This window comes from Thermobia domestica, chromosome 14 (genome assembly GCF_964235325.1).
Source record: "Thermobia domestica chromosome 14, izTheDome1.hap1.1, whole genome shotgun sequence".
Taxonomy (NCBI): Eukaryota; Metazoa; Arthropoda; class Insecta; order Zygentoma; family Lepismatidae; genus Thermobia; species Thermobia domestica.
Window position 1 is genome coordinate 193882334 of NC_137467.1, and position 72089 is coordinate 193954422.

Genomic DNA, 72089 nt, shown 5'->3' on the forward strand with positions numbered 1-72089 from the left:
AATATTCAGTAAAATACACTATTTTCCCTGGAACATAACGTACGTCTTCCACCTAGAAAAGAATGTGTAACACACAAAATGCAAATGCTCCCCTAGCATCGTAAAGATATGTCTCTATAAAACAAAATTCAAGAGACCTAAAAACATGGGATACAAACACAAAAATATAGTCAATTACATTGCAACTTTCTGGTCGGCCTGAAACATCAAAATTAAATTCCCTAAAAAACAGTTATGCCATTCAAGGACAGTTTAACTTTCTTGGGTATCTTCGCTACAAAATATTCAAAATGGTCTTATTAACACATTAAAATTCAAAGTTATCGAGTATATGAAATAATTGACAGAAAGTAATTTTCATAAAACATTAATGTTTCATGCTGTTGGAAAGAAATAAAATAAGTTATCTTTATCGATATCTCTGAGACGGCTGAAACCTCATAAATAATTGATGAGCCATTTCTAGTTTTTTGAAAAAAAAATCTTCCGTCACTGGTAGTATGGCTGAAACCTAAAGATTTGGATTCGAAATCTTTGGCCACGTTGATTTCTGGAAGGACATCGCCCGTACTGTTTGTTATGGATGAAACCTGAAAACTCGTATCAAGAGACCTTTGGCTATGTTGATTTCTAAAAATCCTCTATACGATAACAATATTTCTAATAAATTTCAAATATTTTTGGGTCATGTTGTAACTAAAAAGATAGCTTTCTCAAAATTAATATAAAAACATAACACTTAAGTGTACAAGTACACAGTATTGTTATGATTCATAAATATTAAAATATTCACTGAAACGTTACTAGACATCTAAATATACTAAAAATATTTAACACAAAAGTACACGCGCATAATTATGGATTACTGTAAAGTAGAAAAATGTATAATAAAATTTAAATATTCTACGCATAAGGTTACATTCTAAATTTCAATTACAGATATACAAATGTATATATAACACTAGTTAACAAATTTAAACTTTTTGTTTGTTACATGAGAAAAGTCACCTGATCTTAACTTTTTGCGCTGAATTCGAATATGTACTCGGTTTCTCTCCATCACGTACAGTTTTGCCGTAACAGAGGCATTTTCGGGAAATTCCCTCAAAAATTTTCCTTTTTCAGATATTTTATTCCCCTTACATATAGTAATATACAAATTACACCTAAGTATACCTTGATTTATATTTAATAAACCCTAAAAGTTTCGTAAAAATCGCTTTGTTCTTTCTAGAGAAATAAATATGTTTGTATGTATACTGTGTGCACTGTTTATTGCACCTGATAGTAATGCTTTCAGATCTCCTGATTTGGGGTAAAAACTATTTGCTTTATTACTACAAAATAAGACTCTGATGATGATCATGACCTTGATGAACCATCGACATCAACATGTACATCCAAGGATCCAACGTTCATCCCTGACTGTGTTCGCGAGCCACATTTCATCCGGCAATGTGAACTTAATGACCTAGTCCGTGATTTGCACCTGACAAAACAAGAGGCGGAACTTCTGGGATGAAGGCTCCAGCAGTGGAACTTATTGGATGCAGAAACGAACATATCAGTGTACAGTAAAAGGCATGTTCAATTTTCAAGCTATTTCTCAATGCAAGATAATGTGTGCGTATGTACGGATATAAATGGGTTGATGGCGGAGCTAGGAATTCCTTACGTTCCAGAAGAATGGAGGTTATTTATCGACGCGTCAAAGGTCAGCCTTAAAGCTGTCCTTTTACATAATGGAAATAAAAAACCTTCTATACCACTTGCGCACTCAGTGAAGATTAAGGAATCCTATGACACCATGTCAACTTTGCTAAATCTTATAAATTACAAGGACCATTGTTGGCAAATATGTTGGGATCTCAAGGTAGTTCGTATTTTATTAGGACTGCAGCGCGGTTACACGAAGTACCAATGTTTGTTACGTTTATGGGATAGCCGAGCTGATGACAAACATTATGAAGTGAAGGAATGGGAACCTAGAGTGAATTACGTACCTGGAGAATGCAACGTCAAATACGCTCCTTTGGTAGATCCTAATAAGATATTACTACCGCCACTTCATATCAAGTTAGGACTTATGAAAAACTTTGTCAAAGCCATGGACACATCTGGTGAAGGTTTCAAGTATTTGCGAGATAAGTTCCCTAACCTGAGTGATGCTAATATTTCAGCGGGAGTGTTTATTGGTCCCCAAATTAGGAAATTAATGCTTGATGATAGCTTTGACAGCAAGTTAAACAGTGCTGAGCTAGCTGCCTGGACAACATTTAAGTGTGTTGTGCGCAACTTTCTGGGCAATAACAAAGCTGAGAGTTACGCAGAAATCGTACAGGACATGATACAGAAATACAAAGAGTTGGGTTGTAGGATGTCTTTAAAAATCCACTTTTTGCACTCCCACCTCAGCTTCTTTCCTGCTAACCTAGGTGCTCTCAGCGACGAACAGGGGGAAAGATTCCACCAAGATATAATGGCAATGGAGAAAAGGTACCAGGGACGATGGGATCCTTCAATGATGGGGGACTATTGTTGGGGTCTTGTTAGAGAATGCAACATTTCTTACAAAAGAAGGAAGTAGTGTACGTTTTTGTAACCCAATGGAAGTTTCATATATTGTAATAGTTTTGATTGTCTTTTCATGACCTTTTGGTACATTTGTATTATTGTTTATTGTAAATTGTCACACTTGTAAATTATATTGTATTATATTTTATATATGTGTTTGTGGCAATAAAGCAAAACGTTTTACCTCAACTTAAGAGATCTGAAAGCATTACTATAAGGTGCAATAAACAGTACACAAAGTATACATACAAACATATTTATTTCTCTAGAAAGAATAAAGCGATTATTACGAAACTTGGAGGGTTTGTTAAATATGAATCAAAGTATACTCAGGTATAATTTCTATGTTAGTATATGCAAGGGGACAAGATCTTGGGGTGTAAAATAAACGAAAAGTAAAATTTTTGAGGGATATTCCCGAAAATCCCTCTGTTACGGGAAAATCGTACGCGATGGAGAAAACCCGAGTGCATATTCGAATTCAGCGCAAAAAGTTCCTTTAAGAACAGGTATTTCCTTTTATGTAACAAAACCTTTGTTAACTAATGTAATTAACAACTAAAAATTTTCTTATCTTGAGTACCTCGATACATCCTTTTAAAAGATTCTAAAAATAAACTCAAACGTTCATTGTGAATCATATGTAGTAACATTATTAAGAATTTGGAAAGTGCGAATGGATTCTTATAAGAATTTAAAAATTATAACACTTAATAAAATATAATATGAGGCTAAAATATCTTTCCACTGGCTGAGATACGGAACTGCGCTACTAGCTCAAAATTACTTTTCGATAAATGTAATTTCCCTTCGTATGTAGAATGCGTTTTTACTAAAAATCCTAAATTCAAACGTCTGAATGAAAAAATTAATGACATTAAACTGAAAGTAAGTTATTAATGAGGTTTGGATCATTGGTATATAGTTGAGTATATGAAGGACGACACTGAGCAAAGACAGAAAAATAGAAAAAGAATCAATCAGCTGTGTGTCACCCGTTATTTGTCGGCATAAACAGGTGGTCGAGAATCGAGCGGCTATCTTATCAAAATAAAAAAGAAAGAAAAACGTAATAACTGCTCTTCGCTGAACAGTTACAAGCTAAAAGCAAGAAAAAAGTTTAAAAGAAATGCGTAGTTCTTTTCCCTTTTCCGTGAGACATCAAAACAAAAAGCAAAAAAAGTAGATGAAAAGAAATACGTCGCTTCCCTGGAGAAAAATTTGTATCAATGCACAAAATCTCGTCTAGTTTTTTTTTTCTGTAATTACTATTTCTATTTTGATAATTACAGTTGGTTTGTCTATTCGTACAATGGTTACCTGTATATAGAAATCTATGGTCACACAATTTGCGGTTAATGTCTAGTTTGTAATATCTCAAATTACGTGACCGTGATTTACGACTCCCTCTGTTTCTGTTACTTCATTTTTGTATATAGGCTTGATTCTGATTCCCTTTTAATTTTCGTATTGTTTACGAACTGATCTTCCTATCTTTGCCTATTGCTATAACTATAACCTCGTTTGCGCTTTTTCTCTCTATGGTTCGTGGTAGTAGCTGTTTTAATGCGCTTGTGACCTCTGTCGTCTGCAGTCATAAGTTCTGATTTTCACTACTACTACTACTATTAGCGGTGTCACTAGATTCTGAATAATCAGAATCGTTAACATGTCTATTAGGAGGTTGATTCAAAATATCTATCTGTATTTGCTACTCTGGTTCCTGCGCTTCATGGTCATTAGAAGTGTCAGTCTTTAGTTCATTTTCCAATTCCATACACTAGGAATATCAGTTACAAATTGAGGCTCAAATTGCGGTGTACTGTTTTCAGCGCTCTCTGTTATCTGGTTGTTTTCACGAAACACGTCCCGTAAACCGTCTACCTTCTGACCTAATCCACTCTTTATCTCTTTTTCTAATCTGTCAATATTCTCTTTAATCTCTTTTCTCAGTTCGAGAAAATTCTCTGTAAGGTGAGCGAAATTTTCTCGGTGCTTGTTTTCTCTAGCCTCTAATTTTTGAAAAAGTAAATCTAATTTCTCATTAAGTAAAGCTAAATCTGCTTGCGTGTATGGCATCTTGAACACAATAAAAAATGAAATGAAATCTTTGAGTTTTACGTCCCACGGTTATGTCGGTTAGGCTAAAGGAGACGGTGATTATGAGAAATGAATGAAATGGTGGAATGAAGAAAGTGGGAGGAAACGGAAGAACCCCGAGAAAACCCACGCACACGGTGTTTGTCCACCACAAAGTTCACTTGGCGGGGGCTGGGATCGAACCCGGGACCCCAAACACCAGAGGTGAACGCTCTACCACAGCCACCGCGGCCCCCTTGAACACAATAAAATAGGCTATCACGTGAACATGATTAAAATCACCTGAAAGAGATTTTCTTTTAATTCCTGGTTCTAAGCTGAAGGAGAAATGGTGTATTAAAATATTGATCTTATAAGTATTTTCGAGCACCAACATTCTCGATTCGGGTCGCTAGTTCGGGCGTCATTTATTTGTAACCTAGCAGGTATTGGCTCGCTGTTCGGGCTGCCATTTCTTTGTAACCAACCTGGTATCGGGTCGGTAGTTTGGGCGTCATTTATTTGTAATCAATTCGTTGCCTCTGTTCGTGGTTCTGCCCTACGTAATCGTCCCAATGAGTATTTGCTGGAGACATGGACTTACCTGGGTAGGACGATGAGGGATCTCTCCAAGATGAGATTACCAAATTCTTTCCAAATTGCTCGTCGGTCTGAATGACGAGTTGAGCATTAGGCGCTAAGAGGTTCGGATGTCTGGTCTCGAAAAGCTCACGGACGATCAGACGGTCATCCAGATCATAAAGCACACAAATATCATTCACACATACAACGAAACACACTGGGTTAAATGACACTATACTTATTTACTAGAATACTATTTAAAAGAAGAACCAATAGAAATGATCACAATACTTAACACTATATATATATTTCCATTATCGCAATTGCACTTTACTTTTCACTATATTCTAGCCCTTCATCACTTTGATTTATATATAGAAAATTATAATTGAGATTACACTATAAATTCTTTTCTCACACCATTGACGCTCTTGGGAGATTAGCACTGGGAAAAAGTTGCCGGGATAATCCCACGTAGTAATCTATTTGCTGATCCAAACCGTCCTGAAGAGTTGAGATGGGTCTTCAGCAAAATAACACAGTTTCCAAAGTGGATTGCTAATGTTGGAGGGCGCGTTTATAACTTATACGCACAAGGTATGTGAACCTGGGACTTCACTAGGTGGGGCTAGCCGTAAGAAAACGTCCTTCTAATAGCTTATGTCCCTTAACACAAAGTCATACCGGAAGCCTGATGCGACGTGCGTAGTTACGGCTTCTGAATCTTGATTCAAACTGCTAGAGCGCAAAGGTTCGAGATACGAGCTGGAATGGTTCACTGGGGAATGTTGGCAGTTCATTGTAAAAACTACTCTGTTACATCATCTGTATGTACATGCAAACCGAATACGGAAAAGAATTTATGTTAATTCTAGTCCACGGCCACGACGCGCCAGACATTGTGATAACTCGGCGTGTGAAAGAACAGATAACGAACTGATAAAGCGGTGTAGCTGGCAACAATCAGACGCTTGGACACCTGTTCTGATCTGGTCTGCTCAAATCTATTGCAATATTTCCATAAGCGATTAAAGAAAGAACTTCATTCAGTTTCAAATAACAGTAGAAAATAGACTGTGTATATTATTAAGTCAGGGAGAAACACTCAAGAGGTTCATCGCTCACTGAAACGTTCTCACCAAAATCGATGTTTAAAATATTTATAAGAAAAAACAATGAAAAGCTTCTTTTTCCAGTTGCGTGGGAAGGAAACAATTCTCACCGAAGAGAGGAATTATTTGCGTCGCAGAATAAAGTATAAATCGAAAACATAATCACTGTCTTTACGAAATATACAGAGCGTCCATAAAATACTTATATAACCTTTACACTTTAATTAAGGCACGAGTAGGACTTTAGTCTTGAATAACCTCACGAAGGTCGTGGACTTAAATTCCTTCTGTACTGTTATTACTGATTGATCTTCGTTAGCCGTGGACCATAATTGTTTGACGTTAAACTCAAAACATATGTTAGCGATTAACAACCAAAGAGTTCTAACGTAACACATTTAAAAATATTTTTTTTTCATTCGCACGATCTAAGTGATAGAGGTGTATGTGAATATACATTCTGAGTATTGGCGAACACAAGAAAAACAATATTTTGTAATATCATACTTTAAAGCTGTACAACAACCACGCTTTCTATTAAGAACAACCTAATACTAAACAATTTCTTTATTAATGTTATTATTATCACACTATCGAGATGGCAATACATATTACAGTAAGTACTAGATGCTTCAAAATTTTACTGACTTCTTAAACTTTAATATCTTTAGTTATATTATGTTGCAACGCTCAAAGTTATTTCAATCTATAGATTGCATCAAACAACCTGAAATAGTAAATCCAAAGGGATCAATTCTCATGCGTATATTTGGAAAGAATAAAGATTGGTTACATTTGTGCCACTTTTCGTGTTCTAAAATATGTATTTGAGTTGCCGGCCATTACCTGATATTTATAGTGTTTTGCTTTACTCGAAAAATGTATTTGTTTGTGTATTTAATATATAAAAATCGTAATTAATTATCTAACTATAGTGTCATGCTTATTACCTGTAAATGACCAACGTAGAGTGAGTCCCCAGATAGATTTTTTAGTACCATAGAGAATTAGAGCAAAAAAAAAAAATCGGAAAGGTATAAACACACATCAACATTTTTTTCTCCGAAATTTGATTTTTCTTTCGTAGTTTCCAACTTAAATCAGACATTTTCTATCCTAAATTTGCTAAGATCTTGTCACTTCACAAGTTCCTGTACAAAACAGCGAGAACTTAAAAGCCCGAGTCGAAACGGGCCCGCAGACGCGGACCAAGCAAAACTTTTACCCGTGCAAAGTGACTTTCTGGCGCCCTTCCCTAGTTCTAGCCTATATTTTACATTTTGTTACAGTGATTTTAATATTTTAAAACCATTTTTCGAAAAGAGAAATTAATACTCAAATACGTGATATGCGTATATTTAGTGCTTAAAATATTCATATAGTATTAATTACATTGTGCTTTTATTATTATTTATGTACAGATATGTATAAAGAAAACTAATATCGAACAGCATTTATTGCATACTACTAATAGCGACATAATTACTGTTGCTTTGTAAATTGTTTTGATGTACCAGTAATATTAGGAGTCATTCTACCATATATATCCGGCTATGTAGCATTCTATTCTAACAACATGAAACAGCAATAAGTGCATTTTACCTATGTTAAACGTGTTATCGCGTCGGGAGGAAGGATTCAAAGATAGTCGCTGAGTATTTTTCATAGTGCTACTTTTAACCACCTCCTATGTTGCTGCAAAGTGGTATATTCGATTTCACAGACACTGTCGAAATGAGTGATTTTGTAAAAATTGTACATAGCAAAATAATAGTATCTTCTAGACACTGCTTTTAATGAGGGCTGACAGTTGGCATGGCGGTGTCGTTTCTAAGAACGTTTCGTTTCTATACTGTTTTCCCCTACTACCCTTTTAAAAGAATAACACATCAAGACCATAGAAGAGAAAGAGCGAATCCTGAAATGGGGGTGTTCGGAAATCAAGGTTTATGTTTTGCAAGTACATTAAGATAGTAAGGACGAATCTTTGTTTAAGTGGAAACAGTAAAAGTACTTAGGGCGAACCGGGAAAAATCGCGGTTGTACAGACATGTGTTGTACAGACATGTCTAATGTGAAGGAAAAAATGATTTTCGAGTTTGCCCATTCTCTTCCAAGGTCCTGATATAACAAATTCCAATAACATTCATTGCTTGGGGAAAGTTCACAAACATCATGGCTCACTATAGGTAATAGTAACTCCCCCTACACTCTTTCTTATACATATCACGTCTCCATTTGACGGTACAAATCCTTTACTATGAAACTCTGTTCTTTCATGAGGGAATGGAAAAAGATGATGTAATTGTCGCCATTTACAAGAATATAAATTTAAAAAGTCAGTGGAAAACACGTTTTAGAATTCACTTTATGAGACTCGTTTTTGCGCCCCCTTGACTGTGGTAGGATTGCCCGGCCCTTGGTTCACCTCCGCAGCCTGCTTCGAAAAGATCAGGTTGAAAGGCCCCTGCGTCAAAAGAGCTTCGTGATAAAAGTGGCTAATTCAAAATAGTTCCAAATCAAAACGGTCAGATCGAAAGGGCCCCGTGACTAAAGGCCAGTCAAGAAAGCCAAAGATATACCCTTATGAGCATTGGAAGTATAAAAATTCTTATTAGATGAAAACTATTTTTGAACAGTATCTGATTTATTTGTTTCGAAAGAACATACATATTGCTCTGTATGCAAGGTTAGTCAAAAGGATTACGAGAGAAGAAAAGATTGCAAGTATGTATTGTTGCGAAAACTACATTGAGTGCTGGTGTGGATATCATGACAGCTACCTTGAATTCACTAATATTGGATATGATACAGTATCTTTTTACATGGAAAGGAATAAGTTTGGCACATCAATTTAGTCTTGGATCTCAATACAAAGCAGAATGTGAACTCATTCCTTACCTATCACCATTCACATACGAAGTAGGTGTGCTATGTTTGACATTTGTATGTAGTACACAAAAATATTGAGACAGGCCAGTAATAAAGAACCAAGTAAATACTATTCAGTATCATTTGCGGCGTGAATAGCATTAATTAAACATAATTGAAAACATAGTTACCGTGATCAGCAAACTGCTCACTTATCATAAATGACCATGTAATCTGCCGGAATATAAAATCTAATGTCCTTTTTCAACAGACGATCACAGTGGTAATTTTCTCGAACGAACTAAAAAAAACTTAACACTCATAAACAATATATTTGTGAACGCGATTGCGATAATCTTTTCGTTGGTCTAGAGGCCAAAAACGGAAATTGGAGTACTTATGATATTAAACCAAGACAACAGCTTGATACATTCATGTGGGATAAGATTAATGGACAGTCATAAGAAAAAGCTCATTAATACACGCTGAACTGTTTCATTTTTTGATAGTGACTTAGTTGCACAGTGGGAGAGTTTGCATAATATAACGAGGAAGAAAGAAAAGATATTTGGTATGGAATGAACGATGTTCCTGTAACTATTACTGAGTACATGAAATTCTAATATTTTTACAGAACGTTAGAGTAATCATACTTTTTATGAGATCACAGTTATACCTAAAGCATATAATCGGAATCTACAACCTACGTGGAGTCCCTGGTTCAATCCTTCGTTATGGTCGTTTGTGTTGGATAACATTGTATACTTTGCTTTGACAGTGTTGTACCTCATTATCATTCTACCATTTCACTTCATTATAGTTCGTTCGTTCGTTCGTTTTCATGGTAGTAATTTCTCATTTACTTAACAATCCATTGTCGTGAGATGTAAAAGTGAATTGTATAATCTTTCATTTATAATTGAATAAGTAATTGTATACATATTTGTTGAAAACATATTGCATGTTTAAAAGTTGTACTAGATTTCCGATAACAAAAATATGTAAATGTCTTCCATTATTACACATGATTGTTATCGTAAATTTGTGTGATTAAATTTGAAGTATTAAAAAAATGACTTCTAACAGTGTTTTTGTCATTATGAGAACATTTCCTGAAAACAGTTATCTACAAAATGCAAGCCATTAATGTACTTAAAAAAGAATGCAAGTAAAATATACAACGTTAACTAGAATATGATGATAAAATTGAAGATGATATCCTGGTTGGTGGAGAAATGGTGGAAAGGGTAAGGTCAATGGACTTCTGTATAACAGTAACTCGAAAACAAATGAAATCATTAAGTATTACACCCCATGGTTATGCCGGCTAGGCTAAAGGAGACAGTGATGATGAGAAATAAATAAAATGGTGAAATGTCGAGAGTGGGAAGAAAAAAGAGCATCCCTAGGAAAACCACGTGCATGGCGTTTTTCAATCATAAAGCTCACTTGGCGCCAGCTGGAGTCGAATAAAGAAAGTCATGCACAAGAGGTAAACGCTCTAGCACTGAACGACTGTGGCCCTAACGGTAGCTCGATTCATATTATTCTGCAAAAACGCAATGGAAAATAAATCTCTCATAAACTAACTATAAAGGTTTTATATTATTTATCATCAAATGAACAGGAGTCGATGTAAAAAAATATAGTTACTCTTGGAACAAAACGCAGACTGCAAGTTTATAAATTAGAACTCAAATAATTTAACTCAATGAGGAAACGACAGTTGATTGTATTTTTTGCTAATATATTATGTTTATAACAATGCATAGGATATTAGCTGGGAAAATTGCACGCAGAGGATATTCGTAAATAACAAAACTGATTGTGTTTACTCAAGTGAAAGCAACATTACTGACTACTAGTCTTTGATTTATCAATCTGTACATATTTGTTTAACACTAGTTTAAACATTTGGCCTAAGTATATCTATTCGTATCCAAAGTTGCAATGCCACAGTTTGTATCTTGACCCGGAATTGTGTGCACCCAAGATTAACATGATTTCCAAGCAGTGGACAGTAAGTAGTTAAACGAAACTCTTTGGGACCAATTGAAAACTATTGTATGTCTTATTATAAGGGAAAATCATCAGTTAAAAAAAATAAGGTAGTAAAGCAAACCAAATAATCCATCGCTCAAATTATGAAGGCAGTTTCATGGGAGGAAATATTATTATGAAACATTTCAACAGAAATTAGACAAATAGAAATTTCCTGTTGCATGATATAAAGGCGTATACGTTTTATTTTATTATTGCATATCTCCAACCTACTAGTATTATATGACTTTAATATTCACGTCGCGTGCCACTCAAGTATGTATAGATAAAATCAGTAGAAAATATAGTTTTTTTTCGTTTTTGTTATAAACAGTATATGTTTTTAGGTTATATACATGCCAATTGTTAATGGAAATACCCTTCAGTAGAGGTTAAGACTCAAGTGGAGGAGTCCACATTTCCCATATGAGTTTAAAGGATTAAACGAGGATAATTTTACAAGAGGTATTTGCTGAAGTAATTATACATTTCGAATTCATTTGTATTTGAATTATGCTTAACACGCGAAGAAGTAGTTATTTTCCTTAGGCTCAAGAATATCTATTTAGAACAGTAAATCTACTATTGCCAAAACCGCTCGAGTGTGCACCTGACATCTTTCTGTTCCCCTCTTGCCCAGCACACAAATCATACACAAGCTTCGAAGACAGGCAAATAGAAAGATAAGTGTTTTAAAACCCAATTAGTATTTTAAATCATGTTTAAAAACAGTTCCTGTCGGAGAAAATAACATAAAATCTGTTCAAGCTGATTCGTGAAGGAGAGAAACAATATCTTTTGTTATTTAAAAGAAATATTTCGTAGGATAAGTGCTATAATTACCCCTTTATTCTGTACTAGGGATATCTATCTATCTATCTATCTATCTATCTATCTATCTACTTATATATAAGAGTGCTTCTCTAAAAAAATGTACCTTTGATGTAACTCAAGCTTATTTGGTTAATTAGGATATTGTACCATTCCTTTTTATCCTGAAATAATTTCTGACAACTTGTGCTTTCTACGGCGATATATACATTTGGGAATTTCTATCTTTTCATTTCTTGTTTTGCTGTGATGGCTGATATAAGGAGAAAGAAAATGTCCATTCCTATATTTTTATCTTGTGTAGTTTTTCAGGTATTTAATGTTGAATATCTGTAATTGAGTTGTGTGTCAGCTACGTGACAAAATAGATCATTTTCCATATTAATACTCTGCTTACATACACATGACACGTGATACCTGCTTGAGAAGAAGCAGTCATTTTGTTTTCAGTGCAGCTTAGAAATGCATGGTTTATGCTGCTGGTTCCTGCATTTTCTGCACGTTTGTATTGAATTCAGGTATGTCTTATTTAGAGTCCGTCCACTCCATGGTATTTAGAAAAATGTAGTGTTTGATAGTATCAAACTGTATAGCGTTCTTCTCTATTATAATAGAAAGAAACTTTAAAAAAAATATGAATTGATAATGTTCGTAATCGAAAACCTAATTTTAAAAAAAAATGTTCAAAATATACTCTTGTCACCTCCATGATTGTCAGCTCCTTGGCACCGTTATATATAAATGTTGTTTTTTGTAGAATGAGAAAAGTTGACAAGGTCCTTCAAGAGAGGAGAAAGAAGGAAAGGAATGTAGAACCAGTAAGAAGGGACTGTATCAAGAATGATCCTATGCTATACGAAGAAGCGAGATAAAGAGAAGAGAGAAGTATGGCCCGAGTCGGCAATCAGCTGAAATTAAAAGTCATAACTGATTTAGTCATAAAAAGAAAAAGGTCTCGTAGAAAGAAATGCAAGCAGTACATTCGAAAGCATTGTGATCAGATTAAAGGTATATCCAAGTTTCTTATTGGCATTTCATTGTCGATCTCGGATAATTAAGTGAATCGAATGGGACATGAGGTTCCTTTTAATGTGGACTTGGGTAAAGTTTCAGTACAGAAGGGAACGGGTGACCAGCCGAGATGACTTCACGAAACATTGTCGATTCATTTTATTCTTCCGAACGTCTCTGAGAAAGTTTGGAACAGTTTCTCTGAAGCAAAAACTCAAAATTCCAGGGAAGCAGCTGGAGAAAGAAAGAAAATGGAGTAGATGGTTTATAGAGGAAATGTAGTTTTGGAAAAAGAGAGAGAGATACTTACAAAAAGAAGTATATGAAATGGGAAACACGATATTTTCGAAAGATAAAGAAGAGAAATCAAGTCAGCGAAACACCTCGTACATTTGTTAGATACATGTTGCACGGCTCTAATGTTGGCCAAGTAGTTCGGAAACACTTATTTACTGGTGAAGTATTGAAAGCACAATGTTGTTCAAACTTTCAAAAATGTCAGTCGGAGAAACATTTACGGGAAATCTTTTATCCAGTCCACGTTTGGTAAAATAATAATATTATAGTACAGATCCACCAGAATCTTCAAAGGCATGCTTGAAGAATATACGTGTACAGGTATTTATGTATATTTTTATTAATTATCCAACATGCTTTTATGATATTTAGAACATAGACATGCTTGAAATCATTCAGCTCTGTGCTGAAAGTGGTCAAGATCAGGGGAACCATGTCAGCTCCATTGCTAACTGCGTCAACCCCATGGAACGGTAAAAGAAAAAAAAAATTAAAACTCGAAAATTGATAATGATTGATTATGCCCCGTAACTGATTTTCGGACAGTGTATTATAACGTTAGAATATCGGAAGAAGAAGCAAGAATCTCGACTCTTACAAAAAATAAAAAATCAAATAAAAGTCAATCTTAAAAGAATCACCCATATATATATATATATATATATATATATATATATATATATATATATATATATATATATATATATATCCTTGTAGAAGCCTTATATTTGAAGGTTACATTTAATGTGGCATCCACCCTTTTATGACGACTGTATGCGATCGTCATATCATTTCCCATGCTTTTCCTACTCTTCATGCTTCAGACTGCAGCCACCGATTGTCTACAGTAAACCTATACGGTCGTCAATTTAAATACTAATCCTCATGCTCCTCATATTCCAAATTATCAAGAAAAACTAATTTGAAAAAATTGAACTGGTAGCCATAAAACATACCAAATATGAAAAATGTATAAATTTTTCGTTCGCGTACATTCCGTGTGTAGCGTTTTGATCGGTAACTGTATACGTATATCGCAGACAGCGAATCCATAGTCGCGGCATTGCTGCAACCGACGCGACTGTTGGTACTCTTGCCTAGCTGCTTCAAATGGCTATTAGTTGTTTCATAGAAGGGAACAGCGAGAGCCAATTGAAGCCTGCCCCGGCGCACGTGATCTAAGATTATCTCTCTCTCTTCATTTGTATTAGTTCTATGTGATTTCGTTACACAGCAAGTAAATGGTTGGTAAGTGTTAAACGTGATATGATACGATGAAGAATCAAGGCTAATGGAAGACACACGCCTGCTCGCTTAAGCTGCCACGTCAACATAAGTCATATGATCAACTAACGTTAGTGCTAACATTCTACAAACTGTGAAGTCGAGTGTTTAATTTTTATATCAGGAGTTCTCAGTATCTACTCAGCAGCTGTTTCACTACCAATAAGATCATGTAATATAGATTGCGATGCATTATAGTTTATTCCGAAAATTGGAACTTAAGTGATGGCGCGTCACTTTATCATTCATTAAAAATAAATTTCCAGAAGCTACTCAACCGATTTCAAAAATCTTTTTTACTATTGGAAAATATAACTGACACCAGTAAAATATGCTATATTTTATAATGGAAAATGAGAACTTGGGCGCCTTGCCCGTCATTTTTTGCTTCATTATATATAAGAAAAATACAAAAACTACTGAACTGATTTCAAGAATTCTTTTCTTGTTGCAAAGCTTGTCTAATGCCAGTGACGGTACATTATATTTTGTCCTACAAAATGGGCCCTTGATGTAGGGCGTTTCAGAAACTACTGAACGAATTTCAAAAATTTATCGATGTGAGAAAGTTTATCTAATTGCAAATATAATATCCTATATCCTTTATCCTGGAAAATGGGCTCCCGTATGCTGGGGCGTTATTTGTTCGTTAAATATATCCAATACGAATATTCAGAAAATACTAAACCAGTTTAAAAATTCTTTCCCTGTTCTAAAGCTTGGATACGCGAACTCATTCCCCTTATCTGGAACCATAAAGAATTGCCACAAGAGTGGAAAGAATCAATCATTGTTCCAATTCACAAGAAAGGCTACAAAATTGACTGTAATAATTATCGAGGCATTTCTTTTGTGTCAACATCCTATAAATTACTTTCAAATATTCTATTAGCAAGATTGACCACATACGCAGATGAAATTATTGGAGATTATCAGTGCGGATTTAAACGAAATCGATCAACTATAGACCAAATATTTACAATTCACCAAATACTCGAATCGAAGTGGGAATACAATACCCCGGAACATAAACAATTTATTGATTTTGGAAAGTCGTACGACTCGATTAGAGAGAAACATAATACAACGTTCTTACAGAACTTGCAATACCGAGAAAGATAATTAGGTTAATTAAGATATGTTTAGATGAATCCCAAAGTAAAGTCAGAGTACGAAAATTTTTGTCCACGAGCTTTCACGTCGAAAATTGCCTGAAACAAGGAAATGCGTTGTCGCCATTATTATTTAAATTTATTCTGGAATACGCTATAAGGAAAATCAAAGATGGTAACCAGGGCCTAGAGTTGAACGGTATTGATCAGGTTATGGGATTTGCTGATGAGGTAAATTTAATACTTAATGACAGGAGAACAATAGAAAGAAATGCACAGATCTTATTAAACGCTTGCAGGGACATGGGTTTAGAAGTAAATGCAGAGAAAACTAAATACATGGAAGTGAGGCGAGATCGTAATACAGCAAATTATGGGTGCGTTAAAATATTAAATAATACTTTTGATAAAGTGGATAGTTTCAAATATCTAGTATCAGTATTAACAGAGGAATATCATATTCACGAAGAAAAATAATGTGGACTAAAATCAGGGAATTCGTGTTACTATTCGGTTCAAAATCTCTTGTCGTCGCGAATGCTGTCGAGGAATCTGAGCTCAAAATATACAAAACGATAATCATGGCTGTTGTTCTGTGTGGCTGTGAAACATGGTCACTTACTCTGAGGAAAGAACATAGACTGAACGCGTTTGATGGGTTTTACGTCCCACGTTTATGCCCACTAGAATAATGGAGGAATGGACCCGTAAAGCTATCAAAGAAAATGGGTTTTACGTCCCACGTCCATTCTAATAGCTAATGGAGTCGAAAGCTATCAAACAAAATAGGTTATACGTCAAAAGCTTATGCATACTAGACTAATGGAGGAATGGACCCGTAAAGCTATCAAAGAAAATGGGTTTTACGTCCCACTTTTATGTCTACTAGACTAATGAAGGAAGGGGTCGAAAAAAGTTATAAAACAAAAATGGGTTTTACGTCCAACGCTTATGCATACTAGACTAATGGAGGAATTTAACCGAAAGAGCTATTAAACAAAATGGGTTTTACGTCCCACGTCTATGTCTACTAGACAAATGGAGTCGAAAAGCTATTAAACAAAATAGGTTTTACGTCCCAAGCTTATGGCTACTAGGCTAATGGACGAATTGAGCCGTAAAGCTATCAAACAAAATGGGTTTTACTTCCCACGTTTATGTCTACTAGACTAATGAAGGAAGGGTGTTGAAAAAGTTATAAAACAAAATGGGTTTTACGTCCACGTTTATGTCTATTAGGCAAATGGAGGTAGGGAGCCTAAAAACTTATCAAACAAAACGTGTTTTACGTCCCACGTCTAGGTCTACTAGACTAATGAAGGAAGTGGTCGAAAAATTTACCAATCAAAAATGGGTTTCACGTCCCACGCTTATGTTTACTAGACAAATGGAGGAATGGAGCCGAAAGAGATATTAAACAAAATGGGTTTTACGTCCCACGTCTATGTCTACTAGACTAATGGAGTCGAAAAGCTATCAAGAAAAATAGGTTATACGTCCCAAACTTACGCGTACTAGACTAATGGAGGAATGGAGCCGTGAAACTATGAAAGAAAATGGGTTTTACGTCCCACGTTTATGTCTACTAGACTAATGAAGGAAGGGGTCGAAAAAAGTTATCAAACAAAAATGGATTTTACGTCCCACATTTATGCCTACTAGACTAATGGAGTCGAAAAGCTATCAAGAAAAATAGGTTATACGTCCCAAGCTTACGCGTACTAGACTAATGGAGGAATGGAGCCGTGAAACTATGAAAGAAAATGGGTTTTACGTCCCATGTTTATGTCTACTAGACTAATGAAGGAAGGGGGTCGAAAAAGTTATCATACAAAATGGGTGTTACGTCCCCGTTTATGTCTATTAGACAAATGGAGGTAGGGAGCCGAAAAACTTATCAAACAAAATGGGTTTTACGTCCCACGGCTATGTCTAATAGACTAATCAAGAAAGTGGTCGAAAAATTTATCAACCAAAAATGGCTTTGACATCCCACGCATATGTCTACTAGACAAATGGAGGAATGGAGCCGATAAAGCTATCAAACAAAATGGGTTTTACGTCCCACGATTATGCCTACTAGACTAATGGAGTCGAGAAAGTTATCAAACAAAATGGGTTTTACGTCCCACGGTTATGCCTACTAAAGTAGTGGAGGGAAAGTGAAGTATTGCTTGGCTTATAAATAACGGAAAAGGTTAGACGAACAGATTTCTGCAGAACAGTAGACTGAATTTATATTCTTTTTGAAAAACGCAATGGAGAATAAATTTTACGATATATATATATATATATATATATATATATATATATATATATATATATATATATATATATATATATATATATATATACTTTATATTACTTATCATCAAGTGAATAAAAGATGAAATTAGGAAATGTATTAAAACAAGGATTTGAAAACAAGCTCCCAACCTTCTAAACAAGAACTCCATGAGGAAACAAAATTTAATTAATTTATTTATTTTTAATTTTTGTTAATATGTTTTCCTTATCAACAAAGCGTAGGATATTAAATTGGTAAATTACTAGCAAAGGGTATTGGTAATAAACTAGACTGATTTTGTTTACTCAAATGTAAAGAACGCTAGTGACTGTTGATTTACGAATGAGAAGTTAAAAAAACCTTGTATGGCCTAAATAAAGATTTTGTTTTGTTTAAGTTCAATAATCTCTATACATTTTGTAACACTAGCTCAAATGTTTCACCTAATTTATCTGCTCCCTCCGTCGCAAAATTTCAATACCACTCTGTGTATTTTACTAGGTATTGTGCCCACACCAGATTAACATGCTTTGAAAACAGAAGACACTAAAATGATCAAAGGAGACTATTTGGTGGCAAACGAAAAGTAATTGCATTTGTTATTATAAAAGAAGGAATCATAAACTTGGAAAAATCAACCAGTGAAGCAAACAAAAGAATTCATAGAATTCTTCCGTAGACACAATTCCATAGAAGGAAGTGGTGTTTACGAAACATTTTATTATTATCACGCAAATAGATATATTTCTTTTGACTATAGAAAACGCTATGTGTTTTGTCCTAATTAGAGTATATCCTATTAATATTAAATGACTCTTAGTATTAATACCGTGCGTCATTTGAATATATATATATATATATAGATAGATAGAATCAGTAGAAAAATATGACTTTTATCTTTGCGTTATAAACAATATAGATTTTCTGGTCTTGTAATACTAATTGCTTGTAGAAATGCCCTTCAGTAGAGGTTAATACTTAAGTCCAGTAGCTAACGTTTTCAATAAGCAGTAATCAAGGTACGTTTATAACAGGTATTTCCTGATTAGTTATATATATTTCTCATTCACACACAGTATATATAAAATTATGTCTGTACAGATTATAGCTATATATCTGAGAGAGTGAAATAGTAGATGGCTAAATAGATAGATAGATGATATAATTGTCTTAGGAAACTAATTATACAAATTAGAAAATACAAGTTTTTTTAATGGATATTAGTATTAGCAAATAGAGACCTACACCGCATCCTAATACAAAGGCGTGTGACAAAATTATGTAGGACTGGGAATATCTTAGAAATGAATTATCCAAAAGAGACGATTGTCAAAACGAGTAGGAAAGACCTTCATCCAGCAATGGATCGACAATTGTTATTTTGGTATGTATGTGTTTCAAATATAAATATCCCTCACCACTTCACTCGTAAATCCAGGTTCTCATTCTTCATATCTGACCATTTCGGATTAAGGAATAAACATCTATACCTAGTTCTGAGAGATCATGGGCCTTATGGAGAGTCGTTCTGACACGTGATTAGTCCCATACTAAAGAGTTCGACTTACACTGTTTTTTTTTTTCAGTAGTCAGGCCTTTAGTATTACGATAATAATACGTCAAAATGCCTCCGCATATGGCCTCATATGTTTATCTCTATAGTTATAAGAATTTCTAAAAGCAAATTCACTTAAAATAAAATTTACCGTTCCCCACCATGGCATTAATTTTCTCGTTTGTACAGAGTAAGAGAAAGTTCTTCAAATACATCAACTGTTTTGGGGTGTGAAAAATTTGTATCCAACAAGCTGCATGTGTGAGAGAAGGAGTTTATAACTTGGTATAACAAACGGTTTTGCAAACTCGAAATATTTTAACAACCCGTTTTAGCGAACAGATGCGAATCGGCTGAATAGCACCATATATATATATATATATATATATATATATATATATATATATATATATATATATATATGTAATGGTTTTCCTTATTTTAGGTAATTTCGTGTTGCGATACGCACATCCCGAAGTGTATTCTATGTGACCGTAAACACGCATTAGTGAAGTGGCAGCTCCCTACGACGACGTTAACGCGTTCCAACTTGACGACAAAGTCATGAAATGGCGCTTCTACATTATAATATAATTTAGAAATTAAAACCGTGATAACGGAGAAACTAAAAGAGACAGAGAAACTTTGCACAAGATAGCTAGAGAAAGGGCGATCTCTGCTTTCGTATTGAAATACATCACCAGACGAACAGTGTTGCCTACCCAAAACAAATTTTTGTTTTTGTAAATGGAATGACCTAAACTCAATATCTTCATTGGAAGCGGCAATGAAAATATATACAAAAGAGATTGTAAAGCAGAGAAATAACATATAACACGTGTTAGCGCACACAAGGAGTGAGGTACGAACGTTCTCTACACCTTAAATTAGATATTGAATAATTGTTTCCGTTGACTCTAAGTCTTGAAGTATCTGCTGAACAGTGTTGCCATCACCAGAAGGAATTAATTGATTCTGAAAGAGATACAATAACTCGGAAAAGGTTACTAGTGCTGTATGATTTAAAACATATAGTGCAAGGCAGAAGAGCATGAGGAATAGCTGTTATTATGTGAGATTAATAACTCACGTACTGACAGATACATTCGGCACTTTTTTTCAAGCGTACAACTAAGGATTGTCAAAATGGAAACGCTGCGCAGCAGCGGTTTTTTTGCTCTCGATTTCACCATGGTTATCAGCGTCCTCAAAAGCCCACGAGTATATAAACCCATGCAAATTGAACTCCGTTTTCATATTTTAACCAAGTTGTTGGAATTACAAACCCGCTGTTCATCGCTGCCAACTTCCACCAACCTTACTTGTCAGTTTTTACAAGATATCGTATATCTAGCTCAGTTATCTATATCACATAGCCACGGTTCTACTCCTTCTGCTCTGCCAGCTTGCATTACTAGTTTTGAAGCATATAGCCTAGTAACATTTTCAGAGTTACTGTATCTCTTCCAAAGTATTTTTTTCTCTTGTGGTGATGGCAACACTGTTCATCGGATGCTAGCAGACTTAGAGTCAACGCAAACAATTGTTATCAGTATCTGATTTAAGTTTACAAAACGTTCGTACATTACTCACTGTGTGCGCCAACAAATATTACACGATATTTCTCGAAAAGTATGCAACATTCGTACGCCTTTACAATCTCTTTTGTCTTTATTTACATTTCTGGTTCCAATGGTGATATTCAATTCAGATAACTTTGTCTTAGGTTGGCAACACTGTCTATTCGGTGATATTTGTCAATACAAGAGCAGATGTCGACCTTTGTCTAGTTGCTTCGTGCAAACTTTTGTTTCTCTGTCTCTTTTAGTTTCTTCGTTATCACGGTTGAAAATTCTAAATTATACGGTTGAAAATTCTAAGTATATTATAGTAAATAAAAGTAAGCAACCGTATTTAACAATAAAATATAAATAAAACCTAATTAAGAAGTGCCTACTAACAAGATTATTGGTTGTGGTCCGCACAGACCCTCGAGGTTGATATTAACGTAATGTTTGAAAGGTTGACAGTATAAGGCTTATTTTTTAGTGTTTTAAAAATATCTATGAAAGTTGGCCCTCATGTCGTTCAACTTGGACCTTCGCGTCGATATGTATCGAATTTCGTGATTTTGTTTTCGCGACTGAATCCATGGACAACAGTGCTTCAGCCTACGTGAACTTGCTTAAGCCTTTGTGGACCACTGGAAAAATTATAAGCGAATTTGAAAAATGATAAAATCCATGATTCCTGTCCACTTCACGAACTAACTCAGTGAACATTCCCGTCCGACGCCATGTATAACGCTATCGTTATTCCATACTCAAACAACCCTCGTACACGTAGGATTTCCTGGAATCTGCGCTTGAAAACACATAATTCTTAGAAGAGCAGAGCTACGACTCTTTTCTCTCGCAAGGGTATCTGTGTGTGTGACACCCAGAAGCCTCTTTGCATAGCCAGATTTGGCATGGAATTCAGAGCTGAGTAATATTTCTTCATCCTCTGCACAAGCAAAAGCGTGAAGTGACGAACTATATTTTATAATTTGCTTTCTTCTTAACTAATTATTATTATTCATTTTAATGTTTGTGAAAATGTAATCATTATGCTATTAACAACGAAAGAATCTATATATTAGTTGCAATGGAAAGAGCAGCCGCATTAAAACTGAATGCTTTTTGTAAAAGTATATTTGTCATCAAGAAATATTTTCTTACGCACCCATTGTCTGGGAAAGAGTCAGTCTTGCGCGGCGAGAGCAGTGGGAATTTTATCAATTATATATATTTCTATCAAAGTGAACAAGTGGTTGTACGTGATTATTTATAATTTTAATGTCAATTAATATGCCTATAATAATTATTATTTAAATTGCTACAATTTACAAAATAATTGAGTAAGAAGTGTTAAAGTGTGTTATCTAACATTTTTGATCCACAGGTAATCTTTCAATTTACTTTGCGTGTATATGTTATTGCTATGTTCACTTTAGCGGTGCAGTTCAAGAAAATATTATTTGTTTATAATGTAGGTTGCTAGGTGCCCAATATCTCCCGAACTTCTGACCGTAAAACTGAATAACCGTAAAATGAATAACCAGTATTGACAACAAGCAGCTTATTCTGCTTAGGTGAAAACAAGGATATACCACGAACACTGTATTAAGCTAATGTCAATAACCCATGATTCGAATCCCAACTCTCACTATTTCTGTTCTCTTTTGCTTATGAGATGTACTTGTGGGTTGGATCATCCAGTCCGAATGTCTGACTTCTTTTATAAATTAGTAAAGTTTTCGAAAGAAGTACATGGGCCAAAGTTAATACCATCATATATGTTTTCTTAAACAGTAACCCCCAAGAAACCGAACTCATCAATGTTTTACTGAATCATTTGCTTTATATAATTAATGATGGTAGCCTAAAGCTCTTAAGGCAATTTGTAAGGTTAAATTTAAATATTCTGCTATTTAATTGTTTCTGATTGATATTTTTGATGCATTTAAGTTTGTTCATAAATTGTTGTTTCATTACAACTATTTGGTTTATCTCATGTAATGTGAATTATATCTATATGTTTCGTGAGTAGATGGTAAAGATAATATGCAGAATAACTTCTTATCACTGGAAAACTTGGTTTGATCCTACTACAAAAGGTAATATTGGATTTTAATGAGGTACCGTTCCAATATTCTACAATTATTATTATTAATATAAGGAATTTTCTATACTCTTTCTCCTAGTGACGATACCAGTTTAATTAGGTAATAAACCAGAAGTTTAAGTAATTAGGTAATAGGTACGTTACAGTGTAGATACCATCCTTCATACGTGACGATCTTAAAAGAATATATAGATTGAAATCTCACACACATTATTCCTTCTTTGTTCATCCTATTCTCTCTGCTCAGCCTTAATAACGAAATTACATTTTTAAATCCCACATTAGCCAAGTAGAAATGTCTGATTTTGATTTTAATCTGCGAAGATATTAGATGTTATTAGAATTCATGAAGACCAGCCAAACTGACCATATGACGTGGTACTAATTCTGGAACAATTAAGTTTTAATTCCCAAGAAACAAGGCTACAAGTCACAAAAAATACCGAATATTGATAATAAATTTAAAACAGAGATTATCAACACTAATTACTCACATGTTACTCACAGGTTACTTAATATCAATATATTTTAGGCATAATTTGTCACTCAAACGGAAAAGCAAAAACAAAAATATACAGTTTACTTGTCGGAATTATTAAATTATTACTATTAGAATCTAATAGTACCCGCAAATTATCTGTTAACAGGCAAGACAATTAGTTGCATTAAACAATCCGGGTAAATTAAAGGATTAGCTTCTATAAAATATTACAATTACTTTTGTACTCACATATTCGATGCTGCCACCATTCGCGTTTGGATTCGGTCTTACTTCCCTCTCCAAAGTAACGAAAACTAAATCCCATGCTAATAGATTTCTTCTAATAGTGATTGGAAAGCAAACGCTAAAACGACTTAATTTAACTAAGCAAACGTACAGCGAAGAAAAAGAATAACAAACTCCAATTCAGAAAATGAGACTGACTTTCGACGTAAATCCCTTTCTATTTCAAGTGTGTCCAAAAGAGATTCGACGAGACAACTGTCTGAATACCTCACGCCAGATGTCACGTAAGCTAACAACTCGCGCGCAAACAAACTACACGAACATGTCAAAACCTTCAAAGTACTGCGGTTATGCTATGAGTTATCTATGATCTACATAGAACGGGACGTACGCAAGAGGTGTCATAGCAATAACCAAAACTTTCTTAATAATCTAGACATCGATAAGTTGTACACCAATAAATTCGTCATTAATCATTTCGGTTGAAATAAAAGAATAGGATCTGTGGGGAATGTTTTCAATGTGTGTAGTTTTGATCAGTAGCGTCTATTTGAAACTTCCCAAGCAGTGACTCATGACTAGGCATTGACAAATATTAACAGGTACATACCTTTTCTTATTGATGTAGTCTAGATAAGCAATATGATCCACACTAGTGACTAGGTGTTCCTCCTGATGGATTTTCGAAGCAACTACCCCGACTTTGGAAGAGCCCAGTAGTTTTGTTACTCCACTCGAGACGAGGTTATGGAACTTCCTGTACTCGTGGTGAAATACGTAAAGACGTAAACCTCTGAAATTCACTTCTGTCATCATATTTGTCAATGAATGGATCTTACGTGTTGAATTGTGAAAGCTAGCTGACTTCAGTGCTTGGCAATGATTTCAAAGACGGAATTACATAGCAGTTTTACAGATAAAGAATTCATTAATTAAACAGAATTTGATTTTGAAATATCCATAATTTCCTTTCGCTGTTCGTTGAATGTCCTTTGAAGAACATTGAACTAAAATTACAATCACGGACAAAGTTTAACGATGATATCGATGAGCGTCCGTGACACCCCCACCAGAAAATCTGGCGTCACTCGTGAGACAGAAAAAAAATTGAAATACAAAGAGACATAATTAAAAGGAATAACATATAGAATGAAATAAATTATAAAAGGAGTAAATATGAAAAATTGAAATAAAATCCCATTATATAGGAAAATAAATATAAAATTATTTGCAATGTTCGCTCATCAATTCCGGTAATCGACGAGATGAAAACAGAAGGTAGTGTCTGGTCGCAACCAAACAAAGTCCACAGAACGCAAACAGACTGATGCTGAGTTCGTAGTTGACTTGAAGAGAGCGGTTACGCAACATACATTCATGTATCATAGCGTTTCCATCTGCCATTCTGAAGAATGTTGGGATAAGATTAATGACCACTACACAATAACACAAAGTAAAGCACAAAATCCATAATTCACCATCACCATACGTCAAAAGATAATGAAATATTATATATAAATAAATAACATATATGCCGCACTAAAGCACTAAAATAAAAATAAAAAACATCACCAAAATAAAATCACTGACACCACTTGTAAATTTTAAAATAATGGAAGCACTGAAAGTATCATCTGTAGCAAGGTAACTCGGCTACACAATCAAATTTCTGCGGTGCTCAGCAGGGCGCAGAGGAGAAGACGAACGTTCCAATGGAAGGTGTTCGGAAACATTCTCATCCTGAGAACTATGTTGCTTATAGTTGAAACTGTCCGTCAAAGGTCCTTGTAACTTAGAAAAGTCGTGCTGTGACAAATCCCCAAAAGATGGATACTGAAGAGCACAACGTGGTTGTTGTGGGAAAACATCGGTGGATGGGACATGCCTGTTACCATTTGAACAACGACCAATAGTCCGGAGGTCAGTACTTGGGTTACATGGGAGTGCGCGTGTAACAGTGGCGTATACAGGGGTTGTTAGTGGGTCAAGGGTTCGAATATCAGAGAGGGCGGAAATGCTCGAATTAATTGCGTCGGTTGACAGATCCAAAGGTTTATCATCTGTGTCTTCTTTCCGTAATTCATTTAATGAAATACTCTCCTTTGTAACAGTATCGGCGAAGCGGTATTTGTGGCAAATACAATAAAAATAAATGAGGAGTGAGAATATAAGGATGCTGAGGAGAGTAAGTGAAATAATAACCAAAGACGGACCCAACTCCATTCTGAAAAGAAATGGAGAAAGACGTATAAGCACGTAGAAGAACATAAAGGAACACTAGTTTATTACCAAAATTAGGCCTACCTATAGTCGCTTTTGAAGTGACTTTATGCAAAGAAAATAGCCTTATGAACCAAATTTGATAAGGATAACCATTTCAATTCTTTGAATCGATTCATTTATCCATATCTGCTTGAAATTTCCAACTGTATGTGGTAATCCATATGCTGATTCTTTGAATCACGGTGTTCGTACCACATGAAATGTGAACTGGTCTCGAATGTAGATCGAAAGAAGGAATCGAGAAGCGAGTTAAAGGTAACGAATTTATATAAATACTCGCCACTCCCCCTATTTATATCATTATTACTTGTATGAAAGTGAATAGTGCACTATAAAAGAAATAAATCGTATCGCGACGAATTCTTACACAAACCGATAAACGTACATTGATGTTGGTTGAATATAGAAGTTCGAACAGAAAGATGATGATACAGACGAGTTAAAAATTATTAAATTCATCGTTAGATGAAAAGGACGTGGTATCATTGTGGAGGATTTTTTTTTAAATCAAGAGTGACAATATACTGAAGCGATCAATATATGCTACCGAAATCGCGGTCATTTTGGCATGATATTTTTCAGGGTACCTAAAAGAAAGGAATTTCCTCCTTCCTTAGAAGTCTTTGGTTGTTAACCTGCGATCTTGCTCGCAGTTCAAAATATAATACCAGAATGAATAAAAAAAATATATCGAATTCGCTCGGATAAAACAGTTTTTTTTTTGTCATTCTCCACTGAAAAGCATTTCCGTCCTAGTGTTCGTGTCGAACCTTGTATTTATTTAATAATTTACTACCTTGACATACGTAAGAATAGAACCCACTATAATAAGTATTAGTAAGATTAGAATGGCAACAATAGTAAACGTAATATTCGAATTTGAGGTTTGTAATGCCGTGAGTGTGGAATTAATCTGAAGATTTAACAAATCATCAGCTAAGGTATCCAATAAATAAGTAGAATTCGTCAAATTCAAGTGGAAAAGTGTCCAGTTTCCCACTAAATCTATTTTGTCATGTTGCACTTTTACCAATTTACGAGTTGGCAATACTGTAGTATCAAAAATCAGACTATCAAAAGCAACATACTCGACAAAGTATGACCTATTATTTCGGAATTCTAAATGTTTAGATGTTAATAGGTTAGTTGGAGATGTTATAGTTCTAACGCCTGGAACATGCGAATAATACAGAATACCTGCATTTGTGTATTCAAAGATTAAGCTCGCCTTATATTTTTCCGAAAGTAGCGTACAACCTTGTAAGGTGTTGTTAAAGGCAGTGTTATTTAAACATTCCGACTGAGATGTTATGGTAATCGTGGTAGTGTGACAAAAATACAAAAATGATTTCCATTCACAGGAAGTTCTATCTAAATTATGAAATTTGCCATCTGCCATGTAAACTGTTGTCGGTAAATCATAGCGATATTTCCTGTCTCCAATTAAGAATCCTAGAGATTTGACCTCATACATTTTAGATACACTATGAGAATAAATTATCGGTGTTCGCAATAATAAGTCGACATTATTGGATTCTAAATCAAACCTTATTAGATAAATATTTGATAATTTATAGAAAAGTCCCAAATCATTAACGTAAAGTGTCGTTTTCAAAACATCGTGTTCTTCGATAAATTTCCTTGCCTGATCATTATTCAGTATATGAAAAGTGAATTCGTTTGCCATGATGTTTGAAAGCATTTCTAAGATATGTTGTTGCGCTGAATGCAACAAGAAATTAGACAAAAGTTGTTGTTCAACTGAACTTATTCTACAAAATATGTAATCTAATTGACTTCGAAAGTTAGCCAATACATGTTTTACTGTAACAACGACATTGTTTATTATTTTTATTTCCTGGTTGAAACGGGATTTGAGTGTTTCCAGTTCTGCAGTCAAAAGTTGATCATGTTCCTCTAATGCTCTGATTGAATGTGAAAGTTTTTTGTTGTTGAATTAAGTTATAAGTTGACAAACCTATAGAACCTAATCCTAAAATCCAAGAGAAAATAGAACGTTTATTTCGATTTGCTGAGATGCAAAATGCCTTGTCATTTTGAAATTGAAAAGCACAAGGAATGGTATTCACTATCCGTTCCCTAAACAATAATTCGTTTCGTCGGATTCCTTCCTGAATATTTCGAAGTCCTGGACGTTCCGAAATTATAGGAATCGCCTCATGAAAATTAATGTGGACTTTCAATGTCGTGTAAATGTCTGCAGTCGTATGTACGGCGAACGAATTCTCAGAAATAGCTATTCGTAATTTCTCCATTGTTAGTTGTTGAGAAATAGAATAAATGTAAATTACCAAAGTTGTCAGAAAAATCAAAGCTGTATAGAAATGCATCCTACAATTAAAGAGAAAAAAAACTCACTTAGAATGTTCCTAAACTTTTTTTTAAATCTAATCTAAACTTTGTACTGTTTTAAAGGGTTTCAACCTCCGAATGTCAAACGTATCTACCTTTTCTTCATTTTTGTGCGTGACATACTTAATGCGATACGAATTCTCATTTACTTTTTCCAAAATTTCTCCTTTCGTTTTGAATTTTTGACTAAAACAAGCTGGAATTCCTGGTTTTTGAGCTATATCTTGTATCAAAACTTGCTGACCGGGTTCAAACGTTTGTGACCTAAATTTCTTTTCCATGTATTTTTTCTGAGATTTGTATTTTCGCTGAAGATTTTTATACGCTATATCACGTGCTTCTCTTAACTGCTGTAAACGTGATTCGTTTTCTTCGTAGTCACAAGGTAAGTCTAGCGATGCGTCTAGATTTGTCCTGGGGTTGAATCCGTGGAGCAAATAAAAAGAACTGTATCCTGTCCCCTAATGTATATGTGCGTTAATCGTAAATACTATCGATTGAAGAATCGAATCCCAATTCGTCATTTTATTGTCTACATAGTGTTTCAGACAATTCTGAACTATATCATTAACTTTCTCAGCGAGTCCCGGAGTGTAGTGCGTTCCAGTATTTGCAAAATTTAAATGAATGCCGAACCTCTCTGCCATCTCTTCCATTAATTTCCCCTTATGCGATGCCAAGCGGTCTAACACTATCTGCTTTGGCACACCGTACTTTAAAATCACCTCTTCATAAAGTACTTGACTTATTGAATCGGCACTGAGGTCAGGTATAGATTTCGCTATTACATACCTAGTACACATATCAACAATAATGCATACATATTTATGTCTATAGGTGCTAGACAAAGGCAAAGGACCAAATTGATCTAAAACGAGCGACTCCATGGGTGCGTATTGTGAGTAGGTCTGCAGGTGTAAAGGTGTTTTCCCCACACGTCTTTTATTGACCTGACAAGTGACACACGTGCTGCATTTCTCATGTAAAAATTTCTTCATATTGGGCATGTATATTTTCTTTAGTGCATTGCTGTAACACTTAGAAAACGAAAAATGACCACCTCCGTATTGTTCAGTATGTAATTGTTGAAATACATATTCACGAAGCGAATATGGAATACAGAGTAAATATTTAGTCTTATTTGCGAACCGGTGTTTACGATATAATCTACCCTCTCTTATTTCAAAAGCTGAAGCTTGTCTTTCCATTTTCCCGTTGCATTCTTCTGGATGTTCTAATGCATTGATAATTGGACCGAAATGGGCGTCACGTCTCTGCAGTTCGGCTACATCTACTCCCTCTTCAAAGGAAAGGAACGCTCTTAGGTCTTCCATGTCGTAGTCTTCCTTTGTTGGCTGAATATCTGTGTCTCTACTGAGAATGTCACTGGGATCATTTTCTCGTTTTACGTGAATTGGAATGTAATTGTATTCCTGTAATTCCAACGCATACCGTAGTAATTTGGGCGATAGTTTGGGTGTTGTCTTTAAATATGTAAGAGCCTTACAGTCAGTGTAAAGTTCGAATTCATTTCCATATAAATAGAAATTAAATGCTTTACACGCCGATAAAATTGATAATAATTCTAGTTCTACAATATGGCGCGAACTTTCGGACGGTCTTAACAAACGACTGTAATAACCTAACGGCGTCCATTCTCCATTTTCCTGTTTTTGTAACAAACAACTGCCTATCGAAAGACTCGAAGGGTCTGTCGCTAATCTTAGAAGTCTATGTGGTACGTAGGGTGATAAAAGGGGTGCCTTCATCAAAGCGTCCTTAAGCTTCTGAAAAGCAGCTTCATGTTCTTCTGTCCACTGAAACTTTTTACCTTTCCGGGTCATCAATTGTAGCGGCTGGACTAAAATAGCGTAGTCCTTGCAGAATCTCCGGACGTAATTTGTGAGACCAAGGAAAGATTTGAGATGTTTAGGCGATTTAGGTGATTTAAAAGCCTTAATTGCGTTTATTGTTTTATCACTTACTTGGTAACCGACGGAACTAACTATGTGTTCTAGCGCAAGTATTTGGTCTTGTAAAAATTTGCACTTCTCTACTGACAATTTCAAACCTGCATTTCTCAATCTTTCAAATACAGTGCCCAGAATGTCTACCATTTGGTGTTGATCGTTCCCAAAAATAAATACATCATCCATGTAGAACGAAACGTTTGCTGGTGCTACATTCGCTAAAGTAATAGACATTATTCTTGTGTAAACAGCGGGCGCTGATAGATATCCTGGGATATTAAATCCAGTATAATCCCTAGATTCTTCACTAAGAGGGATTGTATAGTACGCAGATTTTATATCGCAAATGCTGTACCACAAATTTCCTCCCATTGTTGATAGAATATTATGTATTGGTGGTAATGACGTGCTATGGAAAACTGCGTGATAGTTTAAAATTCGCATATCCAATACTGCACGAATAGAATTGTCTGGTTTCTTTATGAATAACATAGGACTATTGTATGGCGACGCGGCCCTCTCGATGATTTTTTGTTCTAGCAGAATATTGAGCTGTTCTCGAACCAACGGCTTCAGAGCTATGGGGATTGGATACTGGCTACGATGGAAGGGAACTTTAGTTCTTAATTCTATGTGGTGTTCGTAATTTTTCACTCTTCCTATCGTTTTAGAATCCCACGCAAAAACATTACTATATTCATAGCAAAGATCTATCAATTTCTTTCTAACTTCGGGATCCGCCTGTTCTCCTATTATCAATTTGTTTGCATCAAATTTTAATTTTTCTCTTGCTAATTCTTCCTCTTCCGACTCTGACATATCTGCTATATTACATTGTTTCTGAGTGATATAATCCTCACCATAGCCTACAACTGTGTTCGCTTTTAGCACTACTTTCTTGTCTAATGGGTTTGTTATTTCTAACAAATTCTGATCTTTTGAGAGTAATGATCTAGGAATTAAAATTTTATACTGATCTTTTAATTTCTTGTTTGGTTCCAACAAGTATTCATTTCCCGACCAAGAATGTTCTAATTTTACTGGTACATACACTTTTGTCCTAGGTGGGAAATAGACGTTTCTACTAAGTACAAACTTAGGCACTAAACACGCTTTTAATATATTATGCACTGTTTCTGATACAGATACTGTGATATTATCCACTTGTGATAGCTTGGATGGTGGTTTTCCAAATCTGTGTAAGGCTATTGTTTTACCTTCGTAATCTAACTTAACTCCATGTGGAAATAAGAAATCATTTCCAATCAATAAATCATGTGAAAACTCAGGAATAACTCTAAAAGTATGATGGAATGTTTTCCCCGCTACAGAAAACCTAATTACAGCTATTTTATTTACTGAAATGGAATTCTGAGTAATACCTTTAATTCTCGTTTCAATATTTCTGATTAGAGCTTCTGGCGGAATTAAATTCTTGTTAATAATCGATAACTGACTCGCAGAATCAATTATAGCTCTAACTGGTTTATTTTCTATATTTACAGTTAAAAACACCATGTCGTTTTCACACTGGATTGAGGCTAATATTTGTTTTCGTTTCTGTGCCCTATACGCTGTAAATGTGCCCCTTTCATTTACAGACGTTTTTAGTTTAAATTCTGGGATTGGCCTTGTCCTTGGCAGTTTTGACAATTTGGGCATAGAAAAGAACCTTGATTATATGATTATGATTTCCTCTACTTTGACCTTTTTTATGGGAATTCCTACCCTGATTCCAATATTGTCCGTTCTTGCCATTTTGATTTCGAAAATTCTTACGTTTATCCCCACGAGCACTATTTTGTTGTGGTTGTGATTGTTGTTGTTCTTGGCTATTAGAATTATTGCTGCCTGACTTGTCATTAACTTGCATTTGACTTGTCATTGAAAGTTTTAATTCCTCAAGAGTTTACTCTATCCTAGCCATGTATGAACTAGTCGACGGTTCTACTTGAATTTCTTTTTCTTCAGGTTTTTGATTAACATGTGATTTTTTCTTTGGTTCCTTTGCTACCACTACACCATCGTCTGAATCACTATCTGACGAATCACCTACTTTTACTGGTTTTCTTATTCTACTTATCAATTCCTGTAATGAAGTTGATTCTGAATTCTCTCTACCTTTAGCACGTTGTTGTCTACGTTCAATTTTACATTTATTCTTCTCCACCTTTAATAAATCGTCTATAAAACCATCTAGATCATCATAGGATTTTGTCCCTACCTTGTCTATGTAATATGGCAAAAGACCTGACGCAATTAATCCTATCTTTTTAGTGTCTGTGATGTCCTTGTCAAACTTCTCTATTAATGCTAGCATGTCATAAACAAAATTAATTATAGGTTCACCCTCTTTTTGTAACCTATCTCTAATTCTTTCTTCTATGTCTAAAACGAAACTGGAATTTCGAAACTCATCTATCAGTTCCTTTCTCAATTCATTGTATGTTGTTTCGCCTACATTTTTCCTGTCAAGAAAAATCTTAATCCACTGCCTACTCTGACCTTTAAATACAACTGGCAACAACGCTTTTTTTCTGGTGTCATCGTATCTGTTTATCTCACAGCAATCGTCAAAGTCCTGAAAAAATGAAACTATATCCCTTCCGGATTTAATATCAAAACGCGGCAATTTACATAGTTCTGTCTGGACATTAACATTAACTGGATTTGCCTGCATGTTTGTTGAACTTTGCTCACCTTCGCTTCGAGAACTACCAGCGTACTCTCGCTCTCGTGTCAGAAACCTGAGTGACTGTGTATTTCTGTGCGTCTGCTTTTCTTTCTTTCCTTTGCCTAGGCGGTGTTACACATTGAAGTATCTGGTCTAACGTCGCATCTAATTCATCAGTTATACGTGATTGCTTTTGAATTACTTTTCTAAAAGACATGCCATTAATAAATTTTGTTTGAATCGTAAACAAAAACACGAAGATGCATTATTTTAATTCTAATGGTGTTGGGATCGATGCTTCACTAAGACAATTAAATAAAAGAAAACTAAAGTCGCTAAGTTTTCATTAGAAATTTTAACGCCTCCACCATGCGGTTATGCTTTGAGTTATCTATGATCTACATAGAACGGGACGTACGCAAGAGGTGTCATAGCAATAACCAAAACTTTCTTAATAATCTAGACATCGATAAGTTGTACACCAATAAATTCGTCATTAATCATTTCGGTTGAAATAAAAGAATAGGATCTGTGGAGAATGTTTCTAATGTGTGTAGTTTTGATCAGTAGCGTCTATTTGAAACTTCCCAAGCAGTGACTCATGACTAGGCATTGACAAATATTAACAGGTACATACCTTTTCTTATTGATGTAGTCTAGATAAGCAATATGATCCACACTAGTGACTAGGTGTTCCTCCTGATGGATTTTCGAAGCAACTACCCCGACTTTGGAAGAGCCCAGTAGTTTTGTTACTCCACTCGAGACGAGGTTATGGAACTTCCTGTACTCGTGGTGAAATACGTAAAGACGTAAACCTCTGAAATTCACTTCTGTCATCATATTTGTCAATGAATGGATCTTACGTGTTGAATTGTGAAAGCTAGCTGACTTCAGTGCTTGGCAATGATTTGAAAGACGGAATTACATAGCAGTTTTACAGATAAAGAATTCATTAATTAAACAGAATTTGATTTTGAAATATTCATAATTTCCTTTCGCTGTTCGTTGAATGTCCTTTGAAGAACATTGAACTAAAATTACAACCACGGACAAAGTTTAACGATGATATCGATGAGCGTCCGTGACAGTACTTTTAACAAACAGATTTTCTTTTTAACCTTTTCCCTTTATTTTTATAAAAAGAAGTAAATCTAGAAAGAATTAATATAAATAAGTATTCAAGTTAATCAATGCATTGGCGTCTCTGGCATGTAAAATTTGGGGGGGACATCAAAGGAAATGATCTAACTGCTAGAGAGTATCTAAGTAAATTAAATTAAAATAAAATATTGAATATTTCCTATTTCAAAATATTGAGGGGACGCGTCCCCCTTTCCTCCCGCCAGAGACGCCCATGATTCAATGAGATATCTTAACACCATTGTAAAGTAATTATAATTTCTTTTAGTTCATATTAAATATAATATTGTTTTCTTCTTTCAGTCCTTATAGCCATGGACAAAAGGGAAGGGATACGTAAGTCACACCAGCTCTCTTATATAGCCTAGCTAAAAGGCAAATACAACCTTCCACAACCAATATGTCACTTCCCTTTTATTATCTTCTAAGGCTCTTACCCTTAGACGCATGAAATATAGCCCAACGTATTTTTAGACGGAAATTTATATTTCTTCAATGTTAACGCCTAGTTTGTTTACTTTGATCATAAAGAACAGAGCGCTTTTTAGAATAGCATCTGATCAATTATTAGGATTTATACTCTAATTACTGTTTCAACTTGTAATATCTAGCTCTGAACAAGGGTTATCATAGATGAAAATACGAAGAAATATTTTTGTACTTTCTGTTAATAAAATTTGTACGTAATTTTACAACTTCCATTCTTGAGTGTTTTCTAAAGAGAGGATTGTACTCAATACGTTTAAATGAGAGAAGGTATATCAACTGCAGTGGTTCTCTACCTAATTTCTATCACGACCGCAATTTTATCGTATCCTCTTGCTAGCGAATCCCTTATAATTTCTGGTTTGTAACATGCTTGTGTGTATTTCTAATATACGTTTTGTAATAATCTCAATATATCCTTCTATTTCTGTAATAGTAAAACATATTTCTACTGTATGGTGGACAGTAACAAACCTAAAAGCAAATGGATGAAAAGCAAATTTGGTTAGTTAACCCGTATGACAAATATAGAATCCGATCCGTCATATTGTTTTAAAATGGAGGCCGCGTCAAAATTTTAAAACTTCAGAAATCCCTTTTTTGGGTCATATAAAGACATAATGAGATTTCTAATTTTGGTTAAAAGTAAGTTATTGAGTATTTAAAATGACTTGATCATATCTGTAACGAAGATTGAATTGACCATTGCCGCACTACTGAAATCACAACTGGCCTTCGCCTAATCTCTATTCGCTTTCAGGTCACGGTGTGAGGTGAAATTGAACACAGATCTCCACAAAATACGTCGGAACGTTCTTAGTATCCTTTATATTTTTACTGGGTATTATGTCCACTCCAGATTAATATACTTTCAAAACAGAAGGCAGTAGAATGATCAAATAAGACAAACTGGTGTCAAATGAAAAATATTGCGTTTGTTATTATAAGACAAAAAAAAAACGTTAGTTTTTGAAGATAAAAGTACTAAAGCAAACAAAAGAATTCATCGATTATCATACACAATTCCATACTATGAAGTATTATTACTGAAACCTTTTTCATTATCACGCAGCTAGAAATTTCTTGTTGGACGATTCTAAACTGTTCTTTTTGCAGTATATCGTCAATCTATTAATATACAATCAAGTTTTGTATTAATATTGTGTGCCACTTGAAAACAAGTAGATAAAATGAGTTTAAAGCCTTTGCTTTAAGACGGGCAGTCACTTTTCCTCATGAAAAAGCCTTGCATCTTTGTATTTTTACATATATTAGTGAAAATGTAATGAGAAAATCCCATAAACACCAACAGATAATTATTCTCAAAAGTTCATATTTCACAGTTCAACCATATTGTTATTTAATCATAGCATAAATATAAAATTAATAGTTAGATTATTATAGAAATTAGTAATATATAAATTAACATTTTCTAAAGCGCCTGAGATAGCAATTTATTTAAATAAATTATATTTATTCAATTTTACTTTCTTAACTTGATGTACTGACGAGATAGTACTGACGAAATCATAAATCCACTCCGAGATCATAAATCCACTTTTTAATGAAAGGCAAACCCGAACCTATTCAAGTGTTCTTTTTACATGTCCATTCACTTCAGGTATTCTCCTGTTAATAAGGTAAACCAAAAGAATTTAAAGTATATGGAAGAGAAGCTCTGAAAAGTTGCTAATTTTCCTCTTTAGAAGCGGAATTTTGAAGCACCTTAAACATTTCTCGTCTTATTTCCAATAATAAGTTTACATACCAAGTTGTATATGCCTAATGTGGTCCTCGTGAGGAAATTCTTTCTTGAACTGGAAAAATGCCTCTTGATATGAGGTACCTGATAAAAACTGTTACCGGTATGGTGAAGTATGAGTAATTTTGTTTCAAACTTTTGGAATATGGTCTGTGTTGATGAAATGAACAAACATCATGTAGAACAGTCATTTCAAACTGGATGCATCCATCGTCAGTAAACCACACACAGGGCATGAACAGTAGACAATAGTCTTGGTGTTGTTAAACGATAGCGGTGGAGACAAATGAGGCACAGGCGATAATTACTCAGCTATACTACCTGTAGATTCCGGACTAAATGTACACTGTGAACACTTGTTTTCTTCAATCTCTCTCTTGGTTCTCTTCTGTCGTCATCTTTGCTAACACTATACCTTTTTGCGAACAATAATGGATTCGATTCAAGGAGAGGACACTCGATCAAAAAGGTGTAATAATTTTTTTCGGTTATATTAATTCACACTAGCAAGTTCCGGAATTGTACAATATTTGAAGGTCCTAAGCGAATACAATTCTTCCCATCTCTCCGAGTAGTGTAATTGCGAAAAATGTCATCCTCATATGTAACGCTCTTAAAAGATTATAAACGTCGAAAGCCCAGACATATAATTCGTATCCCCTCCTTTCTTCATACTGTTCTCTCTACAAAGTCTGTAATCGTAAACCCAGATTTTTACCTCGCACATCGGCCAAGTAAAAGTGATTGGTATAAATACCAAAATACAAAAAAAAAAAAGAAAGAAAGAAAGAAAGAAAATGTTATTTCTCTGACATAGTAGTTATGTATATACGAAAGATATACCTAACCATGTTGTTTTATTTAGGCAGATGAATTATTTGATCTCTGTTAGATTCCTTTCCCTTCTAGAATTGAATTTTATTTTCAAATTACACGGACTATTACCACAAACGGATTATTACACGGACTATTTCTTGAAATAATTACCTCTAATTTGAGTATATGTAGCTATGTCGTGTTACAGACAAAAACACAGTTATGCAGTTTTGTACTTCTCTAATCACAAATACCTTGCAAATGCCTGTGTCAATACTTTTATTTTTGGTGGTCATGAATAAGAAAAATGGCATTTGTTTTATCCTAAATTTTACACTACTGATGATTAATACTAAAATATCTTCTCTATGTATTCCCATTCCAATTAAGTTTATAGCAACAAAATCCACATGTAGAAAATTGTATACTTATTATGCACTTTCTAAAATTACTTATATTTAACTCTTTTCTCTTAAAGTTGTTCTATTTAAATAGCCTAACCCACTAACGCTATAGTCGTTGAAGCCCAAAGTTTCTATGACGGACGAACAAAAGCTCATCAAGAATATCTCTCCTGAGTCAAGTGGTCTGGGGTGTAAAAATTCCTTTCCCACTGAATATCAAAACCAGCGAATAAACAATATAATAACTTGTCTAGTAATAATTATGGTCTGTAAGAAGAGAAAGTACAAGTGCACTGTAGCCAAGACAGGTGGCGGTATCCTGTTATCCTGCCTCGAGTTATTTTATGGACATTCAGCTTAGAATACTTTTCGATGTTTCAAAAGTTAAGAATATTGTGTTTTCTTTAAACTATACATTAAGCACCAATTATATTGAAATGTTTTTTTTAAATCTCTAGAAAAATTGTAATATAAATAAGTTATTTCTGATTCCATTACAAGTTTCAAAACACTATTCTTTTGTTATTATTTATGAAGATAAAATATCTCCAAAATTAAGAAACTTTAAGTGAGAACCCAGCTCATTGACTTTTCAATCAACGCATTCATCATTGTTTTGTTAAATCATTTGTTTTGTGTAATCGATAGTAAAATTTCTGATGATTGAAAATTTTCCATACAGTACACTAGAAAGAATAATACCACTTTTGGTTCCACCTAGTCTTGTCTCAAAATCTTTATTTGAAACAACTAGTAGCATCTAAGAGTCAATGCAACATGAAAAAACGTCAGTGTTTTTCAGAAAAGCACAGGAACCAATGTACTAATTTCTTTTCGAAATAGGATCTAATGAATTCAGGAAAATCTTTTAGTTGTTGTGCATATTGAAATTGCTTTTACTGTTGTTCCTGTTTTCCTCATTTAGAATCAGAAAACCGGAAAATCGTTTTTAGATTAGATGATATGTGGTTAGTGTGTTGCCCGATCCCGACATTCATAATTTGTTACTGCTTATTGTCACATATATATAGCCTTTCATTGTTACATCTGATAATTATGGTAAAAAAAAATGTGATTAAATTTAAGACCTTAGCAGTTGTCTTCGAATAGTACGGATTGACACTGTACTATATTTCAGAAACGTACACATTATTATTATACTGAGAAGAAGATGCACGTAAAATATAGAACGTTTGATAAAATGTGGAGGTAAAGTTGAAAGAGAAGTATTCCTTGGCTTAGAAATGACGGGAAAGGTTAGGCGAATTGATTTCTGCAGAACAGTAGATTGAATTTATATTCTCTTTGAAAAACACAATGGATAATAAATCTTACACTATATATATATATATATATATATATATATATATATATATATATATATATATATATATATATATATATATTACTTATCATAAATTGAATAAAAGTTGAAATCAGGAAATGTAGTAAAACAAGGACTTCAACCCAAGGTCCAAACCTTCTAAACTAGAACTCAAATAACTTAGCCCCATGAGTAAACAATATTTAATTTATTTATTTATTTTTAATTTTTGTTAATATGTTTTCCTTATCAACAAAACGTAGGATATTAAATTGGTAAACTACTAGCAAAGGGTATTGGTAATAAATTAGACTGATTTTGTTTACTCAAATGTAAAGAACGCTAGTGACTGCTGATTTCCGAATGAGAAGTTAAAAAACCTTGTATGGCCTAAATAAAGATTTTGTTTTGTTTAAGTTCAACAATCTCTATACACTTTGTAACACCAACTCAAATATTTCATCTAATTTATCTGCCTCCTCCGTCGCAAAGTTTCAATACCATTCTGTGTATTTTACTGGGAATTGTGACCACACCAGATTAACATGCTTTGAAAACAGAATACACTAAAATGAGCAAAGAAGACTATCTGGTGGCAAACGAAAATTATTGCACTTGTTATTTTAAAAGAAGGAATCATAAACTTGAAATAATCAAGCAGTAAAGCAAACAAAATAGTTCTTCAACTGTCAGACACAATTTCATAGAAGAAAATGGTGTTTGCGAAACATTTTATCATTATCACGCAACTTGATATTTCTCGTTTGACTATAGAAAACGGTATACGTTTTGTCCTAATTAGAGTATATCCTATTAATATTAAATGACTCTTAGTATTAATGCCGTGCGTCATTTGAATATGTATATAGATAAAAATCAGTAGAAAAATATGACTTTTTTCTTTGTGTTATAAACAATATAGAGTTTTGGGTTTTGCAATACCAATTGCTTGTATGAATACCCTTCAGTAGCGGTTTAGACTTCAGTCCAGGAGCTCACGTTTTCGATAAGCAGTAATCAAGGTATTTTCCGTATAACAGGTATTTTCTTATTAGTTATATATTGTTGCAGAGCCCATATTTTATGGTTATTTTTATGTACATTTTATAAAATGTATTTTATCAAAGATTTTATTTTTGTCTTTGGTTAAGAATTGTGGAAGAATAATAAAACACGGAAATAATTAATACCAGTATAAGAAATCACATGATTGTAATTGTCAGTAAATTCATAAGCTTGTATAATCAGCTATTCGAAACATCATCTTAAGCGATTTGTTTCTCGTCCGAGAATTCAGGAATAGAATCTTCCGAATGTTTAATTGAGAACAATTAACAGAATTTTATTGTCAGTACATTTGTAAAATAATTGTCAAAAACAGACACTTTACGGGTATGTTAGAATTGCCGAGAATCATGAGACGAAGCATTCCAAGGATTGTCAGTTGTTGATTACAATGAGGAAACAACCTCGTTTTCTCAAGAAAGGAGCACACGCGCCTCTGACGTCAAGCCGCTGTGGCGAATTCCGTGGTAAGGAAGTTTGAACAAAAACTGAGGGAAGAGAGGTCTCAAGATCAGTGGAGATGAGTCCGGATCAGTCCAGAGGAGTCCAGAGAAGATCAGTCGAGAGTGATCAGATGTGACTAATCCTAGGTCACAGAATTACTTCACTAAGTTGAAGAACATTAGAAATTATATACATAACATATATTAGTTGTGGAGTTCAACTACAGCCTAACCACAGATGAAAACAACGTAAATTCTTCCCGATCGAGATACGAACCATTAGTCTACAGTGCGGAGATATCAACCGAGGCGATATCTCTCAACCTGCGGCTAGACAAGTAGTGACCACCAAGGACCACCACTGGAGGACAAGCTGAATAGAATCCCAGAGGTATGTGTTACTTTAAAGTCAGTAATCAACGGCTCAATGCTTGGTTTGCGATGCTCAATCTGGCGAAACTTCTAAATACCCGAAACTAAGTACACAACTTTTTACACAGGCAAATTTTCGATAAGAAATACAAACTTCATTTATTAATTTATTTCTGAGTTGTGATTTTACTATAAAATTCCCATTAAGATTATGTACTATACGTTAATAATACTATAAGTTAATAGTACTATAAGTACGGTTGTGCAAACTCGAAATATTTTAAAAACCTAGCGAACAGGTGCAAATTGGCTGAATAGCACCACTGTATATATCTATATTAGTGTATCCTTTATTTTGGGCAATCTCGTGTTGCGATACGCACATCTCCTAAATGTTTTCTATGTGACCGTAAACACGCATTAGTGAAATTGCAGCTCCCTACTAGGACATTAGCCCATGCCGACTTGCCGATAAAGTCATGAAATGGCGTTTCTACATTATAACATAATTAAGAATTTTCTATCGCCGTACCACAGAAACTAAAAGAGACAGAGAAACGAAACTTTGCAAAAAGCAACTAGAGAAAGTCTGACATGAGCTCTTGTAATAAAAAGCATAACCGGATTAACAGTGTTGCCAACCCAAGAGAAAGTTTTGTTTTTGTAAATGGAATGACCTAAACAGATTATCTTCATTGGAGGCAGCAGTGGAAATAAAGTGAGAAGAGTTACTAAAGGCAGATGAATGTTGCAAACTTTTCGAGAAATAAAGTGTAACATGTGTTGACGCACGCAGGGAGTGAGTTAAGAGCGTTATGTACACCTTAAAGCAGATAATGACAATAATTGTTTGCATTGCCTCTAAGTCTAGAAGCATCTGCTGAACAGTCTTGCCATCACCAGAAAGGAGGAGTTGAGTTTGAAAGAGATACAATAACTCGGAAAAGGTCACTAGTGCCGAATGTTTTAAAACATATAGTGCAAGGCAGAAGAGCATGAGGATAGCTGTGATTATGTGCGATTTATAACTCACGAACTGACAGATACATTCGGTATCATTTGTTAAAGCATAGAACTAAGGTTTGTAAAAGATGCACAGCACGAATGTTTTACTCTCGATTTCATCATGGTTATCCTCAAAGGCCCACAAGTATATAAACCCTTGCAAATTGAACGCTGTTTTCATACTTTAACCAGGTTGTTGGGTTTCAACCTACTGTGCAGCGTTGCCACTTTTCATAAACCTTACTTGTCTGTTTTTATAAGATATCGTATATCTAGGACAGTTATCTATCTCGCATAACTACGGTGATATTTGGCAATACAAGAGTAGGTATCGCCCTTTTTTCTAGTTCCTTCGTGCAAAGTTTCGTTTCTCTGTCCCTTTTAGTTTCTTCGTTATCACGGTTGGAAATTCTAAATTATTTTATAATGTGGAAACGCCATTTCATTACTTGGTCGTCAAGTCGGCAAAAGTTAACGTCCTCGTAGGAAGCTGCCATTTCACTATTGTGTCTTTATGGTCACAGATTACATTTGGGAAGTGTGTGTATCCCAACAAGAAATAACCCAAAATAATGGACACTCTAATGGATATATATATATATATATATATATATATATATATATATATATATATATATATATATATATATATATATATATATATAGTCAATACATGCGTATTGAACGGGATTAAAATTGATAAATGAGTGAATTAAGAATAAAGTTTTTAAAATTAAATTTAGGTTACAGTATGAGTTAACATTGGGAAAGATTAAGATATTACCAAATTAATGTCATACGCATTGTTTGTTTACATTGAAGTGACAGCAATGAAAAACAGACATTAGCAAAATTAAGTAATGTTATGCTAACGAGTACAATAATTAAGAAAGTGCAATGTCAAATGTTTTATAAAATGTTTGGTAACAGAAACACACAATTTTGGATATATCAAAACGATCAGATTTGCAGATGTGGATGTCTGCAGATTTCGATCACTTGATGACATTGCAGAAACACAAGTTTCGGCAATGAGACAGGTAAAACCTGAAAGATGTCATCAGATGAAGTAGCAGTTTCCCAACCAAGGAAGAAGAATAAAAAGACCATTTTTGAGGGAATCAAAAAAGAGTCGGAGAAAGAGAATCGGAGTTGGAAGTCGGAGAAGGAAGTCGGAAGAGAGATTCACTGACCCTCAGTGACCAGTCTCTAAGTTATCGTGAACGAGAGTCGAGCAGTTGCTACGTCAATGAGACTCAAATAAGTCTACGGGAATCTCGGATTAATTTACTCAGTCTTCGGAGAAGTTAACAAGGAGTTAACCATCGTTATTATAACGGTCAGTGGCAGCACGGAGTTCGAGGTCCGGAGATTGCTAGGACAACAAAATTCCATCCAGGATACAGTGTAGAGAAGGACGAGCTACGCATTATCAGAGGAAAGCCAACAACACCGCAGGTATGTGTTTCTGTCTAAAAATGTTATCATTGAGGAAATAATCAGAATCAATAAGATTGTGATCTAACACAGTTTTGACATATTCTCTTTATTCACCTAAGTTTTACACTTGACGATGATTGAAATATCTGAATACATGATAGATCTGAGTTGTCATTAAGAGTTCCACATAATAATTTAAGTTTAAGATTTCCTGGGCATTTCAGAGAATGTCCAGAGGACAACCTATCTTTGTCACAAAGGAAATCAATCCCAGATAAAGACACGTCATATTTCAGGTAGGTTTGCATGTCGGAGGCCTACGGTTCGATCCCCGGCTGGTTTCCTTCTCAACTATAGAAATTCACAATTGACATATATATACTGAATATATATATTTTAAGCGTTAAACAGAATAAACACCTGCTAGGAACTTTAAAGTGATATTAGAATAATAACAATGTGTTGTCTTTAGCAAATAATCACAGTGTTCACTATCCCGTTTTGACGGATGAGGAGACACCGGCATCGATGTTTTCATCAGCAAGATACTATCACGTTAATCTTGGGGTACTACGGTATTTCCAGGAGTATAATACAACCTACGGCGAAGAAAATGGAATTAAATTGTGAGATAATATATTAGGCCAGAGGTATAAGAAATGGTTTCTAGTACAATTCACTCAACGAGATTTTAAAATGGAAGAGCTAATTAAGCTAGGATTTCGTAGACATTTTCTGTCGACTGTCTCCGGGATAATAGATACATGTTTCGCAACGTTTTTTTGCATTAAAGGTAACGAAATATATTATACTATTTGTGATATTTTTAAGGCGAGAGCAGACCAGCTGCAGGTCGATGATTGGTTGAAAAAATTTAGGAGCACATTCAAATGCTCACCAGCCATTCAGATCGAACGTTTTGTTCAAACCTTTCCGAGGTTTGTAGTCCAGTCCTCGATAAAAATATCGAACGATAAATTGCTGTTAGACATTTCAGCTTTTGGTAGATTGTTTATGGAAAGAAATTCGTGGATGTTTACATAAGAGGAGAGAAAGATTTGTGTAAATAAAGATGTAAGTTAATAGAATTAGGTTAGATGGATTAGGGATGTTGATATTGCAGTTATTATAGCATTTAGGTTAGTTTAAGATATATTAGATTAATTATGTATTGATAGATTAGGTTAATAGAAAATTACACTGTTCAACAGCGAAAATGTAAATTGAACAAAGTAAGCTAATTCTTATTGATTTTGTGGTGCTGATCACGACTTTGAAAGTTATTTTCGAATATTAGCTCTACTTTTCGTTTTTTTGCATGTCTAATAATAACGCTTTAAAAATAAATATATTCGCTTCGTTTGGGGTAAAATGTTACACTGATCCGGCAACACTGGAGAAACTATATGAACGCTTGGGTTCATTGTGTTCCTTATCTCAGTAGTGTTCTGCTATTATTAGAAAATACAGGTTTAGTGCAGTTATCAGCGTTTTGGGTCTGACGTTTGTGTAGTGCAGGACATAAAAAAACAACTAGAAGTACGCAAAAATACTGGTATTTCGAATGTATATTTTTAAATAGTTGTCGGAACTATTTCAAGTGACATTTTGAGGATTTCAATAAATAAAAATGCAGCGAAATTGTGTAAACAGTGCGGATAGCTTCTGCTACGTGTGTGGGGAAGTGACATTTTCCTCACAAATGCAGACTATAACACCACTAATAAGAAAAGCCTATCAATATTACTTTGGTGTTACAAGTTTAGACCAAGATAAATCTTGGGCACCCCACATTGTGTGTAACACTTCTGCCAGCAATCTAAGAAATTTGATTAATGGGAGGGTGCGCTGAATGCCTTTTGCAGTGCCCATGATTTGGAGGGAGCCAAGCGACCACACCAGAGAGTGTTATTTTTGTATGGTTACTTCCGCCAAGAAGGGAATTTCCACGAAGAAGAAGCGGGCCTTGATCTATCCTAACATTCCTTCTGCAATGCGTCCTGTTCCACATGATGAAGGACTACCTGTTCCTGACCCACCTAAAGAATACGATCTTTTTTCTGATTATGATCAAGAAGTTGAAGCCCTGAATCAAGTACTTCGAAGGACCCTACATTTGTTGTAGAAGAACCTCCATGTGAACCACATAGACTTACTCAAGAGGAACTAAGTGATCTAATCAGAGACTTGGACCTCTCGAAATGCAAAGCCGAAATTTTAGCGTCACGCTTAAAGCAATGGAATTTATTGCAGGAAAAAGTAAATATTTCAGTGTATCGGAAAAGGGAGAATATGTTCACTTCATTTTATACTATGGAAGACACACTTGTGGCATGTAGAGATGCAAATGGTCCCATGAGGGCACTTAAAATTAATTACGAACCTACGGAGTGGAGGCTCTTTATAGATTCGTCCAAGGTGAGTTTAAAGGCAGTGCTTTTACATATTGCAAATGAACTTCCTTCAATTCCTGTAGATTACGCAGTTCATATGAAGGAATCTTATGAAAACTTGAAACGCTTACTTCAAGCCATTAAATATTACGATTTTCAGTGGCTCATTTGTGGTGACCTTAAAGTAATAGCACTGTTGCTAGGTATGCAGTTACGGTATACAAAGTATTGTAGCTTTATATATGAATGAGACAGTAGAGATCGTGGATCTCATTACCGCAAAATCGATTGGAGTACCAGAGAAACTCTTCAGCAGGGAGTGAAAAATGTGCAGCATGAACCACTGGTAGAACGTAACCGAATTTTGCTTCCCCCTCTACATATTAAATTAGGTCTTACGAAAAGTTTTGTTAAGAGCATGAACCAAGAGGATGAGGCCTATAAGTACCTAAGAGGACAATTCCCACGATTAAGTGATGCCGAAGTTAAAAAGGGTGTTTTCATAGGGCACAGATTAGGCAACTATTCAAAGATCACAAGTTCGACGAAATTCTCCAAGGTGAAGAGAAAGCTGCGTGGGAAAGCTTGAAGAGTGTTTGTCCACAGTTCTTGGGAAGACACCGAGCAACAAATTACAAACAACTGGTAGCAAAGTTGTTATTGTGCTAGGAAAATCTTGGTTGCAATATGTCTCTGAAACTCCACTTTCTTCATTCACATCTAGACTTATTTCCCGAAGATTGTGGAGCAGTAAGTGACGAACATGGTGAGCGTTTCCATCATGATATTGCAGCCATGGAGAAGAGATATGAGGGAAAGTGGAATTCTAACATATTGGCCGACTACTGTTGGACTATTGCATGAAATGCTCCAGATGTAACGTACAAAAGGCAAGCCAAGTGAAGACGCTCAAAATAAAATAAACATAATCCTGTACAAGGGATCACTTGAAACTTTTGTCTACATTGCAGTGTAGTTCTTGCACAAAAAGGTGCTTCTACATATTTTTCATGTTTTGATGTTAATACTGATTTTTATTACGGAAAAATAATTGTGACTGATAGGAAGAATGGTTGTAGTATGCCTGGATTGCATTCTAGGTTAAGAAAATAAATTTGAAAAAAGGAAAATGAAAAATAGATAAAAGACTAAGGAAAATAGAAAAATAGATATACATAATTGTGACGTAACATGTAGATACTAGTTGCGAAAATAATGGAAGTAGATCTAGAAGAAAATATATTTTGAAAAAATGTGGGTATAAAGAAGAACAAAATATTGAGATTATAAATAAGATGTAGAGTTGTGGGTTTAGAACTGTTGATTAGATAAAAAGGAATTTCCGAGGTTAGATAGTAATAGTTAAAGTAAAATATGGAAGATAGTTAAAAATATGGAAATTGGATTTGATAACAATGGTATTTAGATAGACATTTCTGATGTGAGTTCACTAGTGAGGTAGAAAAACACATTCTCTTGAAGTTGAATTGGGTGATTGCCAGTCCTCTCAGAGAATTTTTGTTTAATAAAAATCACATAAGTCTTCGGCGACATGAAGAAGTGGTACAAGAAAGAGAAAAGGTAACCCGTTTCCCGTTTTGCAAAGCAGTGAATTATTATTATTATTATTATTATTATTATTATTATTATTATTATTATTATTATTATTATTATTATTATTATTTTGTTGTGATATCCTCTCTTTCTAGTTTAACGACTAAGGAATACGAAATTAAAATAAAATTGAAAATTTGTGATTAGTGAGAGTAAGATATAAGACAATAGTGAGTTAAAATAAAGAGATAAGAGAAATAGAAGTAATAGATAAATAGCTAAATACATAGAGAAATAAGTTTTCATAGATCTCGTTAATTCTAGAATATAGAAAGAATATACAATTCTAGAATATACAAGTTAATACTCTACTACTATTTTCGAAAATTGAGCAACTGGAGAAGGAAAAAGAAGGAGAGTGAGAAGGAAAAAGTAGATTAAGATCATACATCATAACAATAGATTATGAATATTAGAATAATGATAAAGACGTAATAAGAATCCAGATTTAGAGAAACATAAGTTGAGATTATAGTAAATAATAGAGAAATAATAGTAATAGAGAATAGATAATAGATAATAGAGAATTATAGATCCAAATCTCTCAGTGGACATTCCCGTCGGACGCCATGTATAACGCTATCGTAATACTCTTCTGAAACAACCCTCGTACATGCAGGAGGACTTCCTGGAATCGGCGCTTTCAACACAGTTCTTAGAAGAGCAGAGCTACGACTTTTATCTCTCACAAGTGTATGTGTGTGTGTGTGTGTGTGTGTGTGACGCCTACAAGCCTCTTTGCATAACCACCTTTGGCATGGAATTCAGAGCTTAGTAATATTTCTCCAAAGCGTGAATGACGAACTATATTTTATAATATGCATTCTTCTTAATTCATTATTATTATTTATTTTAATGTTTGCGCAAATGTAATCATTATACTATTAATAACGCAAGAATCCATGTGTTAATTGCTATGAAAAGAGCAGCCGCATAAAAGCTGAATGATTTTTGTAAAAATATATTTGTCATGAAGAAGTGTCTTTTACGCACGCATTGTCTGGGAAAAAGTCAGTCTTGTGCGCACAGGGCAGTGAGAATACGGGAGCCGCTCAGCGTGGACTAATATATTATTTATACCACTCAAATGAATAATTACAAGTAATACTTCTGTGCTAAGTGCATTCCAAACCTGAAATTACGTTAGTTTTTCTTATTTCTTTCACAAATTGATAATATTAAAAGGTAGTGTTCATTAACTAATACAAAATGTATTGTTTACAAAAGTGCAATGTAAATTAATTCCTCTCAAAATAAAGTATTCACTCACCCATCACTTCAGAAAACCTGGTCCGCCAAACGTAAAACCATGGCATAAAATATTTTAACCACTAAATGCTTAAAAGTTACCATTATCAACAAAATTAAGTGCAAAAATATAATGTATTGACTTTCGTCAATTTCAGTAGATGGCGTAACAATAATGTGTAAGGAGTAAAACCATTTCAAAAAGTTAGTGCACCATGTTAATACTACCAGTAAAGAAGAAAAATTCATATCTTTCATACCGCGTTATACTCGTGTCCTCGAATCGTTTCTCAAAAAGGACCTTATATATATATATATATATATATATATATATATATATATATATATATATATATATATATATATATATTTCTATCAAGGCGGATAAGTGGTTGTACGCGATTATTTACAAATTTAATATCAATAAATGTGTCGTTAATAACTCATTTATTAATTGCTACAGTTTACTATACTAAATAAGTGAGTGAAAAGTGCTAGTGTGTTATCTAACATTTTTGATCCACAGATAAACTTTCAATTCACTTTGCGTATTTATGTTATTGCTTTGTTCACTTTGGCGGTGCAGTTCAAGAAAATATTATTTGCTAAAAAATGTAAGTGATCAGGAGCTCAATATCCTCCGAACTTTTGACCGTAATACTGAATAACCAGTATTGAAAACAATCAGCTGATTCTGCTAAGGTGGAAATAGGGATATACCACCAACACAGTATTAACCTAATGCCAATAACCCATGATTTGAATCCTAACTCTCACTATATCTGTTCTCTGTTGGTTAAGAAATGTACTTGTGGGTTGGATCATCCAGTCCGAAAGTCTGAATTCTTTTATAAATTAGTAAAACTTACGCAAGACGTTAATGGGCCAAAGCCAATACCGTCATATCTGTTTCATTAAACAGTGACCCACAGTAAACCGAACCCGAAACACAGTATTACGGTTTTACTGGATCATTTGCTTTATATAATTAATTAAAGTAGCAACAAGCTCTTAAGGCAATTTGTAAGGTTCTATTTAAATATTCTGCTATTTAATTGTTTCAGTTTCATATTTTTGATGCATTTAAGATTGTTCATAAATTGTTATTTTATTTCTATTTGCTATTTGCTGTTTGGTTTTTCTCATGCAACCTAATTAATATCTATATTTTTCGTCAGTATATGGTAAAGATAATATTCAGTATAACTTCTTATCTCTGAAAATCTTGGTTTGATCCTACTACAAAAGGTAATATCGGATTTTAATGCGGTACCATCCCGATATTCCTGTCATTTTTATAATTAATGCAAGGAGTTTTTTATACTCTCTCTCCCAGTGACGATACCAATTTCTAAGTAATTAGGTAGTAGGTAAGTCACAGGATAGGTACCATCGTTTATACGTGACGAGGTTAAAAGAATATATGGGCTGAAATCCCTCACATATAATTCTCTCTTTGCTCATCCTGTTCTCTCTGCTCAGGCTGTAATAACGAATTTTTAAGTTCCAGATTGGCCAAGTAGAAATTTCTGATTTTGAGTTTAGTCTGCGAAGATATTAGATGTTATTTGGCATCAAATAGTAGTTACGTATATGTGAAACACATGCCTAACCTCAGCGTTAAAATTGCCCAATTTAAAGAGTTGAATTTTATCAGTTCTTTGTAAATGCTACTTTCGTTTCGAAAATGTTTCTACCTTTTCAAATCACACCGCCCATCACTATGTTGAATCATGTATTAGTATAATTAGCTGTAATTTGATTAAGTGCAATTGTGTCACATTTCAGATTACAGGACAGTAATGCAGTTTCATATTCCTGTGAATCGCAAATACCTTATAAACTGCTTTGGGTACAATTTTCTTTCTTTTCAGTCATGAATAATAGAAAGAACACTTCTTTCATATTGAACGTCTTCATTACTTTACACGTGATGATTTGTTCTCAATATACTAATAATTCAATTAAGTTCATACTATCTCAAATCGTATGTAAAGATTGTACACCTATTATGAACTTTCTAAAAGCACAGATATATGGCTTCTATCTCTTAAATTTGTATTGCCTTTGTAGCGTAGCAAACTAACTCTAAAACCATTAGAATGCAAAGCTTCAATAACGCTTTAACAAAAGCTTTTCCTTGACTTCTGTCGTTAGTCAACTGGATCGAGTGTGTATAAATTAATTTTCAAATGAATATCTAAAAATGCAAATAAATGATACAATACTTTGTCGACCGATGATTCTATTTTACGAGACAAGAAAGTACAAATGATCTGCAGTCGAGACTGGCGTTGACATTGTCTTGAATAGTCTAGAATAATTTTATGATATTTCAGTGTGAAAAGATTCTCAGTGTTTTGACTTAAAATGGCTCTTCTTTAATTTTTTAAGTAATACATTTTTTCCTGGTTAGTACAAAATTAAATAAGACACTCAAATTTATTTATTCGTTTATTTGTTTAGTACATAATGATTTAAAATTCTCTAGTAGTTAAAATGGACATATTTTTCTCGTTGGTACAGAAATAAACTAGTCCACCCGCATTTATTCCTCCGTTTATTTGTGTAGCACAAAATGATATAAAATTCTATTTGTTGAAGTGGCTCCACTCAACTTTTGAAATAGTACAATTTTTCCCCGTGCGTACAAAATTAAGTAGAACACTCAAATTTATTCCGTCGTTTATTTGAATAGCACAATATGATATAAAATTCACAGATATTTGAAATGAACGTATTTTCAGGTTGGTACGTTCAAACTTCCTAACGTTCAAGCACATATTCGTTTATGCACACATTTGTAATATATGTTCCTTCACAGCATCAGTAATAAATATATATTCTTGGGAAAGGAGTACATACTGTTTTTAGAATACAATCGAACTTCATTTCAGCAGAGAAAAGTAATGGGACATTTAGTAAAATGATAAACGAAAACAGGAAGAAATAGTAAAATACAAGAGCACATGTAGAGATATAGGTGTTTGTATGAGATATAGAGCAAGACAGGAAAAACGAAATCGACAGAGAATATAAAAAGGATACCAATTGTTACAGAAGAGAGATAGTGTCAGACTAGAATGACATAAAATGACATTACTTTGAATTAATAATTGTTCTTTGTTTTAAGACAACAATAAAAATTCAATTGGAACTCCAGAGCTATTTGATATAATTAGAGTAACTAATATTTAAAACAATACACAAAGTAGCATGAAATAGTAACGACAATGTTAATTGTAATGCTTGCATTCCATTCACACTCAGAAATTTTTCTTGGGGAGGTCGAAAGAAGGGAGTTTAATACAACAAGATACTATGTCTGTCCAGTGTGGAACTAGTATTTTTATTCTACACCCAACAAAACGGTAAGCAATTTTCAAGTACCTCTATCTACAATCTCAGCAGAAATGATACAACTAAATGGTGGTTATAAGAAAAAAACTGTACAGGTGTAATGCAAGATCAAATCTTTAGGCAATATGAAAAAGATGTATCCGCTAAAGCGAGTAAAGTTTTGTTTAATAAAGGTGCACGACTCTATGAGTTACTAAATTTGGACGGTATTCCTAAAGAGTGGACCCCATGAGTGCACTTTCCGTATAGATAAAGTTCAAGTATTAAGAAGAGTTACAAATTTTTATGGCTAAGGTTCTGGGACAGGAGATCCTGCTCCTTGGGTGCGCCTCGAGTCTAAATTATTATAAAAGTGTAACTAAGAAAGAATTGCAAATATCAAACATATTCTAGTGGATATATATTGATCTGACAAAATTATAAAAGTCAGTGTATATCCTAACTGCTATTTTTTCTAAGAAATCCAGAGAAGCAACGTTTCTTGATAACCTTTATGCTGTGTGATAATTACCTCACCTATGAAAATGGAACTGATACCAAAGAATACCAAGGTTTCCATTATGCCCTAGGAAGGTAACATGATTTGATTAGTCAGGCTTTATTAAGTTCGCCTAATACAAATCTTTTTAGACTATCATATTTTCAGTGACTGAGAACATTTTAATATGTGAAATTAACTTACAAAACATTTAGAATTAAAATTTTCAAACAGAAATATCTACCTATTAAAATGCTACAGTAACAAATACGAGCGATATTTTTTTGTTCGTCGTCCCGTTTAAAGGGTTGTGCCCTCCTTCGGGTAAGTGCTGTAATGTAGATTAATTGTCTCTATGGAAATGTAGGTGGTCTAAGGGTTGTCAGGTTTATTATTTCTTTATTCATCATATTCATATTAAACATACATGAATTGAAATGATTCCAGGAGAAAAATATATATATATATATACGACACAAGCAATAATAGGTTAATGGCTAGAAGTGAATATGGGCAGTTGTTACATAGACACAAATTATGAGAGGAAACGAAAGTTGAGGGCTGCAGTTAGAAAAATGAACAAATGTAATGAATGGATGAAATGCAGTGCTTTGGACGTCACATCACAAGGTTATGTTAGTTTAGACAAATGAAGTTATCTTCTGTTCCTGGGGCGATTCAGGAACTGATGAAGACGGAGGAGGCCCTTGTTAATAAGTGTTACTATGCATATGATGGATAGATATGAGATTAAAGTTCATGCGGTCGGTATATTGCATAGATTTCGGGGTCCAATATGTCATCATCTAACTGCAAATGATATAATGTCATGAAGTGTTGTAGAGGGGTGTCAATGAAAGTTGGTGGTGCATCGTTGTCACGGTCGTAGCGGAGTATATCAAGTATCATAGGATGGGGCTGTGCCATACGTTTGCTGATGTAACGTATACGAAGTAGTTCGAGGTGCGTTAATAATGGTGGAAAATGGATCATCTCATAAAGTAAACGTGTTGGATGCGGTAGGCTTATGCGGTATGCAAGGCGTATAGCATGGCGTTCTAGTATAGCAAGTTTTTATAGAATTTTAGGGGCGCAGATGCCCAGGCTGTATGTCCATAGGTTAATGTACTCCGCATGAAGGTTTTATATGTATTGAGAACGGTATGTCCCTTTAATCCCCAGGTTGTGCCCACTAATCGTTTGAGAAGATTAAGTCGATTTTGCGCTTGACCTATGAGTTTGGTGAGATGTGGAGTCCAGGTAAGATGAGTGTCAAAAATAACACTAAGATACGTAATAGTACTTGAAACTGGAATAGGCGTAAGATCAACCTGAAGGCGAAGTAAATTCGGGTTTCGATGCACTCGTGAACGGCGTCGACGTGGTAAGAAAACTATGGTTTGTGTTTTGGACGAGTTAATATTTAACCTCCAAACATGACACCATCGGACAAATGCATCGATGGCTACTTTCACGGTTTTATTAAGTGATTGTACGGTGCGGCCAGATGTGAAAAAAGCAGTGTCGTCAGCAAACTGAAATATTGTGGTGTTATTAGGAATAACAAGATCAGCGGCGTACAGTAAGTATAATAAAGGATACAATGATGAGCCTTGTGGTACACCAGATTGCGGCAAGATAGGATGAGATAGTGTTCAATTGATTGAGAAGTAAGCTAGTCGTCCTATTAAGAAGGAGTGTATGAAGCGGATGTACGAAGTTGGCAGGAGATAGTTACGAAGTTTATATAGTAAGCCAGGGTGCCAAACTTTGTGAAAAGCCTTTTCCAAATCAAATGTTACAAGGCAAGAATTAAAACCTGTATTATATTGATTGTAAATAGCTATGGTGAGACGGAATAATTGATCTTGATTACTAAAATTTGGTCGAAATCCAGCTTGGTGTGTTGGAAGGCGATTATGTGAGTGAAGATGGTCGTGCATGCGACAGACAAGGATTCTTTCCAAGATTTTGCAGAGACAACTAGTGAGGTGAATAGGACGATAGGATGTGACTTCTGATGGAGGTTTCTTTGGTTTAGGAAAGAGAAGCACCTTTGAGTATTTCCAGTCGAGTGGAATATATCCAGTTTGCAAAATAAAGGTATAAATGCTGCTAAGAAAGAGTAGAAAAGAGTGAGGCGCTTGTCTGATGAGTACATATGTAACAGAGTCAAATCCTGGTGTAGTATTCCGTTTGCCTTTAAGTGTATTACTAATAGTTTCGGGTTGAATCGACATGGTTACAGGATTATTTGCTTCTAATTCATGATCAGCAGACGGACGAAAGAAAGGAGAAGTTGCATCGGTATGTCTGTTTATAGTTGATTGCAAGCGATCTGGTGTATGCCAACCGGGTAGAGGTGTAAAGATATCTTGAAAATATGAAGCAAAAATATTAGCCTTTTCTGCATCCGGAAGGACTGCTTGATGATTATGAACAATGGGGTAAGGCGTACGAGAAACTCTACCTTTTAATTGATGGAACTTGCGCCAATATTTTGTAGGATGGGTTTCATTAGCTAGCGTGTTGCAAGTTTAAATCCAGTGGCGTCTCTTGAACGCAACGATATAATTATCAGTAATCCTTAGGTACTGGCGATGAAGCCGAAGCGCTTCACGGTTACCCGTAGCGAGATATTCACAAAAAAAGCTCTCCGGGATGCTGTAATAAATGGTAAATATTGCGGAGGTAACTTAGGTTTTTGTAGCTGAACTTCGATTGTTGGAATGGATCGTTGTGCTGCGTCTTGAAGGGCTGTAGTAAGTCCAGTGATTGTTCGATCGAGTTCGTATTGCGTACTAGGCATTGTGAGCGTAGTTACGGCAGTGTCTAAATCGGTGCGATATTGTTCCCAATTTGCCCTTTGGTAGCAGTAGATTTTCTGAGGAGGAGGGTTCGGCTGAGTGTTGGAAGAACAATTAAGTTCGACTTTGATGGGGACATGGTCGCTACCTATGGAGTCAAGTACAGATATGTGAATAGACTGAGATAGTGAAGATGAAGTTATGACTACGTCAGGAGTAGTGCGACTGATAGGACGTGTAGGTTTTGGTAAAGTGTGAAATTCAGCTCTTGTTTCGTTCCGAACAAAATTGAGAAAGTTGTCTTTGTCATGTTGAGAACGGCTATAGAAATTGAGGTCGGCCATGATAATGTAATGCCGGAAGTTGGTATCAATATAGCGGAAAAAATCATAGCTGAAAACTCTGCCTGGACGATAGTAAATAGTAACAAAGGTAACTGTTTTGCCTCTAAAATAAATTGTCGTGATGTTATTTTTAGGAAGGTGAAGAATAGGTGGAACAGTAACTGCACGATAAGGAAGACTTTGTTGAATACCATTAGCTGTGCCTCCGTAGAGACGTGGTCCAGTTGGAGCGTCATGTCGAAGTAAAGGATACTTCGGTATATAACATATTAAATATGGTGCAAGGTAAGTTTCATTAAGAGCAAATGCGGCAATTTGTTCCTCCTTGAGGAGCTGTGTAAAGAGCAGTTGGTGCGTCAACAGTGATCGTATGTTAAGGAAAAGTAAACTGTAACTCATAATGAAAGTGAATATAGGTCCGAAGGTAGAGTTGTCCATATCAAACATAAACTTCAAGTGGTTGAATTTGAAAATGCACGGTTGGTCCGGAATACGCTGCATGTAGTTGTAGATTAAATAACATTTTGGCTGCGTGCATGATTTGAGTTAGAATATGGTTGCGAAGAAATGTATGGATGTTCTGTAGTGAAATAGTGAGAAAACGGAGTAGATCTTCGACGGTAACTGGATGGCGCAATGAATTTGCTGGTGGAGTTGGTGCATCGACCGAACGTATTGGAACAACTAGTTCAGGCTTTGCTGGATCAGGCTGAGGCTTAGCTTTACATTTATAGCTGCACGTTGGGTGACGTTCAGAACAGCGATCACAACGTGGTGGTTCTTGAAGGTTTGGACAGTTTTTTGTAGGATGTTTGCGGGAACAATAGCCACACTTGGTGCTGTTTGTGCATTCAGCTGTTGGATGTGAATTATATTGTTGACATTTCTCGCAGCGAACAGGTAGTGGTGCTGGCGTGCGAAATGGTTCAACTTTATATTTGCGTCTATAGATGTATGCGCCCTTGGATAGAAGTTGATCAATCAGCTGTTGTTGATCAGTCAGCACTCGAACAAGGTAAGTTGGCCCCTGGTTGTTCTTGATCCTAATACAACGCTTTATAGGTAGCCCTTCCTGATGGAGTTCAGCAAGAATTTCGTCATCAGTAAGATCAGGTTCTACACCACGAATAACTACAGACAGCATAGGAGGTCGCCGTGGTGGAGGAGAATTTTTGCGTGTACTCGGCCGTAAAGTAGAAATCTTTGCTTTCGTCCCAAAAATTTCGTAAGTTGCATTGTTGTGAACATGCGTGGCAAAATTTGGGTTAGTGGATTTCAAAATGATGCCACAGCGTGTCTTAACAATTTCACGGATCTCAGGCCCAGGGACGTACTTGACTAACTGCTGGAAGACAGCACGAACAGTGTCATACTTCTGATCGTAGTCGGTTAGCAAGAAGTTGTACACGGGATCTGACTGGTATTGCTGCTGATGATTATAGGCAGAAGTGGATGCCCAATCCATACAATGGCTGTCAGTTGTATTCTGATTAACATTGGGGGTAATTCGTTGCTTCTTTGAATCTAGCGCTTGTTCGCCATCAGAGAAAGATCGAGAACGAATTCTATGCCCTTTAGTAATGCAGTGAGCATAGGTAGACGAAGGAATAGAGTTACTGTCTGAACAAGGTGTTCCCGTAACGATCCTTGGCTGCGTCTTTTGGCGACCGTTAGGCCCGATGTTAAGTGGTGGAGGTTGTAATCGTAGATCCTGTCCGAGATTCGTAGATCCGTTAACGTTGCTAGTTGCTAGTGTCTGTCATCGTGATAGAGTAGCCGAGGGCCGAAGCCCAGATGAAGATGAAAAAAATGAAAAAGATGTTAGATGAAGTTCAAAAAAACAAGACACCCTCCGAAAGTGAAAACTTTCGTCAGACCCCTAAATGCTCTAATTGTGCTATGCTCGCAAGTACGTATGCTATACTTGGTCCTCGCAGGCACAGTAACTGATAAAAGAGAGGTTAGGTTTCTTGGTAAGGTATGAAATACGAACACGGTCACAGTCACGGTAATGTTGAAGTTGTATGCAGAGTATCGAGCCAAAGCCTCTGACTCTATGAGTAGAATGAAAGAGATCAAAATACAGAGGTACAGGTGAAAAACTGGGTATTACTATTGAGTTGGTAGGTATGGTAGGCTACATCTGCAACTGTCGCAGAGTGGCTGATGATGACTTTAGGCGAGCTTTATAGAGTCATTATATGCGTGGCATGCGATGGACGTTCCGGAGAGCGCATTCGGTGCCGATATTAGCAATAGCGGGGTTAATATGCCTGGGTAAGGTACGCCAGAACTTATGGTGGAGATGGCGTAAAACTTCTCTAACAGGGGGAAGCTCTAGATCTTCCAGAATTTGGCGGTTGCGAGTATATCTGTCGTGACCAGTGATGATACGACCGGTTCTAGTTTGCAAACTTCCGAGTGTCTGAAGGTGACTGGATGAGGCATGTTGCCAGGCAGGACATGCATAAGTAATTGTGGACAGGACTATCATCTTGAATATGTGCACTCAGGCCTCATGAGAAATTGAACTGCAGCGAAAAATTGGATATAATGCTGTGATTTTGCGTAATGCTCTTTGCTTTATGTCCTTGATGTGCGCAGCGAATGTTAACCCTCGGTCTAATATCACTCCCAAATATTTAGCATTTGTGGCGTGAGGAAAGTATGCGTTCTCATATATTAGATTTCGACGGGTGCGTATACGTCTTCTACTGTGTATAACACTACAACTTTTGTCGGTATTTACTTTAATCCTCCAACGTCTGGCCCATTCCTGAAAACTGTTCAGTTGACCTTGCATATAGATGTAACATTGTATAAGTGAACTGCTTGTTGTGAAAAAGGCGGTATCGTTGGCGTACGTTGCTAAGAAGCAATGTGGTAGGGTTGGAAGATCGCCTGTATACAGAATAAATAAAAGTGGTGAAAGTACAGCGTCCTGTGGAACACCTGCTTTAATTGGTCTGGATGAGGATTTGACACCATCAATAGACACATGAAATTTCCTGCCAAAGAGGTAAGAACGGAGTAAATGCAGAATACAATCCGGAAGACCTCGGTCGTGTAGCTTATATAATAGTCCTGCTAACCAGACTTTATCAAAAGCTTTTGAGACATCCAGGTACACACCAAGAGTATGTTGTTTTCTGTTGAAAGCCACAGTTAAATGATCTACTACTCTTACGAGTTGCGTAGTCGTGCTATGTTGAGTACGAAACCCAAATTGATGGAAGGGCAGAAGATTACTATTGTCGACATGCTGTTTCAATCTCCAGAGGATCACACGCTCAAATAATTTACTCAAATGGGACAGAAGACTTATCGGCATATGATTTTCTGGAAGCAGCGGATTCTTTCCAGGTTTGAGGATGGTGATGATACGTGCTTCCTTCCAGGTCTTTGAGAAGTAGCATAGTTGAAAGATGGCATTAAATAAATATGTGAAAAAGACCAATAATTTTCGGGTTGGATGTTTTAGTACCTCACTTCGAATTCCATCAGGCCCAGGTGCTCTTTTTGCAGGCAGACACTTGATATGGCGTTCTATTTCGTGTGGTGTTACTAAGGTGATGTCATGTGTAGGTTTTTGATTACTCATGCGATATAATGAGGTTTAGACATGCTGTCGGAAATAGGGCTCAAGACGTGCTCTATTGGGCTGGAACTCTGCTTGCAGAGAGTCAGCGAATATGTCCGCTTGCGACTGAGAGTCTTGAGTCAGTCCTTGTGGTCCCTGTAGGACTCTTGCTCTGGAAGCATTTGAGGAACGTTGAAAGGATTTGGAGTACGTCCAAATTTTACGATCATTTACGGTGACATTTCTAAAGTGTCTTCCCAGTACTGTTGATTTTGTCGCTGAGTCAGCATCTTGAGCTTCCCACATATTTATTCCACAGAGTCTTGTATGCAGGATGAAGTGTGTGCTGCCATCTGCGTCTAGCCCAACGTTTTAAATGAAGATAAAGTTGCAGATGTAGACTGTCAGCTTGAACTGTGTGTGTTGGTGAGATTCTGGTAGTGGAGCTAGCTGGCTCCGCTGTACGAAGTGCTAATGTAATGTGAGAAACTGCTTGGTCGATATCTTCAATGGTGGCGGGCCGATCTCGGAGGTCGATCGTAGTGTTTAGTTCTTGTTTAAATACGTCCCAATCAGTTTCTATTTTCTTGAATATAGGGGCAGAATGGGCGATGCTTCTATGTGAGACGTGAAAAATGACTGGGTCGTGATCAGAGTCTAAATCCGAAATAACGTAAGGATGGACAGTAAAAGACACATCTTTGCAAAGAGCGACATCAAGCACATCGGGCTGTCCGCCAAAATTTGGATGATGAGTAGGATCTGGTGGAGCACTGATGACGAAGTTGGACGTGAGTAGATATTCGTGTAAAGCATCTCCAGCAATGTTTAGAGTAATGGAGTTCCATTCTCCATGCTTAGCACTAAGATCTCCAGCTAAAATGACTTTTGTAATACGAGCGATTTTTTTGTCCGTCGTCCCGTTTAAAGGGTTTTGCCCTTTCTTCGGGTAAGTGCTGCATATATAGAAGAGTTGATTGCACTTTAATGTGGATGGTCTAAGAGGTGTACATATTTAATATTTATTCATTTATTGAGTACACATACACACAGAGAGGTTATTGAAAGGTGAAAAATATCATATAATGAGGATCAAACATAATATGATGGGAGGCCAAGGGTGCCACAATAATATTAAAAACAAAAACAGTATTAGCATGCCGTGATGAATGATGGTGAATTCGAAACTGAATAATTGTAGTGCAGGGTGCAGTGGGCAGAGAAGTAGATGAAGATGGAATGCAGTGCTCTGGACGCCACATCACAGAGTTTTGTTAGTACTGACGAATGCAAGTTATCTTCTGTTCCTGGGGCGATTCAGGAACTGATGAAGACAGAGGAAGCCCATGTTAATAGGTAGTTACGGTGCATATGATGGGTAGATGAATGATGAAAGTTCACGTGGTTCATAGATGTGAAAGATTTCGGGATCCACTACAGCATCATCTAGTTGTAAATGATAGAAGGTCATGAAGTGCTGGAGAGGAGTATCGACGTAAGTTGAAGGTGCGTCGTGATCCCGATCGCACCGTAGGATATCAAGTAACATGGGATGCTGCTGGTCAATTCGCTTGCAAACGTACCGAGTACGAAGCTGTTCGAGATGATGCAATAAAGGTGGAAAATAAATCAGCTCGTAAAGTAACCGTGTCGGATGCGGTAAGCTGATTCGATGTGCTAGACGTAGAGCATGACGCTCTAGGATAGCCAATTTCTGATAGAATTTTGGCGGTGCGGATGTCCAGGCAGTGTGTCCATATGTTAATGTACTGCGCATAAAGGCTTTGTAGGTATTAAGTACTGTTAATGGTTTTAGCCCCCAGGTTGTACCGACTAAGCGCTTGAGTAGGTTGAGTCGATTTTGTGCTTGGCGTACGATCTTGGTGAGGTGTGGATTCCAGGTAAGTTTGGAGTCAAATATGACACCAAGATAAGTCAGTGTATTTGACGCCACGACAGGTGTATGATCTACTTGAATGTTTAATCGACTTGAATTTCGGTATATTCGTGAACGGCGTCTACGTGGCAGGAAAACATTAGCCTGAGTTTTCCTAGAATTAATACTTAATCGCCATATATTACACCAGTGAACGAATGCGTCAGTTGCCGTTTGCATGATTTTACTGATTGATTGCACTGTGCGGGCCGTCGTGAAAAAGGCGGTGACATCAGCGAACTGGAATATGCTTATGTTCTGTGGGACAACAAGGTCGGCAACATACAGTAAATATAAGAGAGGAGACAGTGACGAACCTTGAGGAACGCCAGATTGTAGGAAAATCGGATGAGAAAGTGTTTCGTTAATAGAGATATATGCTAGCCTCCCTAATAAGAAGGAATGTATGAACCTGATATATGAAGATGGTAGTAGATAGTTATGGAGTTTGTAAAGTAAACCAGGATGCCAAACTTTGTCGAAAGCTTTCTCTAGATCAAAGGCTACTAGACAAGAAGGAAAACCTGTGTTGTATTGATTATAAATAGCCGTGGATAGTCTTAATAGTTGATCCAGGGTACTAAAATGAGGTCGAAAACCGGCTCGGTGCATAGGAAGTAGGTTATGAGTTGCAAGGTGAGCGTGCATGCGGCGGACTAGAATTCGTTCCACAATTTTACAGAGGCAACTGGTGAGGTGAATAGGGCGATAAGACTGGACGTCTGACGGAGGTTTCTTAGGTTTCGGAAACAGAAGAACTTTTGAGTATTTCCAGTCGATTGGAAAAAATCCAGTTCGGAGGATGAAGGTATATATGGTGCTGAGAAACAGAAGAAAAGAAGGTGAAGCTTGCCTGATGAGAACATACGTAACAGAATCAAATCCTGGGGTAGTGTTGCGTTTACGGTATAATGTTTGGCGAATATCGTCTGGTTGAATCGGAGTGGTAAGTGGATTATTGGGTTCCAAAGAGTGGTTGATAGATGGGCGCAGAAAAGCAGAAGATGGATCTGTAAGTCGGTTTATTGACTTTTGTAGGCGTTGCGGTGTATGCCAACCTGGGAGAAGTATAAAAATATCTTGAAAGAATGAAGCAAACGTATTAGCTTTATCCATATCAGTGGTGACTGCCTGATTATTTTGAACAATGGGGTATGGTGTGCGGGAAACTGTCCCTGTGAGTTGGTGGAATTTGCGCCAATATTTACTAGGGTGTGATTCACTTGCAAGTGTGTTACAAGTTTGAATCCAATGGCGCTTCTTATATGCAACAATATAGTTATGTGTAATCCGAAGATATTGGCGATGAAGCCGAAGCGCTTCAAGATTTCCTGTAGTGAGATACTCGCGATGTGCTCTACGAGAAGCGGATATGAAAGGTAAATAATGAGGAGGCAATTTTGGTTTATGCAATTGTATTTCTGTTGTAGGAATAGAGCGTTGTGCTGCTTCTTGAATAGATTCAGTAAGATGAGCAATTGTGTGATCAAGATCGTATTGTGTTGTAGGCATGAGCAATTTATTAACAGCAGTGTCCAGATCGGAGTGATATTGTTCCCAATTAGCGAGTTTATAGCAGAATACCTTCTGAGGAGGTAGTTGAGATTGAGAGCGAGGAGAGCAGTGAAGTGTAAATTTCATAGGCACATGATCACTACCAATTGAATCAAGCACATCGATATGAATACTCTGTGAGAGAGATGTTGATGTGATGACAACATCAGGAGTAGTATTGCTGACGGGGCGTGTAGGCTTCGGTAGAACATGGAACTCAGCAACTGTTTCAGTTTGCAGAAAGTCGAGAAAGTTATTTTTGTCGCGCTGTGACCGGCTATGAAAGTTTAGATCTGCTATGATAAGATAGTGCCTAAAGGTAGAATCGATATATCGAAAGAAGTCGTAGTTGAGTGCTTTACCTGGACGAAAATATATGGTAACAAAGGTGACATTGCGGCCTCGAAAATAAATAGTCGTGACATTATGCTCAGGTAGGTGCAGTGTGAGCGTTCATGGAACCGTGACTTCCCGATAAGGAAGGCGTTGGCTAACACCTATAGCTGTTCCTCCATAGACTCGTGGACCAGATGGAGTATCATGTCGGAGTAAGTGATATTTCGGAAAGTAACAGTTGAGATGTGGTGCGAGGTACGTTTCGTTAAGTGCAAAGGCTGCAATTTGTTCTTCTTGAAGAAGCTGCGTAAAGAGCACGTGGTGTGTTAAGACTGATCGAATGTTAAGAAAAAGTAAGCTATAAGCCATAATTATATGTAGTATATAAGTGTTTGTAGCAGTACCCATGTTAAACGTAGACTTCTATTGGTTGAATTTGAAAGTGAACTGTAGGTCCAGAATAGGTAGCATGCAGTTGTAATTTAAACAGTAATTTGGCTGCGTATATGATCTGGTTCAGGATGTGGTTGCGATCAAAAGGATGAATATTTTGTAAAGAAATAGTAAGGAAGCGTAATAAGTCTTCGACGGTTATTGGATGGCGTAAAGAATTTGCTGGCGGGGTTGGTGTGTCAACGGAACGTATCGGTACAACAAGCTCTGGCTTAGCGGGGTCGGGTTTAGGCTTAGCTTTACACTTGTAACTATAAGTAGGATGTCTTTCAGAACATCGGTTACAATGTGATGGTTCCTTAAGATTTGGACAAGTTTTTGTAGAATGTTCAAATGAACAGTAGCCACATTTGATGGTATTTGGACATTCAGATGTCGGATGAGAATTGTATTGCTGACATTTCTCGCATCTAACAGGTAAAGGTGCTGGTGTGCGAGATGGTTCGACCTTGTAACGACGCCGGTATAGATATGCACCGTTGAGAAGAAGTTGGTCGATCAACTGTTGTTGATCAGTAAGAACACGGACTAAGTATGTTGGACCCTGGTTATTTTTAATACGTATACAACGTTTGACAGGTAGTCCTTCTTGATGCAATTCCGAGTAAATTTCTTCATCGGTGAAGTCAGGTTCCACGCCACGAATGACGACAGATAACATTGGAGGACGCCGTGGTGGAGGTGGTGTTTTCCGTCCGCTCGAACTTAAAGTTGATATTTTTGCTTTTACTCCAAAAATTTCGTAAGTGGCTTTGTTCCGGACGTGTGTGGCGAAGTTTGGATTGGTCGATTTCAGGATTATGCCTCGACGTGTCTTGATGATTTCTCGTATTTCTGGACGAGGAACGTACTTTGTTAGTTGTTGAAATACAGCATGTACTGAGTCGTATTTTGTATCATAATCGGTTAACAAGAAGTTATAAACTGTTTCTTGATGTGACTTTGATTGATAGTTAGCCGAGGTGCATGCCCAATCCATATTAGTGATGACACTATTAGCAGCAATAGGATCTGCGATGGGTGTAAGGCGTTGTTTCTTAGGGTCTAATGTTTGTTCACCATCGGAAAGAGATCTAGAACGAATTCGTTGTCCGTTAGTTACACATGATGCATAACTTGTAGGAACAGTTGTGGTAGCTTGTACTAGATGTGTAGTACCAGTAACAATTCGTGGTTGTGTTTTTTGCCGACCATGTGGACCAATATTTAACGGAGATGTATGAACAAGATTCGATTGTCCGTGATCATTGCCTGAGTCCGCCATAAAGATGAAGAGTACCAGGGCCAAAGCCCAAACGAATATGAAAGGAGATGAAAGGATGATAGATGAGATTCAAAAAACAAGGAACCCTTCGAAAGTGATAACTTCCGTGAATCCTCTAAGTGTAGTATTTGTGTTATGCTCACAGGTACGTGATGCAATACCTGGTCCTCGCTGACACAATAACAAACACAAGAGAGACTAGGTTTCTTGGTGAATACGAGCGTTTTTTTTGTCCAGCTAGCACACGCTAGCTACTACCCGAAGAGGGTTACGCCCTCTGTAGGGGAAGAGATGCAAAAAAATGTAGTACGATGTGCAGGAATCAGTGGTTGGGATATGGGTAGATCCAAAACTTTATTTCACATACTGTAACGGTCTTTATGGAATTTAACCATAAACATGAGGTAAGGTAGGTACATACTTCAGTGAAGGAAGTAATAACTGGTAATGGTATTATGTGAGATGATGAAATGAAGTGCGAAACACATCACAACACACAGGTTCTGTTAGTGGAACAAATGCAGGTTATCTTCTCGCCTAGGGGCGACGCTAGGCATTAATGAAGACACAGGAGCCCTGTTAGTACAGAAGGTGTTACTGTGCGTATGATGGCCATATGTGAGGTAGATGAGCGGCTGTAGTGTATGGCTCGTAGTAGACGGCGTCAGGGTGGTCTGGAGGCAGAGTGTAACGGTACAAAGTGAATAGTAATGAGAGCGGAGGGTACAGAGCAGCAACGGAGGAGGCACTTCGAGCGTGGTCGGCAAAAGTTTGCTGAAGGAGTGGATGATTGTTGTGCAAGCGCTGGGTGATATATTTAGTACGTAGTGTTTCTAGATGATATAAGATGTGCGGAAATGTAAGTCTATGGTAGAGTCTTGAGTGGGACTAGGCAATTTGATACGAAAAGCGATTCGAATACGAGCGACCGAGCTCTAACCTATAACCTTAGCATTTAAACCTTTGATTTACTGTTATTTGTAATTTCACGTTTATAAGAAAGACAAATATCTTTAAAAGAGTGTACTTTAAATAAATTACTTAAGGAAATATTTTCCACAAAGTTTACCCTTTTAAATTATTGTTCAAGGGCCTTTGCCTTTAGTAAGCCTTCTCCGAAATAAATGCAAATTAATTGCGCTGCCATCTTTAGAGCTCTTTTAAAATACGCATATATGTTTGCGGCCCATCCTTTCGATAATGAGATCTCAGAAACTACAGGCTCTAGAAAGATGACGTTTTCACTCATCGATTGCAAATTCCATGTAGATTGTCCAGTTTTAATTGAATATTAAAAAAAACATGGGCACTATTGCTTTATTTTTATTTTTTTCGCCCGACCTTTTGCTCATAATTGCCGACTTTTACTTTGCTGTTTTTCGCACTTGCTCATAATTGCCGACTTTTGCTCATAATTGCCGACTTTTACTTTGCTTTGAGAAATAATCTGAGGTGGAAATTACGATTACGAAACATACAAATTTTAAGTTTACTTGAAATGGTCATCCAATAATTTCTGATCTACTAAAAGCCTGAACTATTGCCTCAGTGATGATTTGGAATGCTCCAGACAAAGTCTCAATTAAGTGCGATGTCATTAGTGATCGAAAAAGGACAGAAAGTTTAAAAAATCGAAACGTTTTCTTACGCGTTCCAAAGAAATTGACGGACTTTTTAAACAGAACAATCCCAGCATAAGAATGGGTCACTCGGAATTTTACAGTATCCGACTAAAGTGGGTCAGTCCGCAACCTGCGAGGGAAGTGTGTATGTGTGTGTGTGTATTGTAAAAATTTTAAGTTAGGGGCTACTGCGTTGCTACAAATCAAAGGTGCAGCCTGTATTGAAGCTGTCATGAGTGACCTATTTCCTTTAGTAGTATGATCCGTAGCAGGGAGTAGCACACTTTTGCGGCCCCCCCCGCAAAGTATAGAGAAGGGGCCCTAGTTGTAACTGCGGGGGGCCCTAGTTCTACTTCTTGAAATCTTTATTCATAGCAAGAATTCGGGGCCCCCTATACCTCGGGCCCCCCGCACTGCGGGGGTTACGGGGGCAGCTTCTACGCCACTGATCCGTAGAAAATGACAACTGTCTTCTTCAAGAATGTGCTGAATGTCCTGGAGAGGAAGGAGTAAGCGTGGAGTCTTTAATTATTGATCCTGATGAAAATGAAAGTGTTACGTATGTCATATGGGAAAACAATAATCTCGTTAAAAAAAACTGTCCCACTTTCTGTTTTCCTATCGTACATTGCTGGTTTAACTGTAAGAATTGTAATTCATGACAATATCAAGAAAATCCGAAGAGAATTAATTGCTACCGAAAAGCAACGTATAAAATTTCAAGATACAAATTCTAGTTTACTTCATGTGGACTTCGCTGAAAACTGGACTGTTATTCTGCAAAGTGAAATTCAGAGTTATCACCGGAATATGAAACAACTGACAGTTTTGGTGTAATAAAAGACGATAAAACACACGATTGTGCTTATAGCCATAGACAAGTTTCTAAAAATACTCGAAGAAAAGCGAAAATATATTTTATAGAAAAAGGTTTGAATACGAGAAAATAAGTGTCTACAATTTCCCAAACCGTATCAGTGATTTTCTGATAGTGCTGCATCCCACTTTAAAAATCGCTTTCAGATGTTCGAGATGCAGACAGGTCCGATAAAGCAGTGCTTTTGCAGTGAAACCGGCCATGCAAGGGTTTCTGCGACGGTATTGGGGGGGGGGCTGTAAAGAATGTGGCAACACGGCATAACCTTAGGTAAATACAGATACACAGTATTACAACCGCAGAAGAAAAAAAATAAAATGAAATCTTTAAATTTAACATCCCACGATTATGGCGGTTAGGCTAAAGGAGACGGTGATTATGAGAAATGAATGAAATGGTGGAATGCAGAAAGTGGGAGGAAACGGGATAACCCCGAGAAAACCCACGACCAAGGTGTTTGTGCACCACAAAGCCCAAACGGCGCGATCTGGGATCGAACCAGAGACCCCAAGCACCGGAGGTGAACGCTCTACCACTGAGCCACCGCGCCCCCACTAAAACCGCAGAAGAATTCGTGAGTATAGTGCAAGTACAAACTCCGGGTATTACTCTCGTTTTGTCGCCTGGAACTGAATTCGACGACTTCCGGAAGAAAAAAAGGGAAAGTAAGCGACCGGTAACTGGTATTCAAAGAAGTCATCTTTGGCTTTCGGGAAATGGCGAAGTTTTTATGGCAGTAACAGGTCAACATGAACTAACTTCATGCTCCCCCAAAATCGAACTTCTGCAATTCAAAGTGTAGATTTAAGAAATCTGTAAAAACGAACTTTTGTTACATACATATATGTATGATAACCAGTGGTGTGTAGCAGAAATATTATGAATAAATCATGAATTACGTGAAGTTGAAGTGCTGTTTATGCTTCCACATGGACCTTCAGCATTTGTGACTATCGAAAATGTGCTATGCAGGGGCGGATCCAGGACGGACTTCTGGAGAGCGGGGGGGGGTAATACTGCTACTTCGAGCTACTTTTAAGAGCTCCAAACTCTGAGATCAGTTTTATCTATATATATAAAAGAGAACGTACAAATCCTTTGTGAACTCATCACGCTAATACGGCTGAACCGATTTCTTTCATTTTTGGGGGGTTGTTAGGATTTGGACCCTAGATGGTTTTTATCATATCACTTTAATTTTTAATTACCAGTGTCTTGAGATAATGGACCATTCAAGTCTCCATAGTTCATCATAGGTAAAAATAAACGTATGTATATGCAACCCGCATGACCACGTGACTCGGCGGGTTAACATAAATGACAGGCGCTTGCAATTTGAAAGCGAAAAAGTAAAAATTATCTAAGTAACAAAGTTTATTGCGTTCCGGGGTGACCGCAGCGAAGCGGGGTGAACGCTGCTAGTTCATATATAAAATAAAAAAAGTTTCTTCTCCCTAGATCCACTCCTGAACGAGTTGTGAGTGAGCCAACACCTATTGGAGCACCTACACGGTTACATGCTATTAGCGAAGAAGACACCAACAAAGCAAATGATTGGTCCATGTACAAAATAAAAAAATATAAAAAATCTGAAATTTTGTTTCCGAAGACCATTTTAAGTAAGTGAACCTGAAATATGTGCGTTTCGTAATCGTAATTTCCAGCTGAGATTATTTCGGTTTAAGAAAACGAAGGAGTAGGGGAAGGCTCATTTTACTATTTCAGAGAGCCTTCTTGATCAAAATAAAAAAAGTCAAGAAAACCTTTTATTCTTCATTTAATGAATGTGAACCACAAACATCATCAAATCATTCCACTTTTTTGTTCCCAGTGTTGCTAACTGTGACATCAAAGTTAACGAAACTTCGCTAACTTTAAAAGGCTGCAGTTAATTCATGAAGCATTGGTCGAGAATGGTATTTGGTGTGTTTATTATCCATGTAAAGTTTAACCATCTGACAAAATTTCAGAATTTTAAAAGATGGTGCTTTCGAGAAAATGGCGCCAAAAATGGCAATTTTTGAAAATTTTACAATTTCTCGAATTTTTTGCGACAAAACGGTTGCACACAGAAGCGATACAATTTTTTTTTTCGGAAAGCGGGTAACCAGGTCTTATCAACCGTGAAAACAGAATTTTAAAATTCGAACCGGAAGTGCTTGAAAAAAATTCGCAAACGTCGACTTTTTAGATAAATTGACGTTCATTTGTTAATCTATCTATCAAAATGCAACAGTACCCATTACGAGCGATTTTTTTTTGTTAGCCGCTTGCGACTAGCACCCACCCAAAGGGTCACACCCTTTATTGAGGGATGAGGGAGGAAAGGAAAACCGAATGGAGATTGGTAAAAGGTGGATGGTTTGAAACCAGTTTTTATTTATTTCTTTATTTCCATATAAAATCAAAAACAAATGCGGAGGGAAGCATCTATTCGCAGCAGCGGGACTTTCTTTGAGCTGCAAGGACATTATTGACTTTGACCATAATCATTCAATTAGGATGGGATGAGATGAGAACGAGGTGCAGTAGACATTACAACAACAGGGAGATGGTTAGAGTAGACACATGCGTGTTATCTTCTGATCCAGGGCTACTCTGGATCGTGATGTAGACAGTAGGAGGCCTAGTGAAACAGTAGGACTACTGTGCAGTAGATGAAAAAATGAATCAAGATGTGTGATGAAATCGGCTACGAGAGGAAGGTGAAAACTATCTGTCGGTAGGGAGTAGTAGTAGAGAGTAAAGAGTAAAGATAAGGGAGTATGGCGAAGTAATGTCGTTTTACGGAAGGTGGCGTCAAAGTGCATAGTGTCTAAGAGAAGCGGATGGTGGTTCTGGAAGCGTTGAGAGATGTATCGTAAGCGGTGAGTATCAAGATGATAGAGAATATGGGGAAATGATGTACGGGCGTATAAATCTCGGGTGGGGCTATTCGCAGCGCATGGCGGTGAGCAAGCGGGAGTGCATGGCGTTCCAGAACTTGAAGGCATTACGAGCGACCGAGCTCTAACCTATAACCTTAGCTTTCAAACCTTTGATTTACGGTTATTTGTGATTTCACATTTATAACAAAGAGAAATATTTTTAAAAGAGTGTGCTTTAAATAAATTGCTTAAAGAAATATTTTTCACAAAATTTATCCTTTTAAATTGTTGTTCAAAGCAGGGGTGTAGCCAGCAGGTTTGTGTAGGGGGGCCCGTCGTTTTTGATGGGGGCCAACTACAATGTACAAAGCCAAAAGAAATGCGTTGCTTCTAGTGTTTTTGAGGCTTGAAAGAAAGGAAAATTTTGGTGTCCTTCTGGAAGGCTAAAAATATTATTATTATTATTATTATTATTATTATTATTATTATTATTATTATTATTATTATTATTATTATTATTATTATTATTATTATTATTATTATTATTATTATTATCCATAAATTACATTCAAGATAGTTTTTATTATGCTTAATCAAGAACTACTGCCCGGGACCAAACGCTATACAATTGTGCATAACTATAAAGGTAACCAAGAAAGTTCTGTCCCTTTTCGTGGAGGTCTGTGTTCAATTGGACCTCACACCGTGAGTTGCATGCGAGTGGAGATAAGGCGAACGTCAGTTGTTGGTGTGGGTATGTCCAACATACTATTTGGTTGTGGCAATTCAGACACGCCGTGAACTTGCGTAAGACAGAGGGAACATGGGAAATCCAGAGAGCGTCATAAGAGCATGTATGCTGAACGAGTTCAAATGGAGGTCAAATGCCGCTGTAGCGGGACAGAAGATATGCCAGGCCTTTGGTGAGGGTGTCGTGACGACGCGGGCATTGCAGCGATGGTTTAACAAGTTTAAGGACGATGACGAAACACCCGAAAACACCACGTGCTAGAAGACCAACACATTTACAAAGAGGAACTGGAACTACAATTCAGTGTGTGGAGAAACCATTCGGCAGCACATCCATCAACTTGTGAAGCACTACAAGTTGGGTCAATGGGTCTCTCATATTTTGACTGCGGGCCAGAAGGCAAAGCGGCAGTCGACTGTGTTTATTTACTGTTTCGGAGCCATTTCTGGACAGTGCGTTGACATGTGATAAAAAGTGTGTCCTATACGAAGCTCCACAATGCCGTCATCATTGGTTAGCATCCCATGAACCGATTTCAAAACAGCCGAAACCAGCACTGTACCAGAAGAAGGTCCTTCTGTGTGTTTGGTGCATCGTACATCGGGAACTGCTACCAGCTGGTCAGAGTATCAATGCAACTGTGTAGTGTCAGCAGTTGAGCTGTGCTCAACAAAACCTCAAAACTCTGGAGCTATCACTTCTGAATCTCAAATGGATCCTCGTTTACGGGACAACGCTAAGTCCCACGTGGCTGGGATGACTCAGGACACCATTTTTCGCCTTGGATGGGAAACAATATTGCAACCACTATATTCCCCGGATATTGCACCGTCCGATTATCACCTGTTCCATTCTTTGGACAATCACCTTAGAGAACGTCAGTTCAAATCCCTAGTAAAATTCCAAAATGCACCTGATACTTTTTTCGTTTCACGGCCCACCACGTTCTACCGCGATGAATTCCATGGCCTTCCAGAACGTTTTCAGAAGGTCGTCGATGCTGATGGGGACTATTTT